General features: G+C 30.3%; 1 protein-coding gene across 1 annotated transcript; it reads left to right on the top strand.

The window, feature by feature from the left end:
- The first annotated feature begins 23,193 nt into the window (after positions 1–23,193).
- On the top strand, positions 23,194–47,515 carry LOC129322447 (uncharacterized). The gene is made up of 4 exons (XM_054968769.1): positions 23,194–23,255; positions 31,743–32,032; positions 32,205–32,361; positions 47,416–47,515. Exons 1-4 carry the CDS (start codon positions 23,194–23,196, stop codon positions 47,513–47,515), a joined length of 609 nt encoding a protein of 202 aa, XP_054824744.1.
- Positions 47,516–72,089: the final 24,574 nt, after the last annotated feature.

Raw genomic sequence — 72,089 nt, 5'->3', positions numbered from 1 at the left:
GAAAATTACATGATCTTGGAACTTATGAAGACTTGTTTAACAAGGATTCCTTATTTTGGTTTCGATGAATAGTTGGGTTTATAGACTTGCCCAACCTATCAAGTAGCCAAATATTATCATCACATGTTAAAAGAAGCAATAAAAGTTCTCTAAAGAAATACCCCTTCCTACTTATTTTATTCATGTTAAATGTCAAAGAATGACTTTATTTAATAATAAGAGTTTTAGAATGTTCATTTTCAAGTTTGTAGTGTGATTTATTTGAATGTTTTGTATCATTTTACATTGGTGGCTCCATATAAAGATAAAACCAAAATATCAAAGGCCACCAACATAAAGTGAATTTATTTTTGATTATATCCTTTTTTTTTAACCTTCATTGCATGTATGTAACATTTTTTTCTTTGGAATTGTAGGTGAAAATCTCACTACAAGGATTCAAAGAATAATGCTTGTTAGTAAGATTTTAGTCTCTCTATTAATATATTTTTTATAATTCTACTTTAAACTCAGAAATGTTTTATAATTTTTTTATTTTTCTTTTGTTCACAAGATTTTTTTTTAAAAATAATGTTGAGAAATACAATTCAAACTCATTTGTTGCATACCACCTCACCTTGGATGCTGCATGCTGCTGATACAGTGTTTGCTTTCATTGACAATAACCCAACTTTAGTTTCCGATATCACAACTATTATCTTTATTCTTGTTTTTAGTGGGAAAATGAACAAGCAAGTGATAGAGACCATCATGTCAACTATATCTATTATTGTTTTTCAACACATGACAATAGTAAAAGTCAATCCCAAATTAAATGAGATTTGATATTGAGCATTACCATTGTCACGTGTCTAAAAACAATCATGGATATAGTTGGCATGATGGTCTCTATCACTTGCTTGTTCATTTTGCGATTAAAGACAAGAACAAAGATGATAGTTGTGACGTTGAAAATTAGTGTTGAGATACTATCAATGAAACCAAACACCGTATCCGCAGCGCTTTTGGCAAGGCAATCTACAATTGATGAGTTTGAATTGTGTTGCTTAACATTATTTCTTTTTTTTTAAATCTTTGACTAAAAGAATAATACAACATTATCAAGTACTTCAAAATTTAAAGTAGAGTAAATTATAAATACATATTAATAGAAAGATTAAATCTTACTAGCAAGTATTATTCTTTGGATCCTTATGGTGAGATTTTCATCTATAAAATATGTTACATACATGCAACCAAGGCTAAAAAAAGGATATAATGAACAAATAAGTCCAATTTATGTTGGTGGTCTTTGATATTTGTTTTTATTGTCATATGGAACCACCAATGTAAAATGGCACAGTGCAGTTGAATAAATCACACTACAAGCCTCCAAAAGTGTACATCCTAATGCCTTGATTATTAAATAAAGCCATTCTTTGGCATTAAAATTGAATAAATGAAGAAGAAAGAGGTATTTCTTTGGAGACCTTTTATTGCTTATTTTAACATGTGATGATAACGTGTGGCCACTTGATAGGTTGGCCAAGTCTTTATACCCAACCATTCCTTAGAGCCAAAATAACGAATCCTTGTTATGTAATTCTTCATAAGTTTTAGTATCATATACTTTTTCTTGTTTTAAGAGCACAGTTTTATCCACTTTTTTAAGGACTAAGAGCTCATGCAAAACAAATATACTTGTTCTATCACTATCTACTTGATCTAGTGCTTTTTGGACTGTGCTTTCAAAATCAGTATCGATAACATTAGTTATTTCATCAATAATTAAAATCTTGAGATTTTGTAGTAAGACCCTCACAATGAAAATCTTTAATTTTTTATTCTTGGATAAACGATCTCCTTGCCATCCTACCTATTATGTATAATATGGAATTGACTTATACTATAGACAAGCATTGAATTCTCAAACTAAGTAATAATAATAGTTTACATACCAACATAAGTGTGATCACCATTAGGGAGAGAGATAATAAAATTATGAGCATTTGTAGTAGCTGCCACTACTTCTACTTCAGCCTTTCTAGAATTTGTTTTTCCAAATAAAATATTTTCATATATTGATGTATCAAAAATCACATGTTCTTGATTAATTAATCCAATTTGATAATAGAACTAGTTAATTTGTAATATCCTAACGTCCATGTTATCAAACAAAACTTGCCTTGCATGGCCATTGAAAGAAATATGTCAGTAACAACTCATTTAAGGCAAAACTTGATATCTTTTAGCAAGAAAAGCATGTAAAATTACTTTTGTTAGGACCATAAAGCTTTTGTAGTAAGGAAATAACCATGTTTTTTCTAGATCCACTACCCTCAACAAGCTCTATAGTTTTCGGAAAAATGATTGAATAGAGTTATTAAGGACCATCGCATCAGGCCATGATTGATATTGAAAAATTATACATTTAAGCTTGATATTGTCAGCAATTTCTGACAAGAACATTGCCAAGTCTTCCACCACAATGGGTTTTTGTTCAATTATTTTTATCCATTCTTCTAACAATTCTTTGCCTTTTCAAAGGTCATAATACAATGAAAATGATGATAGAATTTTCCTTTATCAAGCAATATTTTTACATCATCATCATCATTGACTATTGGCCATGATCATCATTGTTATCATTAAATGAAGAATTCCTAAAAAAAATATAAGTTTATAAATTATCAAACTCATCATGAAGGTCATACGTTATGGCAAGAGTGATGTTGAGAATAAATACATACGTCCTTGTTCTGTTAGTTATGCCATTTTATAAATTACCTTAGATACTTCTTCAATCATCTTAGCCACATCCCTAATGTTCTTGATAAACCCATTGTAATAGGCAAAAGAAAGAGAAAGGCAAATAACATAGATTATGCCTTGAAAAGTTGATGATAGACTTCCAAATATAAGGAGAGCCCAATCACACTTCTTAGCAAAAGTGAGGAGCTTGTAAAACGTCATTGTAGCTCTCATCAATTACAAACACAACCTACTAGACAAAAAGAGTTTCAATTTCAAATGTTATGAATATGAAGAAGATGAAGAAGACAAAGAAGAAGTAGTATGTAGAGCAACATGCCAATTAGGCAAGAACTCATTTTGACATGGAGGGCAGAAATCTCAATCATGAAGAGCTCGATTGATTTCATTCAAGTTATATATGTGGGCAAAATTTTTTTGTTATTTTTGTTGTTGACAAAAGTGCCTTTAATTTGGACAGGCTAGATATATTCAGTTGGTTATTTCCTTAAGACAAAGATTTTATGATCCAAATGAAGGTAATCTTACATGCTTTCTTTCATAAAAGATGTTAAGTTTTGTTTGATTCATGTATGAGCAACGTGATAAGACTTGGGATGGTTTGATTACTGAGTTGCCTAATGTGATGAATTATGAAATCATTATGCATTGTACATTTAATTGCTTACATAACTGTGCTACTTGTGTTGAAATAGATGAATTTATAAACTCCGATGATTCTTTAGATCCTCTTATTTGCATTTACTCTATTGAATGTGATGATTCACTTGACTATATTGATTCTACTGAGGCTATTAGCCTATCTGTTTATGTTGAGCCTCCTGATTATGATGATACTTGTGAGATTGTGTAGTCGATTGGTTGCTTAAATAGAATTGATTTTGTTATCCATATGGCCTTTTGTGATGATATTGATAGTACCAAGAGTCATGGGATTATTAATTATGTAATGCATTTTGACTCTAATAGCACTACTAGAAAAATACAAATTAGTGAGGACATTTAGTAATGGATTGTCTATTCTTCTCTAAAATGTTTAATTGGTGAGGAAATTAGTGAGGAATATTTATTTCATAGCTTGCCTAAAAATTAGTGACGAAAAATAGCGATGGATTGTCAATTCTTCTCTAAAATAAAATAATTGGCAAGGAAATTAGCGAGACATTTTTATACCTCTCTAAAATGAGAGATTAGTGAGAGATTTTGTATTTCTCTCTAAAAGAAGATCATTACTGTAGGATTTAGTTAGGGATTTTGTATTTCTTTCTAAAATAAAATAATTAACAAAGTATTTTTATATCTTTATAAATATATAATTAGCCAGGAAATTAGCAAGAAATATTTATACCTTTCTAAAAATATATAATTAGCTAGAAAAATATGGAAATATATATTTTTTATATTTCTCTAAAAATAATTATATTAGCAAGAAAATTAGCAAGGTGATTTTATGCTTATCTAGATTGACTGATTGAGATAATTAGTAAGATATTTTTATGATTTTTCACTCCTCTTTATAAAAAATTATATTTTTTTAATACTTCCATACTTTTCTTAATATAAAATTTTATTTTTTTCTTAATTTTTTGGGAGTAAAATTCAAGTTAAGTGCCAATGCTGATACGCGTTCCCTTTATTTTTTTTGGCACTCAAAATATTGATTCACCAGGGATAGCTTTCACTGGTCAGTGCTCTAAGTTTTCCAAACCCTCGACACTTTCTCACTAGCTCTTTGTTCTTTTATCTCTTGTGGTTTCTTCTGTTCAGCCGCTCTTTGGCAAGATTCCTCTTGCGGTGACACTATGCTCCTCGGCTCTTCCTCCTGCGATGACGTCCCTAGATCGGTATGCTTTCTTATAACCCCTCTCTCTCTCTCCCTCCTTCATTTCCAACCTCTATCATCAAAACCTAGTCATATCTTCCTCTGATTTTTCCCTCGAATCATGTTCATTCCCCTCTTTTCTCCTTCAATTTCCCTTCATGATTGAGTAATTTACCTATGAAGAGATAGACTTGGACAGGGTGGAATGATTTGTGGCTGTTTTGTCTCTGGTTTTGATTTTGCCTATCGACAATTAATTTTTCCTACCATTAATCAAACTGGGAACCTTTTAGCATTTTTTTCTTAATTTTTTAGTAGTAAAATTCAAGTTAAGCGTCGATGCTTATATGCGTTCCCTCTATTTTTTTTTGGTACTAGAAGTATTGATTTACTAGGGATAGCTTTCACCGGTTAGTGCTCCAAGTCTTCCGAAACCCTCAACACTTTCTCACTAGCTCTTTGTTCTTTTATCTCTTGTGGTTTCTTTGTTCAGCCGCTCCTTGGCAAGATTACTCTTGCAGTGACACTATGCTCCTCAACTCCTCCTCCTTTGATGACATCCCTAGATCGGTATGCTTTCTTGTAACCCCTCTCTGGCTCTTTGTTCTTTTATGATTGAGGTGAATGCAGCAATTTATTTGTTCTTTTTATGTAGAATTTCTTTTTGAAAATTATATGATTTATTAGATTATTTAAAAGCTCTATAATTAATTATATTTTGAACCGTCTATGATATAGGTGATTTTGAATAGAATTATATTTATTGAGGCACTTGGGGTTGAGCTAAAGGAGGTAAGCTCAATGACACATGATTCCATCTTCTTTTTAAATAAGTTGGGGTCAATTTTTTTGTTTTATTCCCTCATGATACACAGATTTTTTTTTTTTTTTTTGCAATTCAATCTTTAGATATTAACCAGCAAGTTTGGAATGATTAATATCATCCTTTAGATTTATGGGGAGATCATTAATAGAGTAGTTATCGTAATTACTGAATTTTGAAATTCACATTTGATTCATTCCTTTTGTGTGTGTGTTTCATTCAGTATCAATAAAGATTGACCTTTTGTCAGTAAGCACCACATAAAACCTCCAATAAAACATTTCCTAGCTACTGAGAATGAAAGTTACAAGAATATCTTACCCAACAAATGAATATGATTCCCACCGAGTAGTAGCCTAGAAAATTGCAAATGCCAAATAGACTAACATTACTGCAAGTAAGAAAACATAAACCTCCTAAACCTTAAGAATATTCATAGTCTTCCTCCCATATTTTGGATATATTCAGTACATAAAACAAACAATATGGTTGAGAAATATAAAATATCAAAAGCATTTCTCAATTAGCAAAATAAGTATCAATGAAAATTAACTACATGTTGGTTTGAAATCAATATGCTTACCTCCTTTTAGCAGTGGGCAAATTAGAGTTCTAGACTATAAAATAATAAAATACAAAACTTTAAGATCTTGGATCAGCTTCTTTAAAGAGTTAATATACAAGGCTCACTAAATTAATGCTTCTAATAAAAAATTATTTATTTCTCATGCTTGGCTAGCTCCCGTAAGTTTTGTAAATTATTGTTTTTTAGTGCATACTTATATAATAGCATTTTGAGTTTGTTATAACTTGAGTTCTGGAGATGATGAATTAAGTATTTTTTTTTAACTTCATCCAGTTGCAACTTACTCTTGTTATGTTACTCAAGGTGTAAAAGTTCATTGTCATATCATTAATATGTCTTATTATGTCTTGTCTTTTTCCCAATTGTGACTTCTTTAAGCAATCTTCTATAAATTGATACCTGTCTTTTCATATGAATTACAAATATATTGTAATGTTAGCAATAAATTTTCATATGTAAGATGAGCCACACATCTTATATAATCTTGTTATTATATTTCTTTTATATGTTTATATTTGTTCATACACAAAAATTAATTGGGTTGATTGGATTTAAGTGAAATGGTTAGAGCACATTCTCTAAGCACTCTTTTTATTTCTTTTATAATGTAAAAAGCATAAGGGGTGATAGAATTTGGATGTATAATAGAAAGGATCAAAGTAGAAAAGGGGTAACAAAAGAATTTGTCAGTGGCTTAGATGGTTTCTTAGAATTTGCAATATGTCAAGATGACTTTGTTTTTGATGGCAACATAAAATGTCCTTGCTTGAGGTCTTATAACCAGCACTTTCTTGAAATAGATATTGTCAGAACTCACCTTTATAAACATGGTTTTGTACCTGAGTACTATCAATGGGTCTCGCATGGAGAATCTTACATAGCTATGGATAGGGCAGAATGTAATATCAATTGTACTTCTCAATTGAGCGAGGAAAGTATGCCAATTATAAATCCTTATCGTAGGATGGTTTTAGAAGCTATTGGTCATAGTTTTAGTCTAAATGTATTTGATGGGGATAGGATCTTTGTTGGAGATCAAATGCTTAGAGATAAGGAAGAGCTTCCTAATTATGAGGCTAAGAAGTTTTATGAAATGTTAAAAGGTGTAGAGAGCCACTATTTAATGAGTATAAAGCGCATTCTACATTGTCTACGGTGATGATATTATTGAATATCAAATTTGAATTTAACTTGAGCGAAAGTTGTTTTAATTGCATATTGCAACTAATCAAAAAACTTTTACCTAAAGATGCAAAGTTGCCTAATGACTTGTATAAGACAAAACAAATGGTTAGTAAGCTTGGGCTAAGGTATGAGAAGATACATGTGTGTGTCAATGGTTGTATTCTTTATTATAAGGAACACAAAGACAAGATCACTTGTCCTAAATGTAGTTATCCTCGTTATAAACCTAGGAAGAAAGGTGATAAACAAACGCATAATATACTTTATAAGGTTTTGTGATACATGCCTCTTACCCTTAGACTACAAAGGTTGTATATGTCATCAAAAACATCTAAACACATGACATGGCATGCAACAACTCATCAAGAGCAAGGGGTGATGAGCCATCTATGTGATAAGGAAGCGTGGAAGCATTTTAATCAATACCATCCTTCCTTTGTTGTAGAACCTCACAATGTTCAATTAGCTATTACATCTGATGGTTTTAGTCCTTATGCACAAATGTCACATACTTATTCTTATTGGCCAGTAATTGTTGCACCATATAACCTTCCACCAGGAATGTGCATAACCACCCCTTACATGTTCTTAACTCTCGTCATTCTTGGTCCAAAGAGCCCTGGTCAAAATATAGACTTATAGAAGAGTTGAAAACATTGTGGGAGGCTAGTGAAGAAACATATGATTCTTTTAGACAACAAAACTTCCAATTATGAGCTATTGTTATGTGGACTATAAATGACTTTCCTGCTTATGGCACGTTATCTAGATGGAGCACACATGGTGTTTTATCTTGCCCTATATGTATAGATCAAAGCAAAGCATTTTACTTGAAAGAAGGGAGGAAGCCATCTTTTTTTGATTGTCATCATCAATTTTTACCAAGTAAACATCCTTTTCGAAAGGATAGGAAGTCATTCAAAAAAGGTAAAGTTGAGAAGTCATCTCCTCCAAGAAGATTATTAGGTGAAAAAGTTTTAGGAAAAGTGTGTCACTTTCCTTTTGTTATGGAAAAAATTAGGACAAACAAGCTTTCGGGTTTTGGGGACAAACACAATTGGACTAAACGGAGTATGTTTTGGGAGTTGCCATATTGGCACACAAATCTTATAAGACATAATCTTGATGTGATGCGCATTGAAAAAAATATGTTTGACAACATATTCAACACTGTCATAGATGTCAATGGTAAGACAAAAGACAATGTAAATGCAAGGAAAGATCTTTCTTTATATTGTAATCGTCCAGATTATGAGTTGAAAATAAATGTTGATGGTAAGAGTAGCAAGCCTATAACACCTTACACCTTAGGAAAGGAAAAGAAGATGGTATGTGAATGGGTTACAAATTTAAGGCTTCTTGATGGATATGCATCAAATTTATCTAAATGTATTGACATTCAAGCTCTTTAAATGTCAAAAATGAAAAGTCATGTTTACATGGAGAAGTTGCTACCAATTGAATAAAAGGACTTAATTCCAGAGGCAATTTGGAATGTCATAACTGAAGTTAGCATGTTTTTTAAAGATTTATGTTCAACTGTGTTGCAAGTAGAGCAAATGCAAATGCTAATGGAGAATATTGTTGTCACACTTTGCAAATTAGAGAAAATATTTCCCTCAGGATTCTTTGATTCTATGGAACACTTACCAATTCATCTTCCATACAAAGCAATGGTTAGTGGTTCGATACAATATCGATGGATGTATCCATTTGAGAGGTAAGATGTCAAATTATTTATATGAAAAATATGGTGATATTATGTGTCAATCTATTAAAAATGACTTGTATAATGCATTTATGTAGGGTTTTACATGACTTAAAAAAGATGGTAAAAAATAAAGCTCGTGTGGAAGGTTTAATTTGTGAAGCTTACTTGATGCAAGAAATTTCAAACTTCTATTCATATTATTTTCTTCCTCACATTGAAACCAAGCTAAGCAAAGTAGGTAGAAATGATGATGGTGACGAGGTTACTGCACCAGATGAAAACCCCTCAATATTTACTCATCTGGGTCAGGCTAATGGAAAGATGCATAAAAGGCATTTAAGTGATGATGAATTCAATGCAGTTATAATACATGTGCTTTTAAATTGTGTTGAGATTGAGTCATTTTTGAAGTAAGAGTATCACATGAATCAAATATTATATTTAATTAAATATCTTGGTGTCTGAAATTGACAAGCCTATGTGAAAAATGTAGGATTTTTGAAGATGAATTGGTGGTAGAAAATCCCAACATAATTGAGGAAGAGATTGAGAGGAAGACAAACAATGGGTTTGCAAGTGGTTAAATAACTATGTCAATTTCAAAATATATCATTTAAAACATTATTTTTTACTTCTTATATCATAACTTTTATTTATGTCCCTTACTTTAAATAGGTATTTGATCAAAAAAATGGTGTACTTGATAGTAAAGTGAAGTACTTGGCTTCTGGTCCTTTTTCGAGAAGTGCATACATGGCATCAATATAATGTCAATAGTTCCAGATTTCATACAATGGCATATGGCTCAAATAAAACAACCATGAATAGTGGTGTTTGCATTAAAGAAAAGTGTTATGGTGATTTGGAGAATGACTACTATGGGTTGTTAAATGATATAATTGAATTAGAATATCATAACCCAAGTTTAAAAAGAACAACACTTGTGTTTTTTAAGTGTGATTGGTTTAACCCTATTATCAATAAGGGATGGAAGGTGCATAAGCAATTTGGTCTAGTTGATATTAATCATAAAAGGATATTTATGCAGTATGAACCTTTCATATTAGCTGAACAATCTCAGCAAGTATATTTTGCTGAATATGCTGGTAGGAAAAAGAAGAGAGCCTATTGGTGGGTTGTATATAAAGTAAAAGCTAGAAGTATGATTGACTCACCAAATTTGGTTTATCAAGAGGATAAAGTGTTTGAGCTAATTGAACCTGATGTAAATGATAGGCTTGATCATTTGAGTGTAGAAATTGAACATGAAGAGGAACTGGTGGATGTTCAAGATCTTAATTGTAAAATAATTGATGATCAATGGCATTTAAGTTGTGGAGACACAGAAGAATCTGAATTTGAGACTCAAGAGGAAGATAGTAAAGAGGAAAATGATGAAAATATCCAATATGAGGAGGAAGATGGAGAATCAAACTAATAAAGTATATTTTTTGACATAATTTAGTAAGCTTATTAGTATTAAATCTATTTGCCAATGTTTATTTATTGCATTATTTTATTTTTTTTCACATGGTATAATTAAATTTTTAATTTGCTTAAATGTTACTAATAGCTTATGAACTCTTTTCTATAGTAATGCCTAGAGGAAGAGGTTGAAGAGGAATATTAGGAGGTAGAGGATACAGACATGCTAAAAGGAGTGAAGATAATTTTAGCACACCATGTAGCCAAGAGTATTCAGAAAAAGTTATGAATACACATGCTGGAAGTGTTTGACCGCACTTATGTGTTGTTGGAAAAGGGGATTCGTATGTTTATAAAAATTTCAATCCTCATTCTAGATTTATTTTCAAAAATATAACTTAAAAGCATTTTATTTTGCAAGTTATCCTTACATGTTGCAGTTCGCGATATCACCAGAATATTTAAAAAATCATTCTCAGGTGCATGGCCCACTTGAACTTCCATCCCATCTTATGTTAGAGACCAGTGGCTTGACGAACTAAATGTATGTTAATTCTTTATTTTTATAACTTTGAAAGTTTACTGACATTTGCTTATGATTATTCACTATTGTTTGATCAATGGTGACTAAATCTAGTTATCAAAACTAAAAGGAACATTCATATAAAAATAAAAAAATGATAAAATCCTTAAATTATTTAGATCAGATAAGTGGTTGGATGCTCCCTTAATTTTCTTATCTATGTGGGAGTCTAATATATGTATACACACACATATATAAATCACACGTGAGCTTTGTTCTGATTGATACACACACATATATATGAGCTTTGTTCTTATGTGTGCCCCTCACAGTCAAATTTAGAACTAAAATTAAAAGCTTGTCTCATTTAGCTTTATAAACCATCAAATAGCACATGGATAAACCTGATCCTTAAGACTATAATATTTATTTCTGCTAATTTTTTAATTGCCTGCTTTTCTATTATTTGTCCTTTTTCTTTGCTCTAATAAAAGATGACTTTAATTGTCATGGATAAACCTGGATAAACTTGATCCTGGGACCATTTAGCTTTAATTGTCTTTTTGTGTTATACACACACATGGTGCATTCTTATAGTAACACTACACCCTCCCTTCTTCATTTTCATTCCATTTTATGTATTAGCTCAATGGGTCAGTTGGGGCCTTTAGATTTTAGGCCTAAAAAATAAAGCTCTGTTGTAAAGCATCTTGCAGCTTCACTAGCAGAAGATATGAATTAACTTGAACAGCACTCAGGCTGTTCTTTCATCTTTGTTTATAACAAGAAAAATGAAAAATGAAAGCAGCCTAAAGCTTCTAAAGCAAGTGTAAGTGCTCATGGATTGTGAATCATCCCTTTAGGCTTTAGCCATGTCACTGAAAAAGCTAGAGAAAACCAACATAACACATACACACATACACAGGGAGAGGAGTCCTTTCCTTCTACCCTCCCCCTTTTTTAAAACCCCTTTTTTTATATATGCACAGTTCCATTCTATTATATTGGTCTGGCTGTCTAATATTGATCGAATATTTTCTTGCATTGTTTTTATGGCAATTAACTAATGATGGGACTCATTTGTTAATTGTACAATAGTACACAGCATTTTCCAAACTCTTGAACACCTTAAATTTACCAGATATATAAAAGAATAGACAGACAGATTTTTATTTTTCATCATATACATGATTGCAAGGTTAATTATTTGTAATGCACTATTAAAACAGTTCAATAAAGTATAACTCTAATTTCTCAGCGATAGCTTCTCGTTTTAAAAAAATGTTCCATATTTAGCTTATTTCCTCACAACTGATCATAAGGTGGCCTGGGCAATTTGCTAGGACAAAATATATGAATAAATTATAGTGGATGGGTTAAGGTCAAGGTTAGGGAAACTAAGCATTCGTACATGCAGATGGAGTGTATATTGTGATGGGAAGAAAATGTACTGTATTGCAAACATCTCATAATAAATTTGCTCTAGTACCTGAAAGTTGCAGCTAAAATCATGACTTCATCAAACATATATAATCTCTTCATTTTTGTCTCAAAGATTTCTGGCATGTGATATTTTGATGAATATAAAGATTTCTTGCTTTCTTGTTTATTTTGTTTTGTAAATAAAGTGAAACTAACATTCAAACAGAATTTCTTAACTCTTGAGTTTGATATATTTCAGCTGCTTTTCTCTCTTCATTGTCTATATTGTGTACAAGTATTGGTGTATTTTTATATTGCTTGCACTTTATTCCTTATCCTACTGTTAGACTATTTTCTATAACTTCTAAGCTTATGTGCTACTTTTAATTTAGAGATTATATCATTGGGAGGAAAATGAAACAAAGATAATAAGATATGCCTTTGAAGCCATTGGCTCTAGACAACTTAGTGATATTCTTGGTAAAGAAAGGAAAAAGCAAAGGGAAAATGAAAATTATGTTCCCAATTGGATAAGTGGAACTCACTGGAATGAACTTGTGCGGTATTGGAATACCCTAAAATCCAATAAGATTTCAACAATCAATTCAAACAATAGATTGGCAAATCCATCTCTTCATATAGGATGATCTATTCCCACACATTTACATGCTACAAAATTGGTAAGTTTTAATTTATATAGCTGTAAAATTTATTTCTTTGCATTATTAATGATTTAATGCTAATTTTATAACAATGATTATTATATTTGTAGGAAAAAAGCACTGGAAAGAGAGTGATGTTGTCCCAATTATATGTGGCCACACATAAGAAAAAGAAAGAATCAATAGGTTGATGAGAAATCAAAAAACACTTATGTAAGTTTAGATTCTCAAAAACTAAAATGATATCTTCATGTTTTGATTATTTATTAATTCATTTGAACTTTTTAGGTGACATTTAAAAAAAATATTCAACATGCTACTGGAATTTTTGAAGAGATTATTGAGGAGGAAGATGGACAATAAAAAAATAGTGATGTTGCAATAGAACTTAAAAATGAACGTGTAGAGGAACATCCAACCCAACAAGTTGTAGATGATGACTTTCTTCAAACTCAAGCCTCTCTCCCTTCAGAAGAAGTGGCTCAAGCATGGTTGAAGGCTATTAAGGGGACAAAAAAAACTGGTAGAGTTTATGGATTGGGATCACATACTGCTGAAGTATGTGGCTTTACTAGCAACCCTATATTCCATATTAACAATGCTCCATCTCTTGCTACTCCCCAATCTACAACTGTAGATAATGTTGTTCAAACGCCTGCATTTAAAGAAGCTGTTAACCGTGCTGTAGAGGAAAGGGTACAATGTGTTCTTGAAGAAAAGATGAACCAAGCATTGGATCAAAGATTTTCAAATATAAGACTTTCAATATAGTAAGACATATTTGGGGATATTCAAACTCTAGGTGAAAGGGTCTCAACTCTACAACAAAATGCTAATAGCTCTAATTCCTCTAGGCAACAAAATTCTAATCATGATTGTGCAAAATAACTTATGTATGAAGTGTTTTGAACTTGATGTGTACTTTTTTTTATATTTTGCGTAACTTTATTATGAACTAGCTTGAACTTTTTGACTATAATTGATATAGTATTAAATTTTTGTTATATTAATGTGATTATTGTTTATGATTAAAAATTTGGATGGATGATAAGCTGTCTTGTGTGGTTATATAGGAACCAAAATATTAAAAATTTAGAATTTGCTAAATTAAATTAGTGAGGGATTACTAGAAGATTATGTTAAAAAATTTCACAGTTTTAGTGAGGGATTTAGCGAGGGACAAAAATCCCTTGCTAAAATCAAATTTAGCAAGGAAATGGAGAAGGCAAAAACCCTCACTATAAAAAATAGCGAGGGATTGGTCTGTCACTTTTATCTTACCAAAATGGTGAATTTTAACTATAATTACCGACAAATTAGTGAGGAATAGTTTCCATCGCTAAGTTTTAGCGAGGGATTTCAACCCTCACTATTTCTTCACTAAATGATAAGATTATATCCCGATTTGGGAGGGCTTTAATGAGGGATATATCCCTCACTAATTAGAGAGGGATTTAGCCCTCGCTAAATTTAGTGGGGGATATAGTTCCTTGCAAAATCTCTCGCTATTTAGTGAGGAGATAGGCGTCCATCACTAAATTTAGTGAGCCCGTTTTTTGCAACAAATGCAAGAGCTAAAATCCCTTGCTAAATACTATTTACGAGGGAATATGGGCATTTAGCGAGGGATTTTTCCCTCACTGAATCCTTTTTTTCCAGTAGTGTAGTGCTTGTGTGGAGGATTTTGTTATTTCTATATTGAGTTTCATGAGCAGCTACCTATGATTAGAAAAATTTCTTCTAGTACATTGAGGCTATTTTCAATCGACATACTGTCATACAACCTTCAACTAGATAAAGGAAAGGTGTTGATGGCTCCTTTTGCAAAAGCTTTGACTCTTATTGATGAGAGTCTACTCGATTTTATTGGCTATTTCATGTATAGAGAAGGCTTAGCTCATCATTTTCCATACCTTTTGGATCCTCTATTGATTGATCTAAAGCCACCATCTAGAGGAGCTTTTAATGAGCTTGGAGAGAAGAATATTTTGAACAAGCAACTATTCTCCATCAGAGATGAGAATTTTAACTTTAAGAGCTTATGGAGATTTAAATTATTTGGTTAACTCTTCTCCTTTCACTTTTACCTTGCATTTTATATTTTATTCTTGGATTAATTAGATTATTCTAAATTGAATTGCATTGAGGACAATGCAAGATTTAAGTGTGAGGGAAGGGACATGTCTTTATTTTGAAAAGTTTTCTAAAAAAATTAGGTGTTTTCTTGCATTTTGTTTTAAACTTTTAGTGTCTTTTTGTGTGAAGTTGTGAGTTTAAGGCAATTCTAGTTTAGATGCATTTGAGCATGATGAGTAATTGATCTTATATTTGAAATTCAAGTTAAGTGGCAATGAATTTGGTTTCAATAGATTAATGTAATAATCTTTAGCTTGTGAGGATTTAGGCCTAATATTATTCTCTTCTTGTGTGTATTCTCCTATCACTACTCTCACTCTAGAACTTGTCTTGATTTTTAGTTGAGACTATAATTGCATATGCTTTGCATGAAGATAATTTAGGCATTTTTTTCTTTTAACCTACTTAGCCAAATAGCCATCATATATAATTTATCTCTTGTTAGCCCCTTTGAGGCTAGACCTTTTCATTAAAATTTTAGCCAACTAAAAACATAACCTATAAAAATCTTTTCCCTTCATTTTTCTCACCATACTTTAGGTAATGAAAAGTATATCATAATATTTGTTGAAATGAAAGAGTATGCTTGAAGAGAGATTTGGTTTATTTTAAAAAAAAGAAAGAGAGAGAGCCAAAAAGAAAAGAAAGAAAGGAAGGAGGGAAGGAAAAAAAAAGAGCATAAAAGGCAAAAAGCAAAAGAAAAAAAATTAGAAAGGTGCATGAAGCAAGGGAAAGGAAAACAAAACAAAGAGAAAAATAAACCCAAATCAAATTATTTTGTTTCTTTCATTTTATATATTTCATTTCAAATATGCTTTTTATTTTCCTTAAGTTTATTAGCCTTCATTTTCTCATACCAAACCTTTACCTAAGCCCCATTACAATCTAAAATAAAGTCCTATTGATTCTTGCATTGCATATGACATAGATAGTGGAGACCTAGATGATAAACAAGCCTATGATAGTGAGGTTTTGATAAAGAAATTTGAGTGAAACACTTACCTATATACATTTGAGAGTTGAGAGTTAAAAACTTGACCTTTCTCAGGGTTTATTGCTTAATTTATTCTTACCAAATAAAATTGCCATGATACTTTTTATTCTGGATATAAGAGATATTGATTAAAGTGTTAAAATGTTGAAGAGCTATGATTTCTCTCATTCTTTGTTGCTCCTACATTTCTTTTCTTAAATTTGGAGATTTAAGTTTTGCGTAGAAGTGCAAAAGTCTAAGTGTGGGAGAATTGATAAATAGTAATTTTATATATTTTTATCCTTTTAATTTAGACTTTTAAATATTTATTTGAGGTTAATTAAGTTTAATTAGATATTATTTGATTTTATTAGCCAATATTTAGTTTTGAAATTTTAACTATTTAAATTTATTATTTTAAAATATAAATGATATATTTAATATTTGTGTACAATTGCCATTTAATTTTATCTTATTTGTGCAGATTTTTTAGATTCAATTTGGAAGATATTGTTGGAGAATATTTTGGATAAAAAGAATATGAGCATACTTAGAGATCAAATCAAGAATTAAATATTTAAAACTTTTTAAAATTTTATTTTAGTTTTTTTAGTGTAGTTTTCAATTAGGGTTGTTTAGGGTATTTTAATCTTTTTAATAAATTATTTCATTTTATTAGAAAATAAAGAAAGAGAGTTGCAGCACCGTAATATATATATATATATAAAGGGAGAGCAAAGGAACGAACGACGAGGACGGGAGAAAAGAAATAATTAGCAGCACAGAATAGTTTATTAGTGACGGCTTTTCATTTTCTTATACAGTGCTGTCTGGTTTTTAGTTCTATGAAGAGCTAAATTATTGATGTTATCAATTACAAATCATGATCTTAAATTTTAATTAAAGTCTTTGATATTTAATGAATATTTTATTTTAACTTTATTCCAATTTACTCTTCTCTCTACTTCTAAATTTTACGCTTTAATTGCTATTGCTGATTAGAGTAGCTTTATTGTATAATTTTTGAGTTATAAATTTTATCTGAGGTTTTGCTTGCTATAATTGATTGATATAGTATCGTAAGAGTAATTTAGTTTGGCTTGAGTGATTATCCATGCTTTGTTTTTAGTGTGGCTAACTTAAAACAGTTGTTAAGTTGTGGGTTGAGGGAGATTTCAATTAATCTATAACTTAATTTATCATTTAATTCTTGAATGATAATTTGAGAAATATATAATAAAAAAAGAATAATAAAGTTAAATAAAATTAATTTATTTTGCGAACGAGAAAGATTAAATTTAGGTGATTGAATTGTGATTGATTGCACTGTTTGTGCTTGATAATTTTCTCAATTGAACTTGTTTTGATTATTTAATTTTAATTTGCCTTTTTAATTAATTTCATTATAAAAAATCCCCCCACTTTTTAGCTTTTTATAATCATAATTCAAATAGTTAATCTATTGACTCTTAGGGAGATGAACTAAGTTGTGTTTTACCGCAAAATCTAGTTTTATTAATTTTGGTGTTATTTGACAACAGTGTCACCCCCCTATATGCCTTGTGGATGGGGCAAAGTTTAACTTGCAGGATAATCCGCCATCTTCCGACCCTGGATTTAAGTTTTGAATTTTCTTTTTCCTTGCTTCTTTAATTTCATAAAGATTGTAATTGATGCTTCATCTTTGAACGACGAGGAAATAATCCCAATCTGCCATTTCCAGGGAAGATAAATGTCACGATCCATGTGTTCTTTCTTTGCGTGTGTTATTAAAGCTACAAAGAAATGAAAGCTACAAAAGAATGTGTAGGGCATGAGAAAGAGATCACAGAGAAGAGATAGATTTGGTAATGAAGATTTTTCTTGATAGAAAAGAGAGAAAGAATGGGTCGAGGGGTTTCATTGAAAGGTCAATTTCTTTTCATTACTAGAACGTGAAAAGTATTATTTACTTACATTCCCATTCTCATTCCTTTCTCATCTTCTTTTTATACTGGAATCTTCTCCTTTTTAGTTAAAGTTGTAGTTGATTCTTTTTTATTTCAATCTTTTTAACAAACTGGATATTCTTTTTTGGTGGTTTAACTGGGCACAGCACATAACATTGTGTTAACTAATTAAATTATATTGTTAATATTTTCGCTAAAGGGTCTGGACTTTATCAGCTATCTTTTAGCTCCCACTCAAGGAGGCTGTCAAACTTGAAATTAGTCACATAATAATGTATATTTAGATTATAGAGTTAAGATGGGCCTTCTGAACATGTCTGGATCTGGTTGTCTACTATTAGCATTTCAGGACGTATTACGATTACGTTGCCTAAACCATTTGCTTCCAAGCTAAACGAAAGTTGGCACAAGTATTTCCATTGTAGGTAACAAACTTTCGAAACGTACCCATATTGTTAATCACAAGTATAGCTGTGCCAGATTGTTCATGAGGTTGTTGACAAGCTTCATAACCTTAGCACTCTTGGATAAATGTCCCACAATACGAGCAATTGCTGCAAACAAGTGTTTACTTTCCTGTGCGTTGCATGAGAGCATTTCTTTGCATATCATATTTTAAAGTATTATGTTTAATTTTTTTTAAGAAATGTTTTACATTGTATAATAAGAGAACAAGAATAGTATGAATTCCATTTGATGTAATAAGAAAAATTATAGTGATGTGATAAATTAGATGACTGTTTGAAATGCACAAAGTTGATTATTTATTAAATTGATGTAAAAGTAAAAATTGTTTGTACATGTGGAAGTAAGAAAATTATTAATCATGTTTATTCATTCCTTTCTTGATAATCTAATCAATAAGTTAGTCTTTCATGGTAGATTTCTAACAAAGTGAATTTTGGGATCAAGTTTAACCACCCCCTCCTCCCCCCATCCTCCAAAAGAAAATAAAGAAGAATTTGTTGCATGTCACTCAAGAAGAAATCAAAACTTTAAAAAAATACAACAACAAAATCATGGCACTCAAGAAGACAATACTAGTCAAATAAAGTCTTCTAATAGGTCCTAAATCTCATTGAATCCAAGAAATATTGGATGAGATAAAGTTATATAACCCCTTGAATAAGTTACAATACTTCAGAAGCATCCATTTCATGAACAAACCTTCTTAGTGGCAAGATCATTAGACAATAATTAGAGTGCCATGAAAAAAATTGTATAATGTAACATTCTAAACTTTAATTCCCAATGCAATACAACCAATTCCGACAAGTTATGAAAAAAAGATAAATCAACAAAAAATTATGTGTTAAAGTCATTATTTCTTTGTTTTTAGAAGTAATCTATTTCAAAATGACCAATTGACCATGCATGCTTATCAGCTTTTTTTTTTTTTTGGGGTCAAATATCCATGATTTTTTCTGTGGCGTTTCCTCTATGTAGTATCTCAACCATAGACTATTTACATGTCACGAGGTGCATGTAATATAGATGGCACACCACCAGTGCATTAATGTATCCTGTTATACAAAAATGGACCTGGACCATCCTGCATGTTGAACAAATAAGGTGTTTAAAAGGGATAATAAGACTTGTAAGAAGATGCCTATTGCATAAAAGGCAAAGAGAGGCACCATCCCCTTTTTAGAATGAGTCTCTACATTGATAAGTAATAAAAAACGTACGGGTTTATTTTTTGTCAATATTCTCAAGCTACACAAAGGGTCGCAGATTGATTTTGCACACTGGATGGTATAATCTTAAACTCCTTTGAAATCAGTATAATTTGACATAAATTATTTGTTCTAACACAATTTTATATATAGTTTCTTAAATCATTTTTTATCTTATGCAGTGATACCAGAAAAACCAAAGTCAATTTCTCTTATGAATTTCAGCAAAATTCCTTCACAGCTAGTTTTATAATTATTATTGGAATTTATCTGCAATTGATGATACAGAAAATATTCTTTCACCGGTTTTTGTAATTAAAAATGGTCTAGATTTGTACAGTAAAATGATGCAAGTTGTGTAGCAAAGCTAAGAATTCAGACATATTTACTTTTTAAATGGATTACCTGAAATAGGTAAAATAAAGAGAGTGAGGAAGAGAGAGAATTATTATCCTACTTCTTCTTCTTCTTGTTATTATCCTACTACTTATTCCAACTTTTGTGTGGGTGTCGCAAAGACACGTTTTCATCTTCTCGTCTCTTTATCTTCTTACTTTATCTAAGTAAAATGATTTTCATCATTTTAGTGTCAAAGCTGATGGCATTATGCATGATTTCAATCTATTTCATTTGCATTTGGCAAAGACTCAAGCCAATATTTGGGAGTACTGTACAAAATACGATTCTAACACATTATATTTTGTTGATTTATCTTTTTCATAATTTGTCGAAGTAATATTAATTGTGTTACATTGGGAATTAAGGTCTAGAATGTTACATTATACACTTTTATCATGGCACTTTACTTATTACTGTCCAATGATGTCACTCCCTAAAAATTAGACATGACCAACATAGGATATATGCACAAAAATACATCCCATCAGCCTTGATTAAAAACACTTTAATATTTTAGTTCAGTTAAAAATAAGATGGAAAGTTGTTATAATATTTTTATATAAATAAAAGATTATTAAATTTTTTTTACTAAAAAAAAATTTCTAAGAGAACCTTAACTATAAATAGGACTTACCAAAATCTTTACAACACCAAGATACAATCCAACTCAAAAATACGGAGTTTTACTTCTCCACAATAGACAAATAAATGACTTATCAAAATTCTATTTATAGTTAATGTGGAGCACCTAATCATAATTTTTTTAAAGTATATTGCATAATTAAACATTTACATCAAAAGGAAGGTTTCCTCAAAAGATTTCCTCATCAATTCAACAACAAGCCCCTCAGAGATTAACCTACAGTAGATTATCAGCTATGCTATCAAAGATCAAAAATATTTTCAATAAATAACGTCCCAACAATAAACAATTGAACATGAATAAAAGAAAAGTTTGAAACAATTCTATAAGTTAGAGATAACAATTCTCATAAAAATTGAATAAACTTCAAAATAAAATGGCTTTATATAACTTTAAATAGAATTTTGAACTGTTAAAGTATTAGATCAAATATTAGTGTCACGTGATTTTAAAAAAGTAAATAAACAAAATAAATTATTTTACATAAATTACTAAATAAAAAACCAATGAGATGGAAAATCACTAAATTATCAAATTTTTCATCATAGTGACTTATCAGAACAATTAGCAAACATGAACACACAGTTCATGAGGGTATATAACTAAACACAGCTCATGCTACGAAGATAAATGTGGACACACAGTTCACGATGATAAATAACCAAACGCAGCTGAAACCACGAAACAAACATGAGTACGATACTCATGAATAATCATCCCTCTGTTCCACATGTGTTGGCTATCACACAAGGCTAGTACCTCTTATAAGCACCCTACTAGTTAAATGAACTATGGCACACTAAGAGCTAATGAAATTGCTGTTAGCAACCAGTGTTTTATATAGAGTCCCTTTTTAAATTCACGTTCAAACATGTGAGAAAATCGTCACTTGTAAAGTATAATTTCTCTTTTCAATATCAAACTCGCATGAAACATGTAAAACATCAATCTTTCTAAATATGAAAATTCATAATTAATATTTCATAAATTGTTTACTAATTTTCATAGTTGACTTTATTAAATAATAGACTACCAAAATTTGTAAAAGTATTTCTGTCAATCCAAAAAGCATAAGTCATGACTCCAAGGATAAAACAATTTAATTAATAAAAAGGAGCTAATGCAAGAGAAATAAATAATATTTATAAATTGTTAAGTCAATATTTTTATAAAGAAAATTTTTTAATTTATAAATTAATTGAGACGTTATTCACTTACCTGTAGTGTTCTCAAGTGCAAATTCATGCTTTAGAGTTAAATCTTCCTTCTTCTAAGCAACCTATTCAATGTAGAAGATAATTTAATGATCTTTACTCAAGTTTAATAAACTATTTTACACTAGCAACAACACCGTGATCACTTAAGTTTTCAACTAAATACGATTTATGCCTTAATTCCTACTTATCCTTAATCACGTTAAAATTTCAAAGCTCTTCTACCACCCATTTTTATTGAGGTGTATTCTCAAAATCAAGTCTTCAAATAACATTATCATTTATAATCATCAACCATACAATTTTTCAAAATTCAATTTGTCTCACAGTAGCTTTACAATAAAAAAAATTCTTCACAAAACTCAAGTTAAATCTATGGATAACTAATACCTAAACTATATATGTCCTTATAAAAGTTAATGAAACTTCAAGAAGTTCATAACCAAACAAAACTCATTTTATCTGACACCTTTTCAAAACATCTTAGAGGCACCACCGCTTAAATCATAATAACAAATTCATTTCTTTTCAAAATCTCTATTCCTAATTTTAACTTCCTTTCAAGCATTTCATCAAACATCTCATATGTATCTATATTCAAACAAATACCAAGCCTCTTTTTCCTCAATACCCTGTCCCAAAAATTATAAATATCAATATTTAGATAAACAAATGTTCCTAAATTTCATTCTTTCAACTGAATTAGAAATAAGCTCAAATGATATTCAATTTCACACTACATCTAGCTCTAAAAATCTGAAACTTTCTAGTTTGCCAAAACCTCTTCTCCTCTGTTTGAACATACACAGTAGCAAAGTAAGAGGAAATAAAAAAAAAATTTGAAATTTAAACACGCACGCACAGCAACAGGACCAACAAGGAGGAGGGAGTTAGAAGCTCATCACCTTTAAGCAGTATAACGAAACAGGGAGAAAATTTCAGATCCCTCCCTCAAGCTAGATCAGCAACAACAACACGTGGGAGAATAATAGTGACCACATGAGTCACTGAAGGAAGAAGCTGGGTGTTCGGTGAGGCTCCCACAGCAGTGAATGACGGCGACGCAACGCAGGGGAGTGGAAGATTTTCACGCACCCCTGTAGCTGCTTGAACAGACGAGAAGGAGTGATGGAGCAGAGAAACTAGAAGCCGCTGTGAGCTTAAGAAGGAGGGGAAAAATGTCTACACACTCCCATAGCCACACCAAAACAGCGACGCACCTGAATCGTCTTGTTGCTCGGAAAGATTAGAGAATCTCAGTGGCCGAATAGAGAGAGAGGAAGCTCAATGGTGATGGCCGAAGTTTTTGCTCGCACCAACATTGGAGCGGATCTGAGGCCTTCGCTGGCGATGCCGTGATGACGGAGAACGACGAAGGAAATGACAGAGGGTGGCGAGACGATGAGAACCCTCTCTCTCTCGGTGAGTTCTGGAGAGATCGAAGAAGGAATGAGGAAAAATGACACGCGTGAGCTCTATATTTTCTGATGCAACCAGAGGGACAAAATGGTAAATTTAGTTACAGCAAAAATTTAAAATTCCTCCTTTGGTTCCAAGGGGAAACACACGATCAATCGAACGCGAGCCAACAAGAATACCACAAGGCCACCAACATACCTTGTTAAATGTTTTCCAACAAATGATAAAAGTATAATAAATTTTATTTTAATGCCATTTTATCATTATAATTACTTTCTAGGTTATTACAAATGATCTTGGCGCCAAGAAGATTTGTTCATGAAATGGATGCTTCTGAAGTATTGCAACTTATTTAAGGAGTTATATTATATAACTTATTGAGTCTTAGCTCATCCAATATTTCTTAGACTCAATGAGATTTAGGACCTATTAGAAGACTTTATGTGATTAGTATTGTCTTCTTGAGTGCCATGATTTTGTTGTTTTATCTTTTTTTTTTAAAAAAAAATTGTTGTCTTCTTGAGTGACATGCAACAAATTCTTCATTTTCTTTTGGAGGATGGGGGCGAGGAAGGGGGTCGTTAAACTTGATCTCAAAATTTGTTGTTAGAAATCTCCCATGAAAGACTAACTTATTGATTACATTATCAAGAGAGGGATGAATAAACAAGGTTAATTATTTTCCTTCCACTCGTACAAACAATTTTTACTTTTACATCAATTTAATAAATAATCAACTTGGTGCATTTCAAATAGTCATCAAATTTATCACACCACTATAATTTTTCTTATTACGTCAAATAAAATTCATAAAATTCATGTTTTCTTTATTACATAATGTAAAACATCTCTAAAAAAAAAATTAAATATAATACTTTAAAATATCACATGTGAAGAAATGCTCCCGTGCAACGTACGAGAGAGGTATATGCTGGTTGCTAAATTTGGAGGAATGAGCTTAGTGAACAGTAACTTTGTAAGAGGAGCCGGGCCACCATCAATGGCTTGACTCGCTCACTTTCTAAGTTATATTGATGTATCCATATATTTGGATTACGTATTTTGGTCGTCTATGTTTTTATGATAAAATTTAGGCACTTAACCTCTCATATATATATATATATATACACACACTTCTCCTATTTAAAAATATAAGGTATTTTTGACTAAATCTCACCTTCAATAAAGTAGCTACCTGCTTTAAAACTAATACTATCTTTCTATATTTATTTTTATTAAATATTTTATAATAAATATAAAATTATTATTAATAGGGACACTTTTAGAAAAAAAAGATAATGATTACACCTCGAAAGATTAAAAATACCTTACATTTTTAAATATCAAACTTTTCAAAAAATGTCTTATATTTTTTAATGTAGGGAATACATATCAATTACCTAAATTTAATTTTTAACCACATTTAGGTTTTACGTCAAATATAATAAGGGGTGTACCCAAGGGGGCAAAAAAAAAAACAAGATGAAGCAAAATTTGCACTTGATTTTTAGTTAAAATTATACTTGACTCCCTTTAAAATTACAATTACCCACCTTAAAAAATCAATTACCTCACTCTCTCTTTAAAATTAACAAGTATACATATTTAAAAATATCGTTTACTCTTATATTTATTATAAAAATAAATTTATGATACAAATGAAATTAATACTCTCTTTATTAAAAAATATACGGTATTTTTAATCGAATCTCACCCCTTAATAAAGTAGTTAACTACTTTCTAATTAACTCATTCTTTCATATTTACTCATATTAAATACCCTATAATAAATATAAAGTCATTATCAATAGGGGCACTTTTGAAAAAAAAGCAATGATTACACCTTGAAAAATTAAAAATACCGTACATTTTTTAATGGAAGGAGTATATATTATTGAACTTTTCATATAATTTATTTATATACTACCTTAATCAATATTTAAAATTATATTTTCTTCAAAAATATCAATGTTTTTATTAAGTTTAAATATTGCCTCCTGTCATAATTTTTTTTCGATTCGTCACTGAATATAATTATAAAAAAATTATTTAACATCGTAATATGTTATTTAAATACAATGTATGATGGTTGTACAGGCCCTAATTAATGTTAATTAATTCATGCTTGGCCACCAAAAAAAAATTCCTAGGCAGGTATTGGCCAAAACATGTAGATAGAGTCAGAGAAACCAAAAAAAAAAAAAAAACCAATTCAATCAAAAAAGTTGTTAAATTTTTCTATTTTTAGAAATAAAAAGTAATTTTTAAACACAAAAAACAAACAGGCTCAAAATCAACTTGTATTTTCAAAACTAAAAATAAAAAACGTACAGCGTATATCCCAACAAAAATTTGAAATCCTTTTGTTTGAGAAATTAGAACACACCTCCAAGCCTAAAATCCCAATAAGAAATTTAAAAAGAAAATCCAATAAATAACAGAAGGACTTGTAAGTTCGCATGCAATGAAAGGACAGAAAAACCCAGAAGGAACAGACGCGAAATATCATTCCACTGACATGTACGTACTTGGTCAGAAGAACATGGAGCTGTGATGCAGTGTCGGAAGAAGAGAGAGACGAATAAATATAATTATAAACGAAAAATTAAACGTTTGATTCTTATATTTTTTAATTCAATTACAATTTAAATTTTAAATTTTAACTTATTATAGTTAAATTTTTAAAATCTTAATTCAATTGTAATTCAATCTAAATTTTTTTATAATTTAATTCCTATAATTTTAATTACTTAAATATTTATTTTTATATTTTAAAAAAATAAAATTATAAAGATTAAAAATATGTTAAAATTTATTACTAATATTTTAAATTACTAAACTCATTTAATACTTATAAATATTATAATTATTAAAAGTTTAAAATATTTTAAATTTTTATAATTTTATTTTTTAAAATATAAATGTTAATATTTAAGTAGTTAAAACTACAAAATTAAATTATAAGAGGCAAAATTTAAGAAGTGAGTTATAACTGAGTTAAAATTATAAAATCTAAATTATAAAAAGTTAAATTTTAAGAATTAAGTTATAAAATTATAAGGACCAAATAATTAATTATTTTTATTATAAATAAATTTCAATAACCCATATTCTCTCTCCCTCTCACTCTTCTTCCGATCATTTCAATTCAATGCTACAATTAGGTCCTGTTTGGTTGGGGAAGGGGGGGGGAGGGGTGGGGAGGGGCTCCCCTCCTCCTAACCCCTCATTTGGAGGGGAGGGAAGGGGAGCCCCTCCCCTCCTTTGGTTAGGAGGCAGGGAGGGAAAAATTTTTCCCTCCCCTCCCCTCCTCCCCCTCCCTTTCCTCCTCTCCCCTCACCTCCCCTTTCCTTCTCTCGAACCAAACAGACCTTTAATAAGCTCTCCTTTCCATTCAAAAAGAAAAAAAAAAAAAAGTTCAGTGTGCATATGATTTTACAGGATACAGTATAATATGGACTTGTCCTTGGTAACGCATGCGTGGGAAGAGATGTTAGCAAGAGTCAGGTTAATCTGCCTTAAGATAGCTCTAGATCCCCTTTTGAGGGGGGCTCATTTCACGTACTTCGTTTCTATTTTTTGTTTTCCTTGGGCCTCTCTCAATCTTTCAATTCAATTTATTACCCTTTCAAGTGGATGACATGGTTCAATCTACTTGAGAAACTTGATCCTAAAAAGGGTGACTGTTCACTACTTACCCCTGTATGAATCAGATCCATTAATGGCTTCTTTGGTGTCTGCGTAAACACTAACTTGCTTCAGACCCAAGCATTTACACGTATACATTCCAGTCTTTACTCTTTGGTGCTCTCAGCTCCGCAATGGTAGTGGGCATATTCAACTGCATTATGCTCACCGTGAAGCACTACAAGCTTCATTTTTCGCCAATATCTGCTGCAACACTGACGGCATGCTTATCTGCAAACTATAATCTTAAAAGATATTGAATGGCAACAACGGTGTTCAAGCGCAACTCACAATGTTATATATATATATATATATATATATAATTTAAGGTATTTTCAAGGGAGAGTTCCAACAGAAAACCAAAGACGTGATATAATAATAAATGAGACTAATTAAAATCTGAAATTTCAATTTAATCTAAGTGCAGTGAAATGAAATTAATTTAAATAATGAAAAGACTGAAAAAAATTTATGCTTAAACATCAAAAAGTAGTAGTAAGATTTATATGAAATTAACAACTGAAATTATTTCAAAAATTCGGATAAACTAATTAAACAAGTCTTGTCATTTTTAAAAGATTAACAAGCAAAGTAAAATAATTTACAAGTGATATTGGGAAATTAATAAGTAAAGTTATGATATTAACAACTGATATTTCTTCATAAGTTGAAATAAATTATTAAAAAAAATGAAGGATTGTTACATCAAGTAAAGTAACTTACAAATGATGTTGGAAAATTAACAAGTAAAATTGAAAAATTAAGAACCAATATTGCTTCATGAGTTGAAATAAACTTATTGGACTAGTACCTTTTGAAACAATTTTAGTTGTTAATTTTCTAATATTACATGTACATTTAACCGCTATTTTTTTAATATTTAAACAGAGGCTATTTTAGTTCTTTCATCGTTTAAATTAATTTCATTTCAGTTCTCTTGAATTGAATTAAATTTTATATTTTAATGAGTCTTACTTATTATTATGTCATATCACTAGTTCTCTATTAAAGTTCTCCCTACTTTTATTTGAATTACACTCTCATGAATTAGTTGATTATCTTTAAAATTACACAATTTTTTCATAGTTACTCTTATTTAATAGGATGTCTTAATTAAAAAATCTCATTAATTATACTCCTATTAAAGGTATTTTTAAAAAAATCTTATTAATTGCATCTTGAAAGACTCATAATATATTATATTTTTAAACATGATACTTTAAAAAAAATGACTTATCATATAAACAGAACGATTATATATTAACACAAAAAGAAATACTTATATACTTGACACTATATATTTAGGGCACTTTTTTTTAATTAAATTAAGATATGTGTATCTTTTATTTCTTATTTATTCTATAAAATTTTTTGTTATTAATATCATTAACAATTTAAAGTCCAATTGTCTTAATTTAATAGGATTAAAGTACATTAAGTATATAAGGATAAATATATATAAATTTTCTTCTTACCCAAATATTAATAAAATCATATGGTTAGTGACTTATAAATAATTTATTTAAAAATTTAATTTAAATATTATATTAATATAAATGATTGATGATATAAATCTAGATAACGTTACTCATATTTTAACTCTATCTAGTTAATTTAAAAATTAGCTAAACATTGAAGTTAATCCAGAATTGAATTCATCAAGTTACCGTACATTTATTCATAACAACCTATTGGGCAAAAAAAAAAATATTCATAACAACTTATAAAAAGCCAGCAAAATCACATGATTAACTCATTTGGTGGTTGAGACAAAAAAAATATTGAAATGTAAGCTGCTGCAATATTTATAAATGGAAATGATGACTAGAATTTAAGGGATTGCTTAGGACCTGACATTTTTTTATTAAAATGTTCACAACTTTAGTTTGTTGGAGATATTTAGTCAAATACATAATGAGAAAATTGCTGACTCCATATGCAACTAGAAAGCAAACATTATATTGTGTGATACATGATTATGTTACAAATATCTTATTTGTGTTTTTTACTGGTGTCTTTTTTTTGTGAGTTTGACATCCCAGGTCTTTGACCCAGACTAATTTGGTTAGTAACTTGTGGGCATCTCCTTAAGGGCATATTCCACTGAAAATTTCAGTTCCAAAATACTAGTACAAGTATGATTATGATTATTTTGGGATTGTAACGGATTATGTTTAGAAATTATGAGAACTACCTCCCTTGTTTTTTTTTTGAGATCAAGGAGTTAAGAGTTAAAAATGAGTTGTAAGTGTTATATGTTTATTGTGATGTGTTGCACAATTTATCCTTGGTTCATTAAAAGTGGTCTATTTGTTAAAATGAGCTTTTGTCACTTTGGTGTGGGTTTAGGATTTAGGATTTACGTTGCATTTTAATGTGAAAAAGTAGTTTAAATGTGTTTGGGTGTCCAACTTTTTAGTATAAAATAATTTAGATGTGAAAGTAGTGCTATTAGTTAGTTTATGAAAAGAATTTTTTTTATGGATACTTAGATTGTCTCAATCGGATGTATTTGATGTACATCAAAAAGTTCACCCTAAATTTATCAATTTGATAGTAAGCACTATCATCTACTGTGCAATGTACTACAACGCACGTGGCATAGAGAGGACAAGTCATGGACAACTCCTCATGCAACAATGCACTCTTCTGTTTTGTGTTTTCTTGATATTTTCAACCCATTTTCAATTGTTTTTAAGTATCAATTGGTACCACATGCTTTTGTATTTGTCTTTAATAATTTATTTATTTTTAAAGTAATTTAAGTATAAATCTTTGCATCCCGAGTTTATCATTATTACATATAAACTTGAGTTTGGAGTAATTGGGTTTTCATTGAGTTACACTATTGGTTTTCATGTTTATTTTATGATTCTAGTTTCAATTTTTCTACTATCAATGATATTAAATTACAGCAGTTAAATTGCTTTTGATTACATGATAATCTATTTGGATTAGTCTCATAATTATTGCTGTAGTTTTTGATTACATGATAATCTATTTGAATTAGTTTTATGACATTACATGTAGCAAAAGTGAAGTGCGAGAGAGGAGGAGAAGGGGGAGAGAGGGAAACACAATCTTCTCGGCCCCACTATGCATAAAGTGACTAACGTTTAATTCCAAATTAACAATGGGAGAGACTGCCTTTAATTGTTCAGGAATTAAAATGTTTCAAATATGAGTTCAGGGTTAAAATCACCCCTAAACCCATAGTTTAGTATCCAAATTGCCATTTTACCTTATTATTATTATTATTATTATTATTATTATTATTTTACGTGATATAGGAAAATTTATTTTATTTGTTAAATAAAGTTCATCAAATTTAATATTTAATAATATTATATTAAACTTTATTAATATTTTCATTTTTAAAAGTAATGTCTTTTATGATAATTTACATATCTAAAATTGATTTTGATTAGATTATTCAAACATATTTAATTCTATCAAAATCAATTTCAAAGAATAACATTCAAACATACTCACATTATAATAACATCATTGATTAAAATCAAAATCAATCATATAAATTAATTTTTTTCATAATCAATGTTACTCAACTGAAATCCAAAAATACTCAAAGATATACAAGATAAGTTAATTTTAAACTTTAATGCTCCATTTAGATGGGAAGAAAAGTTGGGAAGAAAGAAAACAAGAGAGAAAATGGGGAGGAAAGAAAACTAAAAAGATAATATTATCACTTCTTGTATTTGGATGGATAGAGAAAAATATGGAGAAAAGAAAATAGGCAAAAGTCACAATGACAATAATATCCTTATATGTGGATATATTTAGCCATCGTTCCACAACAATACACTAAAGAAAAAATCATATTAAAATTCTTTAAAATATTTTGAAATAAAACTATTGGCCAAAAATTATATTTTCATTTTTTTCTATTTAAACATCAAAATGGATAGTTTTTTCAAATAAAATATAACAGCTTAAAAATTAAAATGGACACTTTTCTGTTTATAAATTTAAAAATAAAATCAATAATCAGCAATAAGTAGTGCTTTGAAAACTAGATCAGACTAGATGGTTCGAATGGTCAAATTCTTGACCAGCCACGGCAACGAATCTGGTTCTCTTCAAAAAACTGTTCCTGTGATTGAACCAGATTGGACAATATTGAGCTGGGAATAGGGTGGAAAACCATTATTGGACTGTTCTTAAAAAATTTTGAGATTTTTTTCCGATGAAGAGAAGAAAAGACGAAGCTTTGATGAGAAGGAGAAGAAGAGAGAGGAGAAATATTTTTTATGTATTAAAGGAGAAACAACTTACTGATAAATATTGAAAAAAATGATGAAAGCTTGTCATCGGAAATGGAAGAGTCGAACATCACAGGAAAAGAAGAAACATACTTTGCTGAACGATTGACGAGAACATGTAGAGAAGGATTGACTCAAATCCTAAAATGAAGACTTTTTTCATAGAAATTAGTAGCGGTGAGCAAAACCGAATTAAAATTAAAAATTAAATCAAACTTTTATTATTTAATTCAGTCTATTTTTTTTAAAAAATATTTCGATTGATCGGTTTGATTTGATTAGAAAAATTTAAAATTGAATAGATTAAACCGACTAAATTATTATATATATAAATATATAATTTATTAATTTATAAATTATATTTAGTTTATTTTTATTTTATACTTAAATAAAAAAAATACAATCTGATAAGTAGTAGTTGAAACCCTAACCCTCATTCATCCATTTTCTCAGAGTCTCAAACTCTCTCATTGTCTCCAGCTCTCCGCGGCGTGCTCGCTCGCGTTCTCTCATCTCTGTTCTGTCGCGTTCTCGAGTCTCAGTCTCCGCCAGACCGCCACAACCAACAAATCCGAATCTGACTCCTTCGGTGAAGACTGATGAGAGTCTCTCACAGTCCCAGTCGAAATCTCGGGTTCTCGACTCTCAGTCGCTTAATCTCAGCTCAATCTCGCACTCACCGACCATAGCGCTTGACTGCTTGTGCGTTCTTCACTACTCGACCCCTGTGAGAGCACTGAAAGGTGCGTCCTTCACACTTCTATATAATGATGTATGCTCAATACTTTTCAATAAGATAATATTCCTCTTGTACTTTTCATCTCTTCTCTCTGTTTCACTAACAAATCTCTTAATCGTCGCGATCTTATCTCTATCCCTTCTCACGATCTCGGCTTCTCCATGTTGTCATTTCAGATCCAGATCTACCGTTAGGTTGTCTTAGCTCTCACTTCTGTTCTCAGCCCGTCTCCTTCTTAGTTCTCGCTTCTTGTTCTCAGACTTCTCTCTCTCCTCCTGGTCTCTTCTCTGCTTGCAGCTCGCAGCCTCACACATTACCTGTTCAAATTTTTTGGTTCTGCGGAAAAAAAATGCAGACTGTGATATTACTTAGATTTTTTTGTTATAGTTCCAGATTTTATTATTAGCTTCTGAATATTTCGTGCAACTGAGTATACTTGATGATTTTATTGATCTGCACATTCATGCACTTGTACTGTATATATTGGCATTATGTTTATTTCCAGTCCATTGTTGAATCTGGAAATCTCGTTTTAAATATTTCAGTATGTCATTTCTAGGTTTATTTCCATTTTTCTGTTATATATCTGCTGTTTTATTTTATGAGTTATATTTTCTCTGTTCTGTCATGTATTATATATATATATATATATTTTTTTTTCATTTGAGTTATGCATGGTTTTGTCATATATTTACATGGTTTATTATATGTTGTTTGAGTTATATTTTATATGAAACTAATACAAATATAACTTTGCATAGCTTTTTCTTTTTCTGCAATTTGGATGTTTGGGGAAATAGAGATGGGAATTTTCTGTTATGTAATTGCTTTGAGTGAGAGGTTTACAGTTTACACACTTCCACAAGCATTTATGATAACACGTATATTTGTCAGAGTCAATAAGACTTTGCATGTGTCTAGTGGGTTCATATCAGTGTGGTCCAACGTGTAGATTACTTCTAATGGAAATAATGTATGGATTTTTTTTTTTGATAAAAGGTAGATTTTAAAATAATTAAAGTTTTAAGTTTGAAAGATCAAGTCATGAGAGAAACCTAAATATTATCCTGAAATAAATAAACTCTAATCTTATCACAGGACATGTAGGCCACGGATATAAACTTTTGGTCAAGTTTGTCTTTGTAAATAAATAAATGTTTTCACCTTATTATTATTTTTTTTCTTAATTTATTTTCTCTTTTGTTTATTTTAACTTTACTTATACGTTTGTTTTGTTGTAGGAGGTATTTGGACTAATTATTAGGTCTAAACGAGTTTAAGCTATGGCAATTTATCCAAACATGCTCTAAACGATCTATCAATTAATCCCTATGCTTCTTTCTCACAACTGCAGTTTTCAGTTGCTTTTCTGAGAAAATTAAGCCATAAAATTGCTGAATTTAGGAGTAGGAGAATTTTGATAATAATTCCAATAATATTTTTTTTTCAAGGAATTGCATAATTTCATTTAGTTTTGGATGGATATGTTAACTTATTCAGTAGCCTAATTTCTATCCTATGGTTTTTTTTTTCTGATTCTTTTTACCATTCAAATCAGCATTGATCCTAACTATTTATTTTATGTGATATACTGAAATTTATTTTATTTTTTAAATAAATTTCATCAAATTTAATATTTAATAATTAATCATATTATATAAAAATTTATCAATATTTATATTTTCAAAAGCAATGTCTAATATTTATATTTTCAAAAGCAATTTCCTTTATAATAATTTGTACATCTAAAATTGATTTTGATTAGATCATCATCATCAAAATATATTTAATTGTATTAAAATTAATTTCAGAAAATAACACAAACACAATCACATATAATTGATTATAATCAAAATTAATTATATCAATCAATTTTTCATAATCAATTTTACCCAATTGAAATCCAAACGTACTCTAAGATATACAAGATTAGTTAGTTTTTCTTTTACCTCTCCTTTTGTTTTTTTTCTTTATCTTTGACCTTGATGTGCTGCTTTGACTTTTTATTATATTTATATCACAAGATAGCATAAAAAAAAATCATATAGTATCACATACATAGATATATTTCATATATTGTAAAAGTTAAAAGTAAAATTTTAAAATTTTTTATTTTTCTTCTTTTCATCTTTCTATCTCCTATCATTAGGCATCAAATTGAGAACATCTAAACTAGCATCAAGCTTTAAAGTTACTGGTATTAAATATAAAATTTGAATTAAAAAATTAGATTAAATGAAATATCATTCTATGACTGAATAAATTTAACTATCACATGTCTAATTATTATAAACAAGCAGTATTATTGTTAAAAATATTAATTTAATCATAAAACATCTAAAGATAGAGACTCATTACCATATTATATGCATTCCAAATTAAAATATCAAACTAGCCTAAATAGTTCGATTGAATTAAACTAAACATTACCTGATAACAAAAATTAACATAAAATAATATGATTTACCTTAATTATTTACTCTGGCTCATTATCATTAAATAATATCTTAACCTTCTCTTAATTTCATTATTTTAAATTTAAAATATAATCATAAAATATATAAAATGAAAACTCATTATGTTATTTTATATATTCATTATAAAATTACAATAATACAACAAAATTATTGTCTTAAAATTTTAAATATTAAATTAAACCAAAAAATAAAAAAACTATGATGATAATACAAAATCAAACCTTTAGCGGCAACTCTAAAAAGTCATCACTGAAAGACTTACTTTCTACAGGTCACCGTTGATTGTCAACTTTTAAGTCACTGCTAAAACTTGGAGTTTCTATGGTGACATTCAAAGTCTAAGATTAGTTTTTCAAAGCATAATCTATGCGTTTTGCCTTTCTCTTTCTTTTGGCTATTACAATGGGTTTAGCAAAAACACTAGGGGTGTGGATAAGATAACTGAGAAGTATTTAAGGTAATTTATAAAATGGAAAAACTAACGGAGCAAGGACATATATATTTATTCTCAGTGTCGCTCCTATTATAATGTTATAACGTAAGACCCCCATATGACAAGTTTGGTAATTTATAACCTTAGAGATTTTCTAGGAAGTCTTTATTTAATAATAACAATGATGATTGTAGCCAAAAGTTAAGGATGATGATGATGACGACGTAAAAATATTACTTGATATAGAAAAATTCGGTCATCATTTTCACTGTGGCCTTTACAAAGACAAAGAATTTTAGAAGAATTGATAAAAATAATTGAGTAAGAACCCATTGTGGTGGAAGATTGGCAATTTTCTTGTCAGAGATTGATGGCAATATCAAAATTAAAGGTGTAAGTTTTCAATATCCATTGAGGTATGATGTGTTGGTCCTTGATAATTATTCAATCATTTTTCCCACAGGAAAAACTAAAGCTTGTTAGGTGTAGTAGATCTAGAAAAAGTATGGTTGTTTTCCTAATACAAAAGTTTAATAATCCAAATAAAGGTAATCTTACATGCTTTCATTGCTAAAAGATGTCAAGTTTTGCTCTTGAATGAATCACTGCTGACATATTTCTTTAAATGGGCATGCAAGAAAAGTTTTGTTTGATAAAGTGGATGTTAGAACATTTCAAATGAACTGGCTTTGTTATCAAATTGGATTGATTGATTAAGAACCTATATTTTTTAATACATCAATAGATGAAAATATTTTATTTGGCAAAATAAATTCTACATAGGCTGAAGTTGAAGCAATGACGGCTGTTATAAATGCTCACAATTTTATTGACTCTCTCCCTAATGGTAATTGCACATAGGTTGGTATCTAAACTATTAGTTTTACTTAGTTTGAGAATTTAATGCTTGCCTATACTATAAATTAATTCCATATTATACATAATAGGTAGGAGAGCAAGGATGCCGTTTATCTAGGAAATAGAAATTGAAGATTTCCATTGAGAGGGTCTTACTACAAAACCCCAACATTCTAATTATTGATGAAATGACTAGTGCTCTTGATGTTGATTTTGAAAGCATAGTCCAAGAAGCACTAGATTGAGCAGTTGCTAGTAGAAACAGTATGCTTGTTTTGCATGAGCCTTGCTCCTTAAAAAAGTGGATAAAATTGCTCTCTTAAAGAAAGGAAGAGTACATGATACTAGAACTTATGAAGACTTGTACAACAAGGATTTGTTATTTTGGTTCTAAGGAATGGTTGGGTATATAGACTTGTTCAACCCATCAAGTGGCCGCACATTACCATCACATGTGTTGAAACAAACAATAAAAGTTTTCCAAGGGAATATCTCTTTCTCCTTGGTTTATTCAAGTTAAATGCCAAAGAATGGCTTTATTTAATAATCAGAGCATTATAATGTTCACTTTTGGGGGCTTGTAGTGTGATTTATTTGATAGTTCTGTGCAATTTCACATTGGTGGTTTCATATGACGATAAGAACAAAATATCAAAGGCTTTATGTTGGTAGCTTTACGTTGGTGGCCTTTAATATTTTGTTTTTTGTCGTCATATTGAACCATCAATATAAAATGGCACAAAGCAATCGAATAAATCAGACTACCTGTCCCTGAAAGTGAACATCATAGTGCTCTGATTATTAAATAAAGCTATTATTTGGCATTTAACTTTAATAAACGAAGGAGGAAGAGGATTTCTCTTGGAGAACTTTTATTTCTTATTACGACATGTAATGATAACGTGTGGTTACTTGATGGGTTGGGCAAGTCTTATACCCAACTATTTCTTGAAACCAAAATATCAAATTCTTGTTATACAAGTCTTCATAAATTCCAATATCATGTACTTTTTGTTTCTTTAGGAGCACAATTTTATCTACTTTTTTAAGGAGCAAGGGCTCGTGCAAAACAAGTATACTTGTTCTACCACCAACTACTTGATATGGTGCTTCTTGGACTATGCTTTCAAAATTAGGATTAAGAGCACTAGTCATTTCATCAATAATTAAAGTTTTAGAATTTTATAGTAAGATCCTTGCAATGGAAATTTTTAATTTCTAATTTTGGGATAAATTGTCTCCTTACTCTCCTACCTATTGTTTATAACATGGAATTGATTTATACTATAGACAAGGTTGAATTTTCAAACTAAGTAATAATAACATTTTAGATACCAACTTGAGTGTGATCACTAATAGGGAGTGAGGTAATAAGATTATGAGCATTTGCAACAGCCGTTGCTGCTTCTACTTTAGCCCTCATAGAATTTATTTTTTGAAATAAAATATTTTCACACATTGATGTATCAAAAAGTACAGGTTCTTGATCAATCAATCCAATTTATTGATAGAGCTAGTTTATTTATAATATTCTAACATCCACCTTATCAAACAAAACTTGCCTTGCATGACTATTAAAAGAAATATGTTAACAATTCAAGAGTGAAACTTGACATCTTTTGGAAAATAAAGCATGTAAGATTACCTTCATCTAGATCATAAAATTTTGGCATTAAGAAAATAATTGTGCTTTTTCCAGATCCACTACCCCTAATAAGAGCTATAGCTTTCCTTGCAGGAAAAATGATTGAGCAATTATTAAGGACCTTGGCATAAAGAGAGCCCAATCATAAGGAGAAAGGCAAACATGATAGATTATGCTTTCAAAAATTGATCATAGATTTCCAAATATAACAAGAGCCCAATCATACTTGTTAGCAAAAGAGAGGAGCTTGTAAAAAATCATTGTAGATCTTGTCAACTACAAACACAACCTACCAAACAAAAAGAGTTTCAATTTCAAATGGTTTGGATATGAAAAAGATGAAGAAGTAGGTAGAGCAGCATGCAAATTAGGCAAGAGCTTGTTCAATATGGAGAGCAGAAATCTCAATCGTGAAGAACTCGATTGACATTGTTCAACTTATATATATAGGCAAAACTTTCTTTTACAAAAGTTCCATTAATTTGGATAGGCTGGATATATTTTGGTCAATTATTTCCTTGGTACAAAGTTTTTTATAATCTAAATGAAGATAATCTTACATACTTTCCTTACTAAAAATGTTAAGTTTTGTTTGGTAACATGGATATTGGAACATTATTACAAGTTCGGACCGAATAAGCTCGAACTTATAATGCCAATTATCATTTTGAAAAATTGATGTGTCTCTCTCTGTGTTTTCCCAATAAACATGTTTTTCTAATAATATTTTCCAAATTTTAGTTTGTTAGACGGTGCCTCGATTTCGGGTGCTTCAAGCGATGCAATAGTTCAAGCTCTGAAGAGCCAATTAAAGAAGAGAAGGGAAGGAGAAACAGTTCAATAGTAATAACAATAGTGGAAGCAGCAGGAAATTTGGTACAGCTTAAAGCATATATTAATGACTTTGGGAAGGGAAGATTTTGATGCAAAGATTAACATTGGAGAGGAGAGGAAGAGGGGAGAGGGGAAATTATTCAATCATCTTTGTCTTCTTTTTCTTTTTGTGATTGGCCTGTGAAAAATAGCTTGCTATTTTTAGTTCATTGACTTTTCTTTGTTGCCACCTATGCATCTCACAATGAATTTTAAGAAATTATTCAAACCCAATTTTTTAATAGCCCATGTGATGTTTATCCCCCATTTTATTTTCTGTCCCATATTTCATTTGCCCAATGGATTATTGTTGTTCAGAAAAATCATCTTCGCTTAAAAGGACAAAAAGCCATTCAAATGCTAACATGGATTATTTGGAAGTCAAAATTTTGGTAGGTATTATAAGGTAGAATTAGAATAGTGTAGTGTTTTATTAAGCTAGGTAAATTTGGAATTGCAATTTGGTTTTGTATGTGTCAATTTTCTATGTTGAATATGCAAAAAGGAGATGAAATCACTACTACAAAATATACTTTTTACTATCCAATTTCTGTCGCTTTTTGTGAAAGTGAGATAAAAAGTAGAGGTGGTGGCAATTTTGTAATTAAATTGTGAATAAAGAAAGATATCCACATCAATTATGTTAAAAGTGACATGGAAACAGAGCAAATCATAACGTTTTCACAAAGAGCAATGTCGATTGTAAGAAAAAAAAAAACTTAGTTAACATAGATGAAACCATGTCGTTCACTGGAAAACGACGTGGTCTATGTTATCCATGTCATGTGTACGAAACACGACATGGATAACATTACCTGAGCCATGTTGTTTCCTTAGGAATGCAATGTGGCTTTTAATTTATGCTAAAATAAAATTTAATTAAAGTAATTTTAATTTAACTTAACCACATCACTTTCTTAAAAAAAAAATGATATGGTTTAACTATCCACATTCATAATGATCCTAAATTTTAAATTGAATAAAATTTTTTCGGAATGAATATTTTGGTTAAATAAGTTTTATAGCAATTAGAAATGGGTAGTTTATAGGAAATTATGATAGAAACTTTTGCATGGATCTAGAGTCCAAATTTTCTAAATAGAAGTTTGGTATTAAATTATAGAAAATTTTATGTCCTTTCTTATAATTTTCTTGTGCCATTTATTGTAATTTTCTTGTGTTCTTTTTTGTAATTTTTTCCATTTCTTCTTTTGCTCTGAATCAGCTTGTTCATGCAAATAAAAACAAAGCATCGTGTGTTTTTTTTCTCCACCACCCTTATACACTTCTCTAAACTTTCATAGTCGGTTTATCCCTCTGATTCTTATCAACTTTCTTAGCTAGCTATTGGCTGGGTGTTTTCTTCACTACTGTTACTTCGTTTGCTGCCATCTTTCCCATTCATGTTTGCCAGCCATAGTGGAGTGAGCTGCTGATTCTCTTTACCTATCATCGTGTTGTTTGTGTCAATGAGAGGTGAGCAATACTCTCCTTCTTTCTTGGCCATTAGGTTGTTGTCTTCCTCTTTCTATCTTTGTTTGGTTGTCACCTTCTTCCTCTTCTCTATCTTTGTTTAGCTGTCACATGGGAGGGAGAAAGTTACAGCTTTTTGTTGTTCTTTTTTGAAAAAAGACTATCAGTGGTGAGTGGGAAAATTGCTTTTCTCTCCTTCATCTTGACCTACTAAACATCCATGCGTGAAGAAAGCTAAATATTTTGCTGCTTCTTTTCTTTTCTATGAAGTCTGCTCTTGTCATACCCTAAAAATAGAGGGTGACTAGCACGGGATACGAATTGCATCACACATCCCTTAAGCCACAAATTGAGAATTTTTTCAATTTCCACAATATAATTAGATTTATATTGAAATTATGACATTTTTAATAGTATTCATTATAATGAAAGTTTTAATATTTTTGTAAAAATTTCAACAGAACCTCCCTTATAGATAAGATCTTTTGAAATCTCTACAATAGAAAATGTTAATATATGCAATCAACAGTATGGAACTATGTTCCCCAGCAACAGATAGTCAACATAAAAATAAAATTAGGATCTTGTCTGTAGTTAATGTAGAGCACCTAAAACATAATCTCAAAATAAAACACATCATTTAATTTTTATGTCAAAAGAAAAGGCATTTTCAAAGATAAATATTCACCTAGCATAATTGTAAACCTATTAATGGTCGGCAAGAAGCCCATCATCAACTAATGAATTTGAGACCAAAATATTTTCTAGTAAATAGCATGCCCAAAAATAGAATTTAAAAGAATAAAAATAATAAACAAAACAATTATGTAAAATAGTTAAAAATATTATAATTCAATATAATAAACTTAACAAATCAATACATCATAATAATAACCATGCTTGAAGAAAACAATAATAAATTGAGAGTGGATTGAAATAATTTTATTCTACTATGCTTGAAGAAAACAAATTACTCATATGTAAATCAGAGTAGTACACTTACTAACTAAAAGCAATGAAATTTTAAATACCCAAGTTAATAAAAATTTAGAATTTTGAGAACTTAACATAACAGATAACAAAATGCAGCTTATGCCACAAAAATAAATGTGGACACATATTCTACAAGGGTAAGTAACCAGACGTAGTTGAAGCCATAAAATAGACGTGGACACATAGTCTATGAGGGTAACTAACCAGACATGATCAAAGCTATGAAATAGACGTAGGTACGAGACCCACGAATAACAAACTTGAGAACAAAGCTCATGAAAATCAAATTAGCTAGTCATTGACTAAGGTGTGCCAAGGGCTAACGGAGGTGCTGTTAGCAACCAATGTTCTATAAAAAGTTCTCTCAAAATCAATTTCCAAACATGCAAGAAAAATAGTCATTTCTGAAATATAATTTACATCTCAATATCGGACTCACATGAATCATTTCAAACCTTAATTCAATACTCATTAAAATAAAATTTCATAAATAACATTCATTTTTGCACTTATTTGGTAACCCAAAATTTTCAAAGCTAGTCAAAATAATTTCATCAGTCTTAAAAATATATTCATAAGGAAAATGCATGTACATATTATATCTTAATCATTCCTTGCCATAATGGTATATGTAATTTCACAAAATAAAATAAATTAACTAACAAATGCCCAATACTTAGCATAATTAATAATAATAATAATAATTAAAAATTATCTACATAAAACATAATATTTTAGTAAAAGAGATTTTATTGATAGATTAATTGGGATGCTATTTACTTACATGTTAAATTTCAAAATCCCATGATTTTTCCCTCAATTCTTATCAAGATACTCATCTTCCACACACCCTTTAAGAATATATATAATGAAACCTCAATTTACTTCCTATAGTTATATAAACTTTATTCTACTACCAATAGAATTCCAACCAATTGCAAGTATTCAAAATACTAAAACTGAAAATTCATATCTTAATGATTTCCAAAATATCATCACATATCACCAATTTACCTCATATCACTCTGATCATAACTACTAATTAAATGAGACATAGTTTTCTTATGTCTTGTGTCAACCACCTTGTGTGCACAATTTCCAAACACCCATAATTAAATTTGCGATACTTCTTTTACCTATTTTCTCAAACACCTTTTTATGTACTAATTGTCTGACTCAAACTAAACTTCTTCCTCTTTAGTTCCCTTTCCCAAAAAATTTCCTATATCAGTATTATAATTAATAATCCAATCAATTTCATTTCCAATCTTCAAGTTAAACTCAACTACATAGCATTTAAATCAATCATGCTTCTCACCCTAATTAATAAATTTTCAAAAAAATGTATTATGAAACAAAACTCTCTTAATGGGCATTTTATGAAACACCTTATAGGAAATATTTAAGTTTTACATCTAAGCTATTTTCTTTCAATTTCGACCTAACAAATTCTTCAACACCAAGCATTCAAAACAAATTTATAGTTATCATAATTACACTTCCAAAAGATAAATTTTAGCTAAATTCTAAATTTTTTTCATTCCTTCAATAGCTACAGACATTAGTTGAACAAAATCAAAAGAAGAATTGCAACTTCAATTATCATTCCCATACTCACATGCATAGGACCATCAAGAAGCAAGGCCTAAGCTTTCTCACCTTAATCCTCAATATTGATAGAGAAATAGGGAAGGAGATGGACCTATAGCAGAACAGGGGAGAGAATTTTTGCATGATACACGAAAGAGGAAGAGAAACAAGACCAACCGAACTAGACCAAGGAGTAAAAGACTAACAAGTAGTACCTTAGATCAATAATTCAACTCTTACGCCACCCACTACATGAACACAAACCGTGAAAGCAAGACAAGGAACGATGGAGGACCAACTGAAACATTCTCACTCTACTAAACACAATTAGTTATGATACACATGGTAATCAAAGGATTAGCTCAAAGAGTGATTACCAAGGTTTGATCCAAAAGTAAGAGATCCTAAGTTTTCTAAATAGAAACAAGTTAAAATTGATTAAAATCTTCCATATCAGAATAAAAATAAGTTTCAGAAGCATGGGACACCTCAGAGGAGTGAAAGAAGTCGAAAACAGTTGAAAAACAAACATGTACTGTGATTCAAAGCAATATGCCACGACTCGTGCACGCTGTGCCGTAGCTCATTGCTCTCTATGCTATATGCCGCAGCTCAGGCGCCATGCACCATGGTGTGTTGCACAAAATTTTCACTAGTTCTGCTGTCATTGACAATAAAATCAAGGGAACTTTCGACTTGCCCCATTTCTTCGTTCGACATTCAAATGATGCGATCTAGGTATCTATAAAAAGTTCTTTACATGAACTAGCTGATGGCATGGGTTTCACTTCTAAAACCAGTTACACTAGGAAGATGAACACCCAAACACATTTTAACCACTTTTCAACAAGTGCCAAAAGCTTTTTCTAACACCTAGACCATGTCTAATAGACCTAGGACTACTAATACAACACATCACAAGCACTAAAATATCATTATAACTAAAATTCACTCCTTAACCCCAATTTATCAAAAGCAAAGGGGAAGGTAAATTAGCATTGCAATTCACTCAAATCATTTAAAACATGTTCAAATCTTTATTTATATACTTGTACTAGTATTTTGACCCTATAAACATATATACATTAGCATACATGAAGGCTAAGGGCCCATAATACAATTCTAACATTTTCAACAACTAAAATAGTGCAAGTGTTATGATATGCATCCTAGAATTGGCAAATCATATACTATTACGCAATTAAGTTTAAACTACAGGCGTATAGAAGGAATATGCTAATCCCTGCCTCTTTAATCTTCTCCCTCTTAATACCAGAGCTAGAGCCTGAAAAATGTTAAAGGAAAGGGTGAGCCTAGCCACTCAATAACCAAGGTTAAACCTACTCTATGCAGTTATATATCAATCATAACCAAATACATACACAAGTGAAATCAAATTTATAAAATATGCTAACATAAATCATATCTTGTCATTTATCGTTAAATAGCTTCTTTAACTCCCATAACTAGGTACATTGTCACCATATTCTCAAATATATGACATGACCCATGCTCATGCGACTTGCCACCACTAAATACGTGACATGTCATATATTTGCTTAGGTAATGATTAACCAACCTTATATCCTGCTCATTTTCTTAGATCGAAACTGTGGGCTATAACATTGATTAGGGCTCCATTCATGTGACTGGACTACCCAAGCTCACCAATCGTGAGGTGTGACCCAGCCAAAGATCACAGGACTCACTCTCAGACCACGGCTTCCCCCATTCTTGAATCTCTAGGGTCACATACCCTAGGCTATTCTCCTTATTGAGCCGGTAGAGATAGCTAGGTTCTAATCCCTCGACAAATAATGGGATAAGGCTATAGCCCTCATGCACCGGAGGGCAGCCTAAATACCATATGAATTTTCTCTACTCCCAAATCCTTAGGCAAACTCCTACCACTTATCATGCCATAAACAATACTCACTTGTTCTCACTTTTCACTTTCATATACTCACTTTTACCACAACCACGTTGGGCTCACGACCTTGTGCTACCCAAGTATGTATTCTTATCATTTCTTTAAAATTCATTTCATTACTAACACACAAATACCTCTACACATCATCACATTTATTTTTTCAAAAGTATAAGCATTTTTCATTTTTTCAAGCCAAAAATAGCTTTTACTTTAACAATCAATTCCATGCATGTAACATTCACAATTTGCATTTAACAACTAATTAACAATTTGTTAACAATCAATTAACATATAACTACCCAATGTAGAGTTTTTCTCTGGTTATCTCAAACTTTTGAGAGGTCAAAGATTTACCCCTAAATCAACTAGCTTCCAAGCTTGAAATTTCAATCAAATAGGTGACCAAGAGCCAAATCTATAATTAACGAAGTTGAATTCTATCAATATAACAAACTCAACAATTGAACCCTCAATCTCTACTTCTAAATTTCCCAACATTCACTCTACAAGAGGTGGAGCCTAACCATTGGGTTTAATAGTTACCTTTAGTCCCCAATAGTATTAATGATTGTTAAATCCCCATTGATGCATCACAAGCTTTCAACCGCCCATAATAAATGGGATTTTCAGACATTAATGGTGCCTAACAACCTAAGACACCAAAACTCATTATATTTAGGTTTAGATACTCTAATCGACCTCCATTAACTCCATTTGAGTCAACAAATTTGGACCCATAACCTATATGGACTGAAATCCCACTTTCACTATCAAACCCTAACCATAAACTCTCAAATGTGGAAGAAATAGGGAGATTAATGAGTGTAGCATTTACCTTGGGTATTTATAGCCTTTAAAATACTCCCAAAGTCATCCCTAAGTAAACCCTAGTAGAGTATTGGCGCGTCTCTTCTTTCTCTCTTTTATCTTCTCTCTATTTCTATCTCATTTTGCATCTGATAATCTATAGAAAATGGTCATGTGCCATGGCACAGAGAGATCCTCCTTCACTTAGAAATGGTTGTGCATTGCGGTGGATGATCTACGCGTTACGACATGTGGCATAGTAGCTTCAACTCTTCCTTTTCTTCTCCTTTCGATGCCCGAGTGGCTCACCTTGATACCGAACCTACAACTAGAGCTGAAATACCATCAAATACAATTATTAGACCTATCTGGCCATACACACTACTTCAACTTACTTAATTACCATAATTAGGTTTAATTAATCAGGGAATTAAAACTCAAGATGTTACACCAATAGAGGATAGGAATGATAGAGGACCAATAGTGGTGAGGAATGACAGAGGACCTAGTATTGCATGGTGGCAACGAGCACCCATTAGCAATGGCAGCAACTGGAAAAAAAGGGAAGAGATGAACGCATAAAGGAGGATGAAGGAATGGCTGATCAAAGCTTCTCTCTCTCTCTCTCTCTCTCTCTTCGAATGAGAATTTATCAAATTTGAAATAGGAGTAGTTCAATAATTTCATAAAGTAAAATGGCAAAAAAAAAAATAATAAGTCTCCCTTTTTGGCCTTCATCAAGTTCAAACTTAGAACCTATTAGGGGGATTCTTGGATAGCTTCCACTACACTAGCTTTCCTTCTTGTCATATATGTCTCAAGAATTAATATAATTACTATTAGAACATATTATTACATATTATATTTTTTTAAATTACTAGGTTATTATAGCTCTATCTCCTCCTCTTAGACTGTGGGGTTGTGGCTCTTTTAATTTTTTTTGTGTTGTCCATGAGTCGTGTTTGTGTAGCAACTACTACTACGTATTGGTCAAGGTAAGATATTGATTCTCCTTTCTTCCATGAGTATAGGTAGTAGTATGCTGTGCAATTTACTCTTCTTTCTTCATTGGTTGAAAGTGTACTCTGGTTCCCTATATTATTGTCTTAAGGTGGTAGAAATAATTGGGTGGTGTGGATCATATACTATTTTAGTATATGTTGAACTAGACCTTTGCAAAAGAAATTAGAAGATGGAAATTATTGGTTTTACTTGGATGCTTGCTTCATGATTTAGTATGGTGCATGTTCTCTTGGTAATTGTAAATATACTCATGGGTGGAAATAAGATTGTTAGGATTTATAATAAGGCCTAGAGAAATTATAAATATTTATATTGACAAGAAGATTGTTGGGTTATGTGTTAGATTAATTTTAGGACACCATTGAAATAAGTAAGGAGTTGTGGGAGTTGGACTGTAAGATTTTGAAAACTCAAGTGAGTGGGTAGCGTTCCAAATAGATCTTTAGTAAAGTGTTTATAAAATCCTTTATTTTAATTTTACTATTAATCCTTTATAAATTGTACAAGTATCATCATTAATCCTATTTTTGTTCTAATAAATGGCTTATCAATGAAAATGTCTTAATTTTATGAATGAGTTAAATTGTTGATGAGTGACGGGAGAAACATATATATAATTAATGATGTACATTTTTAGTAGTTTAATTACTGAATTTTATGTTGATATAAAATTTTAATGTAATGACTCATGTATGGAGGAAATAATGATTGAATTGGACAATAGAAAATGATGGTTGAATGATATTTGGTAGTGAAAATTTTGAAAATGTTTTCTTGCTCCATACATGATTTTGTTGAGAAGGACTGAATTTGGAACACTGATTGCTAACAGCATGTAATAACCCAAGATTTTAAATTAGTTTTATACCAAGTGGAGAGTGATAAATTATTGAAACTTATGCTAGTAATTTTTTTGAAGGTCCAAAATTTAAATTTTACTAAGAAAAAGTTTGGTTTTATTTATTTTAAAATTAAAAAATTTGTGCCCTTTGTTGTCATTTTTCCTTGCGCTCTTTCTTGTAATTTTCCTAATTTCTATTGGATCAGATTTTTATCTTCCTCTTCCCGTTATATCTCGTGTTTTCAGTCATTAGTTGATACAGCTCCAGGACCTTCACCACTGCCCTTCAATCTTGATCTCTCCTCCATTCATATTGGTCGCTGTCGTCGGAATTAGAGGCGGGCCACTGCTGTTCCATCAAACATGTATTTTCTTCTTCCTTCCTTGCCTAAAACCGTCGGGACCTTCTCCCTCCTTTGTCCATATAATCGTCTAAACGTTCAGGATTTCTTCTCCCTTCACCGTCGTCCTTGGTCGTTCGCCTTTGGTGACTGTGGAAGTGTCAAAACCTTCCTCCTCCGACAGTGTGGCAGCGTGTATGTAACCGGTTTCCTCTTCCCTGTTCACCTGTAGCTATGTCTTCTTCTCCGTGTTTCTGCATCGTTGGCCCATCTAAGGTGATAAATCTTGATCTCTTCTCCTTCTACTTTATATATCGATGTGTGCGAGGGTGTGATGTGATATTGATTAAAGTTACAAGTCTTCCTTCAAAGTTTCTGCTATGCTGTGGCTGTGCAAAAAAAAAAAAAAAAACAAAACAAAACAAAACAAAAACAAAAACAAAAAGAAAAAGAAAATTAATTAAGCTGAAATTCTTGCATTGAAAGTATGATGGTGATATGTATGGGTCTGAACTTCTTAGTCAAACTGATTTTTATGGATTGATTAACATTGAAGATTTGGTGAGAATGAAGTTGGAAGAGAAGCGACTAGATATGAGACTTGGGAAAAGATGCCTATAAGATGCTTGATAAAAGGGTTGAAAGGAAATGTTTTGTTGAGTGATAAAAGCTAAAGGTGATGATTGTGTTATTGAAAAATAAATTGTTATGGAAGCTGATTACCATCTATAAAGGAAGCTTAAATTGAAGTAAAGAGGTTTGGGAAGAGTATATTAATTGATAATTTTAGAGCTATTTTGTTGTTTATATATATATATATATTCATGTCTTTGAAATAATTATAAAATGTTGATGCAATGTTTGAAAAAAGTGGAAGTTGAGATTTATTTGTGATGAGGATGATGTGAGTTTGTCTTCTAATTGAACTTGATTTGATTATTGGTTACATTAATGATATTATGAAATTTTTGGAAGGGAAATTAAAGAGGAAGAGGTTGGTATGTGTTTAAAGATTAATACCCATAAAGTGTTTGATAAAATATCTATTAAGAGAGTTTGGCTTCAATTTGAACTTACTAAAATTTCATTAAATCCTTGGAACACATAGCTGGTCTTAGCATTATCTTGTCAATTGAGCTCAGGGTGGGTCATATAAATTTGATTATGAAGATATTATGTAGTTAGCTAAGTTCTTTGAAAATAATATACTTTTAGTATTTTGACCAAAAAAAAAATTCAATATGAGATTGTATTTTAACCGAGTATTGAGCTATGGCTTTGATGGATTTTATGTGTAGAGTCCCGATTTTAAAATTTTAAATAATTATAGCAAAATTTTGATATTGGTAATGTTGGAAAGAAATTATTGAATATATTGTAAGTTTATTTAAAATCTTAACATAATTTTTAGGGTGTTTGGAAAAGGAAAAATGTGATCAAAGTTTAGAGGGGAATTTTGTATTTTGAAAATTTCAAGTAAGTGAATAGTATCCTAACTGATCATTTTCTGAAAAAATTTTCTTTATTAAAATATTACATTTTATGCAAATCATGTTAATAACAACAATGTGATTATTAGATATTTTGTTGATTAAATTACTTTATTTTGTGAAATTATTTTACTAGATTTAACTATTTTAGTTAAGCACTAAATACAAGTTTGGAATCTAATTATGGAATTTTATTTTAGAAATTATTGAATTGCTATAAAAACAATTCATGCGAGATTGACATTGAAAATAAAAATTTTATTCTAATAGTGAATATTTTTTCACATGTTTGAAATTGGGTTTTAAAAAGGGACTTTATATAGACCACTGGTTGCTAACAGCAGTCCCATTAGACCTTGGCACGCCATGGTCAAATACTAGCTAGTTTTATTTTTGTGAGCTCTATTCTCACGTCTGTTATTCGTGGGTCTCGTACCTGCATCTATTCCATGGCTTTGACCATGTATAGTTAGTTACCCCTGTGGACTGTGTGTCCATGTCTGTTGTGGATTTGAACACGTCTAGTTAGTTACCTCCATGAACCGTGTGTCCACGTCTGTTTTATGGCTTTAGTTGCATCTGGTTACTTATTCTCGTAGATTGTATGTCCAAATTTATCTTCGTGGCATAAGCCATGTTTAGTTATTTACCCTCGTGGACTGTGTGTCCACATTTATTAATTGTTCTAATAAGTCCTTGTAAATATGAATTTGATTATTTAATGATTTTATGTCCCATTTGTTTTTAATTAGTAATCTATTTATAATTACTTATTTCATTTATTTGATTCCTTGAAATCAAGTAATAATATTTGATATGATAATTTAATGGTTCAAGATTTCATTTAAAGTTATATAGAATCCTTTTATTCCAAATTTATTTGAATTTTTATGGAAATTGTTGTCACTTTAATTATATATAATTGTTTTTAACTTTCCTTTTATTCATGTTTAATTGTTTGTTATTGGGATATTATTCACTAGAAATAACTTTGGTCTCAGATAGTGTAGCTAATGTTGAACCACCCCCTGAACATTGAGGAGTTTATGATTTACTAAAAGTTGAGGAGCTAACGATTTAAACTTTCTCTTAATGTAAATTTTTAATTATGAAATTTTATTTTGTAAACTTACCGTTAGGTGCTCCACATAGTCTATGGCTAGGTTGTTTATGTTGTTATATATTTTGTCTATTAGCTAGAAGGAGCTCTGCTCTTGATTAACTTGATATTTTTGATTGAAACAATATATTGTAGAATTTTCGGGAGATTCTATTTATAGAGAAGGTTTTGCTAAAATTTCTACAAAAATATTATAGCATTTTATTAATACAAAAAATGTTTATGCATATTCTAATTCAAACTAAAACATAATTATGTCTTAGTTATGGAAAGATTAACCAGTTCAAGGCTTAAGGGATGTGCGGTGATTCACATCCTGTACCAATCACCCTCTATTTTTAGAGCATGATATAGCAATACTGTTAGCCCTTAATGTGCCATGGTACACCTAGCTAGCAAGGTACTTATAGGAGGTGCTAGCCCTATATGATGGCCAATGCACTTGGAACAAAGGGATAGTTATTCGAGAGTATTGTACTCACGTTTGTATTAGTAGGCTTCATGCCTGTGTTTGGTTCGTGGCTTTTGCCATGCTTGTTTCATGGCTTTCGGCCATGCTTGACTAATTACTTGCCCTTGTACATTGTGTGTCCACACTTGATTGGTTATTTATCCTCATGAACTATATGTCCACACTTGTTTTTCATTCTGAGAAAGCCCTCCTAAAATTTCAAATTAAAATTCATCATTTTTTGGAAATTCTTTGGAAGTACTTTATGCAATTGTATTTATTGTAAGTATTTATATTTTAAGAGCAGTAAAATTTTTAATACACATATGTGATTCTATTAGCCTTGTCTAAATTCACAATCACACTATTATGAAAAATCATTATTTATTTTCAATTTTGGATAATTCATTATTTCATTAAGTTATTTGAAGTTAAATTTGTTATTTATTATCTTTATATTTTCTTTATTATAATCTTGATTGGAACGCTACTCACTGGAAAATTTTTTGATCTCAGATATTGTAGCTAATCTTGTGCCTCTAATTGACCATTGAAGGCCCTTGTTTTTTGGGAAAAAAGGAAGCACATGGTGATTATTCTTTTTAGTGAAATCTTATATTGTATTTTATAATTTATAAGTTAATGCTCCACGTACAGCATAATTAGATCCTAGTCATATTTTGTTATTGTAAAAATTGCTGAAATGGAGTTTGACTCCTTGCTGGTCTAATTGGCAGGTTCTATTGTTGTTATGAAAATTTTGAGAGGTCCAAGCTTTAAAGGAGACTCTACTAAAATTTTTACAAAAACTTTAAAACTTTACGAACTTTACTATTATATATAACTTGCATATATCGCTATTTTAGCTTAATTTTTAATTAATCAAGGCTTATAGAATGTGAGTTTATTTCATATTCTATACCGATCATATCCATAGTATCAAGGTGTGATAACATCACTCTCCTAGAAATTGATATGGATAAGTTCTCAAGCCATATAACTTTTTCAAGAAAAGTGACGTTGCTTGTGAAATTAAATTCCCACCATTTAGTTGCCACGTAAAATCCCAAATGTAACATCTCCCTTAACTAAACACCATAAAACCATTATTCAAGGTAATCAAGGGATTAACCTATAATGAGATTACAAAATTTGTAATTTGAAATAATGAAATCTCAAGTTTTCATAATTTAAAATGAATCAAAACCATTCATTGACCTTTAATCAGAGCAAAATAAAGTTTTGAAAATATGGGATATCTCAGAGGAGTGAAAGAAGTTAAAAAACCTCATGTTACTGAAAACAGAGCAGTGGGCCATGGCTTAATGCACATATGCCATGGCTATTCTTCTTTATGCTACACATCATGATGCAAGCGCTATGGGCTACGGCATGTTTGCATGTCCATGATAGCAGATCCAGGCAACTTTAGCTTGCCTTATTTCTCTGTCCAATGTTTGAATGAGATGATCTACATATCTGCGGAAAGCTCTTTTTATAATCTAGCTAATGGCATAGGTTTCACTTTCAAAATAAGTCATACTAGGAAGTTGGACACCCAAACATATTTTTACGACTTTTCTCAACTTTCACAATAAAAAGGTGTCCAAAAACCTACACAATTGCCAAAAGCCTTTTCTAACACCTAGATCATATTCATTGGACCTAAGACTACTTGTACAATACACCACATGCACAAATACACCATTATCTCACAATTTCACTCCTCAACCCCTTTAATAAAAAAAAATAGAAGGGGGAGGTTTTAGTATTGCATTTCAAAAGGACATTTAATAATGTAATCAAATGAACATTCATACACTTGCACTAGTATTTTAACCCTATCAACTTTTACAATTATCATAAATAATATTTTAGGGTCTAAAATATATTCTAAACATCGTAAACGACCATAGAGTGCAAATGTAAATAAAATGCATCCTAATTGGCAATAACCAATCTATTACATAAAATAAAAAAACCAAAGAGGCATACAATAGGAATACTCATATTCCTAAGCCTTCAAAGCTTTTTTTCTCTTTGCACTAAAGCTAAAGCCTATAAAATCTTAAAGAAGAGGGATGAGTCTAGCCACCCAGTAACCAAGATAAGTCTATCCTATGAAGTTGTATATCAATTGAAATAACACTTGAGTTTAAAATTAATTTTCTTAAAAAAACATTAACACATGAATCATAATTTTTTATTTCTTAATGAACTCATTTCCATTTCAATCACGAAGTCAGTAGCCACAAGACACTCAGATATGTGACCATGACCCTGATATATTAACACGACTTGCCACAACTTAATCATGTGAAACATCATATAACCACACACGTGCATGATCAAATCATCTTTTTACCCTCCTTATTTCCTCTGATTGAAATCGTGGGCTATAACAACGAATAGGGCTCCATCCATGTGAATAGACTACCCATGCTCACCAATTATGAGGCGTGACCGGCCAAATATCACATGAGTCACTTAGACCATGGCTTCCTCTACTCTTGAATCTCTGGGGTGTCGTACACCCTTAGCTAATATCTTCGATAAACTAATGCAAATAGTTAGGTTCTAGTTCCTCAACAAACTATGTGATAGTCCCTCGATAAATTATAGGATAAGGCTATACTCTTGTGCACCGAAAGGCTACCTTAAATACCATATGCATTTTTAACTACTCCTCTCCCTAAGTGAATTCCTGCCCAATGATCATGCTATGCTCGATGCCCTCTTATTTTCACAATTTCATTATTTCATTATTAGCATGTTGGGTCATAACAATAAGCTACCCAAGTGAGCATTCATATTGTTTTCTCAATCATACTTCACTTTACCACATCATCAAATCCTCCATTTTTACAAAATCATCACATCAAATAGCATCACAAATTCACTTCCCACAACATGTACATATTCTTAGTTATTAAAAATCACTTTGACTTCAATAGCACATTTCAAGTCAAAATACACATTACATGCTCACAATTCAATCAATCATCAAGTTTGACATACTTTAACATTTAAAATCAAATCATACATGAAAACATGCACATTTCACAATTTACAATCAATTAACAAAAAACTACCCAAAGTAAGGTTTCCCCGGTTACCTCAAATCTTTGAGAGGTTGAAGGTTTATCTCTCAATACTTAGCTTCCAAACTTGATTTTTCCCAAGCCAAAATGGTGCTCAAATGTTTAATCTAAAATCAAATAATTCTCAACTCATCAACATTGTCAAGAGCACAGTTTCTACTCTCACACTTTTACTTATTTAAATATCTAACACCCTTACTTCTCACCATTAGGCTTACCCATTGGGTTTATAAACTCTCATTAGCATTATTTAAATTCCTTAAGTACCCACATTGGTATTAATACCTCAACCACCACCATAATTTCAAAATGGACATTAATGACACTTACCAATCATAAGTGTCAAAAACCCATTATTTCTAGGTCTCAATACTCCAATCAACTTACATTAACTCCATTTGAGTCAATGAGTTTGAATCCATAACTTATATGGACCGAAAATCATCTCCCATTATCAAACCTTAATAAAAAAGTTCATAAAAGTGGAAGAGATAGAGATGAAAAGAGTTTATGGCACTTACCTTAGATGTTTCTAGCTTTAAAATGTTCCCAAACCTCCAAGGGTAAAAGCAATAGCAAAGCAAAAGCCATCCTCTTCATTTTCTCTTTTTCCTCTCTCTATTTTCTGCCTCAGTTCATGACTTAAGATTGCATAAAATTGGCTGTGCACTGTGGCACCTATCTCTACACAGCGTGGCATGTGATACAAAGAAGACTTGCCTATGTCTCTTGGCTTTGTGCACCGCAACGCATCACACATGCATCGCAACATGTGGCACAGAGACTTTTCTACTTGTTTTTCTTCATTTGTTGATCTCCAAGTGACCCAATTTCACTTTAGACCTAATTTATACCTAAAATCTAAATTAAAAACACTTATTAATTCTCTTTGACCACATACCACACAATTCTCACTTTTTTACACTTAATTACTTAATTTTCAAAAGTTTAATTTTCGAGATGTTACACCAAAAGCCCTTGTTTTTGTCCTAGCATCTTCTCTCCTTCCACCTTCAACAAATAGCTCAAGCTCATCTTCTCTCCTCTCTCAGTGACCTAGCTCCTTGGTTTAGCTCGTCTTCCTCCTCTCTCCATGACCTAAAGCTTGAGCCATTGTTTTTTCCTCTCTCATGTTCTCTACCCTTCAACTCAAGCCATCGTCTCTTCCTCTTCTCTCCTCTTCTTCATGGGCAAAGCTTGACAAAGCTCAGCTCCTCCCTCCTCTTCATGGGCAACCCAAAGCTTCTTTCCTCTATTCAGCTCCAACTCCTCTTCTCCTCTTTGTTCACTTCATGTGAGCGTCGAGTTAGTGTTTTCTAATTTTTAAAAAATATTTCAGTAATTATTCAGATTTTGCTTATTCTTAGAATGCTTATTTTGGGTTGAAAGGAAGTGGCAAATTCACCCTCTTGGGTATGTTGGTTGCATTTGAACCTTTTAATGATTTATTGTTTTTTTTTCTTTTTAGTATTATTGCAATGAATGCTGTTTGCCTATTCTTTTCAATATTGCATATATTGATAGTTGACGAGTTGGAGGGGTGAAAGTTTTTATTTTAATGTTGTTGAAACTAGCATGGTCGGGAGGATAAACTTCCATTATATTCAATTTAAAAGTTCTACAAATAAATTACAAAAAATTACAATAATCACCACCAAAAAACATCCAAATCATATTATTATACCTACAATATCATTAAAGATGATCTAAATTTAAAAATCTTTAGATATGAAAAAAGGGATATTGTAATAAAGAAGTTAATAAAGAAAAGGTATTTAAAAAAAATCTGACATTAAGTTTTCAATTTTCTCATTGATGAAAATTGCTCTCCTTGCATATTTTTGTCAACCATGAAACTGTTTTATAACAAATTAAAATAGTTACAGGTTTTGAGTAATATTTGATTAGATAATATGAGAAATATTAATATTAATTTCAGATAACAAACTTACGAATACAAAATACTCCCCAAGTAAACAAATGATAAAATTATATCTTGCAAAAATAATGAAGCCATTAATATCATTTAGAAATTATACGAATTCAATAAAAATCCATCCACCACACTTTTTTCAAAATGATGAGGAAAAATAATCAGCATTACAAATACATGGTTTTGGTTTTAATTTGAGTGGAAAAGTTTTTAAAGAATTAAATACATACACAAGTGGCTTTTGTGATGCCCACGGGCTGCTGTATTCCATGTTATAATTAACGATATCAAGGCACGACTTCATTTTGTAAGGAAGAAAATAATATATAAAAATATACTGATCATCATTATACATGAAAAAACTATGTTGTGATTGCACTATGGAGCACCATTTTATGCAAGGATTAATTTTGACTCTAATACTTCATTCATGGAATGGCTGTTGAGAGCAAGTAATATACATAGAAGCATGAATACTCTGTACTTAAGTATAACTAAAGAAACATTTAAGCATAAATTATTTTTAGCTGATATCATTTTGGGCACAAAAAAACTAATGAAAATAGAACACCAAGAAAGTATATCCTGTCCCTTTCATCAATGTCCAAGAAGCTCTCCAATCAGCAACCCTTGCTCAGTCGCATCGCCATGCTTCAAACATGTCTCACCATAGTTCGCGCGAGAAGCACATTCTAAAATCCTACATTACATAATAACAGGCCATTGAATATATCTTTACATACTATAAAGATATAAGCTAACAAATGGTAACAAAAGAATGCTATATATAGGAATGACATTTACAAAAAAATCAGCATAAGTTTACTCTATATGTATAGTAATAAGAACTTTTTTTTTTATTTCCATTTTGTTGGCTACTGCTAATGGGTCTCAACCCACCCATGTAGCCAAAATAGATAGAGACCAACGAAATAAATGAGGAAAAGCAGAAAATTCTATGAGAAAATGGAGAGATATATGAAGAGAGATATAATGAAAAAGTAGGAGGGACCAGTTAAAATGTAGCTAACAGGGATATATAAAGGAAAATCTGAGAAATGAGAGAAAAGGGGACTATATCAAATCACTTTGTTCTTGATGTATATCAGTGTTTGTGACTTGAGTTGCTATGATTTGTGTGAATCCCGTGTTGCTTGATTTGTAGGGAGTTGAGTTTAGAAGGTTATAACTATTTTAACAAGTGAGTGTCATTTTGCCCATGCCAACTAGACTTGTATTCTTTGAACTTGTGAAGATCTGTACACTTAAATTTAAACACATCCTCACAGTATCTAAAATAGAAAAAAAAATGACAGATTTGATAGTATTGAAATATATGGTTATTAAATGCATGATGGTTGATGGTAATTGAATCTCTCAACATACTAAATACACTTCTACTTACAAATTAAGAATTCTTATTAATCATATGTGATACATGGATAGCAAACAACTCAGAAATGAAGAAAATATGGCATATTTTCTGTTAATCATTTTAGATATCAAAAAGAACCAAAGGATATTAAGAGGGCTTCCTTTTAATTCCAATAACTTTATTATTGAAAACAGTTACAAGAGAGACCAACGAAATGAATACCATCATTTAGTTAGAGGTAGCTGCATAAGTGAAGAAAACAAAATGCAGAAAAATTGTGACAGAAAAAAAAAAAAAAAGACTTCCCTACCTTCCTCGTAAGACTTTTACTTTGTTATATCTAGCAATAAATCTAGCTACTAAATCCTTAGGTGGATTAAACACACACGTGAAGTTTATATAAATAGGATAATAGACATATATACAAATGTGTCATTACTGATGCTTTTTATAGTAGAGCATGTTCAACTAAATGTATTTAAAAAAATATACCCAAAAACTGAATATTAGACATCCTGTCGTTTGATAATTGACATTATTGTGACTAGATTTTCTTGATGACCATGCCCTCTCTCTCCCCCCTCCCTCCTTCTTCTAGATCTGACTTTATAATATTTGACGACCATGCTTCCCAGTTCCCCCACCTTTTCCCTCTCTTTTCTAAACTCTTGGAGGTGGAAGATTGATAAGTAAGCTTTTGATATTTTTTAGGTACATGCACAAGAGTTTACTCTAAAAATAGGACAATGATTTCTTTTCCAATATCTAAACTATCCACCTTTTCTAGGTGCAGAAAGGTGAAACCATTTCTCTTACACTTCTTCGTCCTTCAAGAAACACCTCTACTATCACCTACTTACAATATCATATGGGATTAAGGTGCAAGTAGTTGGTGCATCTAATAGCTTAAAGTGAAAAAAAGGGGAAAAAATATCCATAATGTTACCAAAGTTAATGCAAAAGTGACAAAATTGTTCACTTGCCCTAATGCCATTAGTTTTCAATGTTAAATACTTATTGTGCTTGTCACGTGTCAATTTTTGTCAATGTGAACAAAAAAAAGGGACAAAAATATCCACGAAGTTGTCAACCAAGAACATCCAATAGCTTAAAGTGAGAAAAAGGATAGGCATACCCATAATGTTATTTTAGTATGTGCAATAGTGACCAATCCATCAAATCCCTTAAATGTTGACTGTTTAGCTAATATCTAAGCAAAAGTTGACCTTTTTTTCACTGACTTGGACAAAAATATTCTCAAGTAAAATTCTACGGAGGTTGATAAGTTATCATATGAATATCATATGAGAAAATGTCATTTTGATAGAACAAGTTAAATCGCTTGTTTTTTTTTTTGTAGCAATGCTGGAAGCCATTGGATTTTGAACCTTATTGTGAAGGAAAATGCTTAAGGTTGTGCCAATGTTCTTAAGATAGGTGGTGTAGGAGGTTTGCATAGTCAGGAAGGCATTACGAACAAAGACAACCTCTTTTATGAAGTGCTTGCATTTTTTGCAATGAGCCACAACCTCTTCGCTCTCAATCTTTGATTGTATGCAATCTATCTCACTGTGTTAAGTTTAAGTTTTGCATATAAGAAAAATGAGTGGGGGGAGAGAGGGAGGGAGGGGGTGAGATACAGGGTAAAATTTAGATACTTGACTTCATATATATATATCAATTACCTAAATTTAATTTTTAACCGTATTTGGGTTTTCAAATACAATCAAAGACATGACCACGTTGAGCATAGAGGAGGCAATTGTCCCCACTAAAAGAAAATGCATTTGATTTTTAGTTAAAATTCCACTTGTCTTCCTTAAAAAAACAATTATCCGCTTAAAAAATCAATTACCCCATACTTTCTTTAAAATTATCAAGTATGCATATTTAAAAATATTGTTTACTCTTATATTTATTATAAAAATATATTTATGATGAAAATGAAACTAATATATATTTTAAAATTTTCATATAATTTATTTATAGATTACCTTAATTAATATTTAAAATTATATTTTCTTTGAAAAATATCAATATTTATACTTAGTTTAAATGTTTCCTCCCTTGATAAATTTTTCTAGATCCGTCTCTGAATATAATCATTAAAAATTGTTTTATTTAATATTTTAATATGTTATTTAAATATAATATATGATGGTTGTACAGACCCTAACTAATGTTAATTAATTCATGCTTGGTCAAAAAAAAATTATTCCCAGGCAGGTATTAATGTCATCTTCTTCTTATTTTTTTTTTCTTTGAATAAATTAATGTCATGTTCTGGCTTTTAGTTCAATCCGCCAATCTGTCCCACTTCATAGACTGTGTATCCTTTTCCTTTTTTAGGCAAAACGGTGAAATATATTTAAATTAGCTAGAGAAAACTTCACAACAGGGAAAAAGCAACTCAACGGAAGTCACAAAGCGCGAACGAAATAAGACAACTGTGTGTCCATTAAACATGAAAGCTATCATAGACAAAAAAGAAAAACTAGAAAATAATTGAAAAGTGTCATATCTATTATTAAGATGAAAGTTACATTATATACACAAAGAAAATATATAATACAATAAATAGATAATACAATAATGACTAATAACTATAATATCAAATAATATCTCCTAATAGTAATTGAGATATATACACAATAATAATAGAAGATATTTGAAAAATATCCTAGATAACAAAACACAAACTGATTTGTTCTTTTTTTGGCAAAATGTTCAATTTGGATTAAATTTGAGGTCATGGGTGTGTTCTGTTTTTTAGGGCAAAAGCATGGGTTTGTTCTGTTAAATGTGAGGTCATTGGTCTTGCCCGGTCCAGCTTTAATACTAGGCCATGGAAAACAATAAGTCAATAACCCCCCCCCCAAAAAAAACAAAAAACAAAAACAAAAGGGAGTCGGGGTTTCCCCAATTGGATGATGGAGGGATGAGAAGGGAAGGAAGATTGTGACATTGTTTTGCGTGAGTGGAAGTGTATTTATACACGTTTTCAGTCTCTCTCACTCAGAGGGCATGTGCAGCAGCAGAAGGCATCATTCATGAATGTCATCCTAATCAAACTTGCCATCATTCTTAGAATGATTTAATTAATACGCATCATTTATCATTTATTACTGTTTATCTTTCTCCTTGACTCTCCTTCGAAGTTTGAACCTAGTACAGCATTATTCACACTGCTGCATGCTTGTAAAGATTCACTGTGGGCCAACTCATCTGATATATATCTCCAATATTTCATCTTCCCTCCCACCATCAACATCGTCCACACAATCAAAACCTAATCATCTTATACCAGTTAATATATTGTTGGCGGGCCCATTTTGAAGGCATGGTCTGATTAAGCACGAGAAAGGTGGTGCTGTCTTGAGCTATGATGATTTCTAAACCAGGCAGCAGGCGCAGTATAGCACCCAGAACTGGGCGAAACATTGCAAAAGAAAATTAAGAGCGAGTATGTTGTTTTATGCAAGAAAGTGAGAGAGAGAGGATTGTGCTTCTTTTACTTGTTTAGCTCAAAATAAGAAGTGGAGCATTTGCAAGCCTCACTTTAATCACTATACATATACAAATATAAAGAAACAAAGTGGACGTGTTTGGTTTTTAATTTATTAAAAAATTATTTATTGAAAATTTATTTGGTAAAAATTAATTTAATAAAAATCAGTTGTAACAAAATTTGTATTTAAAAATATTTTTTTAAAAATCAGTTTAGTAAATTGAAAGTTATTTGAATTATAATAGTGAAACATACTTTTAAATATACAATTACTAAAAAGGACATTATCTTATAATGATTTATAATTTTTATTATAAAAATATGATATATTTAAAATGTTTAAAAAATATGATAAAAATTTTAAATAACATAAAATTTAATATGTTGAATAATAAAAATAAAAAATATAAAGTTTAACATATTACAAAAATTATATAATAAATAATTCAACGTATATTAATAACAAAAATTAACAAGATTGAAAAGATATATAAGATAAATTTTTTTATTTAAAAAAACATTTAACCGATTGGACACACCTTTGTTGGTTGATAAAAATTGTAAATAATATAAAAATTGATATATTAATTAATAACAGTATAAAATATAAAATTTGAAAAAATGATATAAATGGTTGTATTACAACAATGGTAAAAATTAACAGGATTAATTATTCAATTATAATGTTAAAAATTTGATTTCTAATAATAATCATTATTATTTAAATTATAATTATATTTTCAAAAAATTAACAATATGTTTTAAATAAAAGAATAATATATTAAAACGATAGTTTGATCAAATAATATTTTAATTTTTAAATTCATTTTTCAAATCCTATCTCAAGTTATTTTTGCAAATTTACATTCAAATTACTTTAAAAAATACTTTTTAAAAGCATATTTTTCTAATCATCTAGTACCCAAACAACTTTTTCTATCTCAAATGTTAGAAAGTGCTTGTCAAATGTAAAATGTAATTTACCTAAACACACCTTATCGCCATGGATTTTGATTGAGAACTTCAGGGTAGGTCCCCAATCTAACATCATAGTTATAAATAATATATAATGTTTTATAATTAAGCAAAAAGATGAGTGGTTGAGACTGCCATGTTTCTTCTCTTGAATGTTCAAATACATGCAAGACTTGGAAAAATCACCGTAACATGGATGTCAGTGTACACAGTACTGCAGCTTTAATTAATATCGATGCCCACACCTCTTAATTTCATCACCCACGATCCCTAACTCGGGACCTTAACGCATAAGTGCTCACGATTCGCAGCTATGCATTCTCACGCTGTGGTGATTTGAACATGCAACTCAAGCCGGGAACTACATTTGTTCCGTTCTAGGCTTTTCTTTGGGCACTGAAATGATGGGTTCCGAGAGTCCGAATGACATAGAAAAGAATCATTTAAAACTAATGGGTTAAAACATTAAAAATATATTTTATAAATTTAATTTTCAAATAAAATTCATTTGCAGCACAAGCCGATGGCTTTATGTTTGGGAAACACTTGAGAAAATTAGCAGCGAGGTCATGGGTGTGTTCTTATTTGGGCAAAAGATGGATGTGTTCAGTTGGGATTAAATAATTTTTAATAATTTTTGCTTCTCTTCCTCATCATCTCATAGACTGTGCAAAGCAATCTCATGAAGATCAACGTGGGGAAAACAATATATTAAGTCATTGTTCCATTAAAATACAATAAAGAAAAAAATCATATTAAAATCCGTTAAAATATTTTGAAATAAAACTATTTGGCCAAAAATTATATTTTCATTCTTTCTATTTAAACATCGAAATGGATAGTTTTCTAAAATAAATTATAATAGCTTAACAATAAAAATGGTTACTTTTCTATTTATAAATTTAAAAATAAAATCAATGATAGGCAATAAGAGATTTGTTCCAGCTTACACACCGAGCACATCCCAGAAAAATATGTTTCGAACTATTGAAAAAGAAAAACAAAAAAGAAAGAAAAGACTGCATAGGCAAGTTCTCTCTGACTGCAGAGGTCTGAAATGGAATCCGGAGGTGGAGAAAAAAGTTGGGGAAAAAAATGTGATAAGTCTCACATTTTATTTTAGCCTCACTTTTTTAAAAAAAAAAATCATCCAAACAAGGGAAAGTTATTTTCCTTCTTTGTTTCTCCCCTAGCTTTCTTTCTTTTCATATTTTCTTCCCATTCAATCATAGGGTAAAAGATGGGACGGTTGTTCTCAATGTAACGTAACTGATATTCCTCACCTTTTTTTTTATGTAGATCGTTGCTTAAAAATGCCATATATCATAGTACAATTTCTTCTCCGCAGTAACAAAATCGATCAATTCCAAATATTTTTATTTGAAGATAAAATCATTAATTTAAATATCCTTCAAAAAAACGACATAAGTTGTTTGGTAGAATAATGGTTGGAAATGACGTCATTTGGGTTATATCGGGGGCCCCCCGGGGGGGGGGGGGTTTTTGAATGACGCGGGGGCGTGAACATGACAAAGGGGCAGAGGGTGTGTTAGGGGTGTAGGGCTGCTTTGGTATAAAACAATGATTTAAAAATCAAATTGAATTGAACAGTTCAAAAACCATTAATGACTTTATTTGAATTAAAAAATTATTTTTATAATTAAACTGAATTAGATCAGAGTTAAATTATTATTGAATTAAGAACCAAAGTAATTTTTAGAAGATCAGACAATTTTAAACATAGAAAAAGCTTAAAAATTTTAAAAAATAGAAAAATTAAAAAAATTTAAATCCTACTAAAAGCTAACTTTACTTTTATACTATGTTTTGAGACATATGAATTTGAATTTGAGCCCAATCTATTGTTTAGGTAATTAAAAATGTATGAATTTGAATTTGATCCAAATCCAAATTCAAGTTTTACCTCAATCTCTTTGTAATTTGAAATCCTTTTTGAATCCCTATTATTTCAAATTCTAATTCAATCTCTTTGTAATTTGAAATCCTTTCTAAATTCCTATTATTTCAAATTCTAATTCAATCTCTTTTATAATTTGATATAAATCCACAAAAGTTTGATTGGCCTGTCAACGTTAATTAGACTGAACTGCCAAAGTTGACGAAAACAAGCCGTCCAGTCATAATGGAAGGCAGCCTTCTGGTCCCAATAATCACTATCAGTCTTGTCCATGTGGAAGTCAGCTGTCTAGTCCCTGTCGTTGTGTCAGTTTGGTCCTAGTAGTAGTCAGCCATCTTGTTTCATTCATCATCAGTGCTACAATTCTAGTCGGCTTTGATTGTTTGATCCTACTGAAAGTTGGCCATTCAGATCATCAACTTTGACCAGTCATCTAAGTTTCTTTTAAATTCAAATATAGAGTCTAAAATTTAAAATTTTACTTTAAATCCAAACAAAAAATTTTAGTATTATGATTTGAAATTATATTACCCCATAATGGACACAATTATAAGAAAATTTCCCAAATATTAATTAACTAATTAGTTTATTAACTTCATGAATTCTGCTACTAACAATTATACATATAATTAGTAATCGTGGTAGTCAAAATTAAAAATTTTTCTTCAAAATGAACGCAAAATCGATTGTCTTTCATACTAATCGTGTTTATTTTGTATATAGTATCAGTAATAATTGATTGAGGCTATAATTTTCTATTAATAAGGTTGAGTTTAATGAAAAGATTTAGTCCTTCACAGTATAGTAAAGCAAATCAATATTTGAATCCTCACTTAAAGAGATGCCTACATTTGGTACTCAATTGTACCTTTAATATGATTACTTTTTTGATAAGAGAATACCTATAAGTAATAAAAAAACTATTATTTTATCACCTTTTCCTCTTTGAAAAATATTCCGAGACTGGATAAGAAGAAAAATTACATTTTATTACGACCGTGGATTTTTTTTTTTGAAAACGCCAAATAATAAAATGTTCTTATCCAAATGTAAATCGAAAATCTTAAAAATTTTATTGAAAACTTTTTTTCATTAAAAATTTTATTTGTAATTTACTGATTTCATATTTTCAATTTGTATACATTTATTTTTTTTTATTTGGGAGTACATGCTGTAGCTAGTTTGCAGCCTGCATATAAACACGTACAAAAAAGTAAACGAAATAAAGTTAGAAAATACATATGTATCACATAATGGGACCCAAACTTGTCCCTTGTTTTACCTTTCATTCTTTCAAGCAAAAATATTACAACATTAACTCCTACGAAAGAAAACTTTTTATATTGACTTCTTATCAAAAAAAAAAAAAAAAAAAAAAGAAAGAAAACTTTTATGTATAATGTACAAGATGCATATCCTTGTACATGTATAGAAACACACTGACACACTTATACGTTTATACTTTCACTTATTTATTTTACCGTGACTTAGTGTAAAGACTAAGCATGTTATTATAGAAAAAAATAATTTTGTTTTAAAAGAATATATCTTAACCATAACCTTTTAATTTTAGATAAATGATTTTATGGTGAATATCAAGTATATGACATTCATTATATCTTGAAATCTTTGTTGCAATGCTTGACAAAGTTTGTTAGTGATAATTCTCATAATTTCTTTCATCAAATATAAAATAAAAGCAAAATTAAATGACATTAATGTTTTATGAGAAATTGTAATATTATGTTCTTGAAAATAAGTAGGTATATTTTCAAACTATTAAAACAGTTGGACTATACATGTATAAAAAACTAATATAATTGAAATGAAAATTTTATTTAGTGTCTTCAAGCTTCCATAACATGCCAATTTATGAGGACTGAAAATATATAACTCCTATATTTTATTAAAAAAATTAAAATGTTAGCGAGAATTGTAGCCCTGCTGATCCTCCTGTCGTAACACCGAGGTGATGGAGGGTGTTGCTACTTGCTAGATGCATAGATGGTATGACTACTGTTTTAAATCCAATGAAAATATATAACTATAGAAGTCAACAGTAAATCATACTATGAAGTTAGTGAGAATATAAATTATTCTACTTTCCCTATTGCATAGGGAGTAGAAACATGATTTAAAACAATTGTTAACCTGCAAGTTTGTATTGTTATTACTATCATTTTTTCGTTGCTTTGCTCGCTTTCTATGTTCATGTCTCTTACAAGTTTTTTGTTGTTATATGTAGACGATTTTGGTTTGGTCTTTTTAAATATTTCTTCTATATAATTTTTATGAAAGATGAAGTTATTGAAAATATAGACCAAGCCTCAAGTCTCGGGTCAATGCAATGGTATAAGATTATGTATCATTCATGTTAAAAGAAATGTCATTGAAGCAATAACTTTAAATGGTTCCAAGTAAAATTAGAGTCTTAATTTATAAAATGGACAAATATGCAAAAGTAATTCCTAATGTTTCAATTGCAATGACACAATTAACAAAACTCAAAGTCAATCAATGCTTGATGTTGGTTTGTATCTGCCAAAGCTTGCATTTATACATCGTCAATTATATGTGGCATTATTAAGGGTTAAGGGCATGGAAGGATTCAAGATTCTTTTGCCTCGTGCGAAATGTACTGCAACAAATGTTTGTAGATAGATATTTAGGAATTAAGTGTAATGGATGCGAGAATTTTTAATCACATCTTTCTAATTTTTATTCTGATCTAACGCTATGTTCAAATGTATTAGAGTTGAAATATCATTGCCTATCTAGGCAATTGCTAATGGGATGTTTGCTTACATACATAGTGTGTAATTTACCTTTTACAAATAGTTTTCATGAATAATAAATTATATATAAATTTTTTATGGAAATGTCACAGAATTATGTATCATAGTTCACATGATACATGTTGGTTTAATTAGATTGACATCTATTTAGTTAATGCTCTTTGTGCAGCGCACAAGGTAGTAAATACTAATTGTTCACAAAGCCATATTTCTTAAATGGCTTTGTAAACAGCGTTTTTGTGGGAGAAGTTGGTCCTGTTCAATGGCTTAACTCACTTATTATCTAAGATATATTGATAATTTATAGTAATAGATCTCCTAATTTGCCCATGCACTTTTTAGAATTAGATCTCATTCTTTATAAGTAAAAAGTGAAACATGTACTCTACCACTGAACTCGATGTACTCTACCACATATATTTGAACACTGATAACAATATATATCATAACAATGAAGCAAAATGTTCTTTATGATTATTTAGACTAAATTACTTCATTAGGTATAATATTCTAATGAACTTATTTTATTAACTTTATTTCACTGTATAAAAATAAAATTATACTACACTATTCAAAAATGATAATTTATTGGATAAAATACACAAAATTTCCTAAACTTTAAGGTAGTTACATATAATTATCATTGGTTATGAAAGTAATTAATTAATATGATTGATTTGATTATAATTGATTATATTATAACACAGTCTATTTGGATATTGTTTTCCTAAAATTAATTTTAACAATTAAAGATGCTTGTAGGATTTTAATCAGAATCAATTCCAACTGTACAAATTACCATATTGCTTTTCAAAATTAAATTATTGATAAAATATTATTAAATTTGTTAAATTTTATTTGAAAAGTAAAATATATTATTTAACCTATATATCTAATTAATTATAAAAATTTTAATTATAATAACATTAATAATTTGAGATATGTAAATAAATAACTCAATATATTTAAATTTAAATAAATTTAATAAAAAGAAAAGATATACTCCCTTTATTAAAAATGTAAGGTATTTTTAACCAAATCTCACCCACAATAAAGTAATTACATACTTTTCAATTAACCCTATCTTTCTATATTTACTCCTATTAAATACCCTATAATAAATATAAAGTAATTATCAATAAAGATATTTTTTAAAAAAATAATAATTAGATATTAAAAGATTAAAAATATTTTATGTTTTTAAATATCTGACTTTTTTAAAAAATATTTTATATTTTTAAGTGAAAGGAGTAATTCATAAACACTAAAGATCAGTTTTGTAATACCTAAAGATGATAATATACAAGGGGTTATAAGAAAATACGCAGGCCTTGAGATTTTGATTATCCGAGCCTGCTGTGTCTTACATCCATCACGTGGCCTACTTTGTAAATGGATAGGAGCACGCAGTTCTAGGCAGGAAAACGTTGCTATCAAACACAAAAATGGAAGAACACTGCATTCCCTCTCTCTCTCTCTCTCTCTCTCTCTCTCTCTCTCACATTTACTGTACCCACTAATTTGCAGAGCACCGTCTCTCAGCGGTTGGGTGGGAACAGAGAAAAGCAGAGGCTTTTGTTAGCAACTCTTGCAGGGATGTGTTTACTGCTCTGCTCGCACCGTACGCGGACGCACTTTTTTCTTCCAAACTCTCGTAACCCTTGCCGTCACTCTCCACACTCTACTCCTCCACTCTCCCCCCTCCCTCTCGTCGCCTCTACGGTTCCCTGCTTCACTCTGCTCGCTGTCGTTCTCCTCACACACACTCTCCGTCGTCGTCGTCGTTCTCCTCTCTCCCCTCTTCCATTTGTGTGTTGCTCCCTCGTCAGTCTTCACTCTTTATAACTTATACATTGTGTTGTTGCTCGATTGTGCATTTGCTCGGCTCGAGTCTTGCTCATCTCGTGCTGTTCACCTATTTGGCTGTTCGCTCGTTTCTGTGTTGCCGTGTTCAGTTCTTAGTCGACTCCCTTCTCAGTACGCGTCTACCCAAGTTTTTCAATTTTTTCTTCATTCTTTATAATTGTTAGTTGATCATTTGTGCTTTCTGAGTTTCTTCTTCATTCGTTTTATGAGCATGTGATTTTCTGCAGCTAGAGACTAGAGTCATATCGTTCTAAATAATCATGTCCACCGCAAAAAGTCAAAAGAACCGTTTAATAGTTGTGGATTTATGGATTCTTGATATTGTGGATATTTTTAAATATTGTGCTGTCCTAAGATAGTAAGATTCATGAGGCTAGAGACTAATTTGTGTGGCAGATTATGTGTCTGATGTTTTTCTGGATATGTTGCTGAGGATGTTTATTTAATCTGTTTATGGTTTTGGTTTTCTCCAAATTTTGATCTTCTAATTTTTTTTAAAAAATAGAAATTTGTGGATTTATGAGAGTGTTTTATGGCCAGGCTGGACCCAACCGGAAATGTTAGAGCCCTGGACAATGAACTACGTTTTAAGGCTCGTTGATGTTTCGGAGAGTTAGATATAGAGCGGGCTTTATGGTACCCCAACAACGTCACTGCTGATCACATTCAACAGGTTCTCTCTTCATCTCCTCCTGCAACTCCATGCCTTTCTTTCTTTCTTTCTTTCTTTCTTTCTATCTCCCTCTTCATTAAACACCCTCCGTCCTCTTTTTCCTTTCTCACTGCTGCTCCTACATGCTGATGAATATGCGAAAAAGATTTTCAAAACCTTCACTGCCGAATCGTCTTCTAACGGCTAAATACTAGCTTCTCTTCAATTTGGTTTTGAATTTATGTTTTTAAATCAATGTATCAACATGTATAATAAAATTTATAACAAATATGGCAGCACTACTCATTCTCATTAAAAAATAATATGACTTGATTTTGAAACTTTTAAGTAAACCCTAATATTTAGTTAATCTTCTAAACGTGTTCAGGTTATGGCAAACAAAAAGTGATCGAGTTAATTTACATAGTAAGCACTGAGACAAAATTGCTATTGACATATGGAGTTCCTAGCATATGCTCATCACCCTCCAACTATAAGCCCAGGATCACGAAAATATGTCTTTTTTTTTTTTTTGTGGGTGCGATGGCGGCCGCCTGAAAGACTATTTTGCTACATTTTCTTTTAGTTACTAAAAATTAGACACGTTTTTTCATGCATTGTACAAGAGTTTGATTGTTTGAAGTGATGAGTCATACTACCTATTATTGATTATTCTGAACTCAATAACTAAAATATATAGAAAGAGCAAATTAAATTAAACGCCCAGTTTGTCATAAATGATATACGTCTTAATTATAATCATAAATGTGCCAAAATCTTAATTGCAATTGCATATAGTTAAAACTTATCAACAATTACTGATAAAAGATTTTTCATTTGAAAAGGAGCTGACCTATAACTCACAAAGCATGAGATTAAAAATCTTATTGTTGATATGAGGATCTTATTGATAAAAAATTTATAAGTATTTTTGTAAGAGTTCATCGAATCTGGAAGCATGTCCTCTAAATATTTTGGTATGTCATTTCCAGGTTTATTTCCATTTTTCTGTTATACTATCTGCAGTTATATTTTTTGAGCTATATTTTCTCTGTTCAGTCATGTATTATTTTTTGATATTTATTTTAGTTATACATGGTTCTTTCATGTATTTACATGGTTTTATAGGTTATCTGAGTTATATTTTATATGAAACTAATAAAAATATAACTTTGCATAGATTTTTCTTTTTCTGCATTTTGGATGTTTGGGGACACTAGTAAGTTCGTATTAGAGATGGGGATTTTCTGTTATGTAATTGCTTTGAGTGAGAGGTTTATAAACTTCCACAAGCATTCATGATAACATGTATGGTGTGGTCCTTATCGGTGTGGTCCAAAGTGTAGATTACTTCTAATGAAAATAATGTGTAGATTTTAAAATAATTAAAGCTATAACATGTTTATTATATAAAAACTTGAAAGACCAAGTCATGAGAGAAACTTAATATTCTCTAAGTTTAAAATATGTCGTGTGACCTTGAAGGACAAAAAGTCTTTGTAGGCATTAGGATGAACCGTGTGGCCATGAGTTAGAATAAATCTTTGTAGGCCCATTAAATTTTTTTTAATTTTGAAAATAAAAATATATTCAAATGAGTAAATGAAAAAAAATAAAATATTTGGCAAATTTCCAAAAATAAAAGAAAAATATATTAACTCATTTTAAAAAATTTCTAAAAGTAATAAGAAAACAATGAGAACATTTCAAAATTTAAACAAATATGGATATCTTTGCAAATTAAAACGCCACCAACCCATATTTATTAATAAATTATTTTATTTAACTTTCCCTTTTCATAAACATCATAAATTAAAACACTTAAGTGACATTTACTCCTATTCCAAACTATATGAACTCTCTAATCTTATCACAGGCACATAGGCCTGGGACATGAACTCTTGTTCAAGTTTTCCTTTATACATAAATAAATGTTTTAATCTTATTATTTATTATTTTCTTAATTCATTTCTCTTTTGTCTACTTTAACTTTGCTTATACGTTTGCTTTGTTGTTGAAGGAGGTATTTGGGGTAATTATTAGGTCTACATGAGTTTAAGCTACGCCAATTAATCCAAACATACTCTAAATGATCTATCCATTAATCCTTATCCTTCTTTCTCACAATTGCATTTTTCAGTTGGTTTCTTGACAGAATTAAGCCATACGATTGCTGAATTTAGGAGCGGGAGAATTCTGATAATAGTTCCACTAATATATTTTTGTTTTTAAGGAATTGCATAATTTCATTTAATTTTGAATGGATATGTTAACTTATCAATAGCTTAATTTCTATTCTATGTTTTTTTCTGATTCTTTTTATCCTTCAAATCACCAGTGATCCTAACTACTTTTGATTTTATGTGATATACTGAACTTCATTTTATTTGTTAAATAAAGTTCATCAAATGTAATATTTAATAATATTATATAGAACTTTATCAATATTAACATTTTTAAAAGCAATGTCTTTATGATAAGGTTTAGCTCTAAAATTGATTTTGATTATATCATCGAATCATATTTAATTCTATCAAAATTAATTTCACACAATAACATTCAAACATAATCACATTATGTTAATCAATTTTTGTCTAATAATTAATTTTGCCCAACTGAAATTTAAACACACTCTAAGATACACAGATTAGTTAGTTTTTCTTTTACCTTTCCTTTTGTTTTGTTCCTTCATCTTTGACCTTGATGTGCTGCTTTGACTTTTTATATGTAATTATAACCGATAATTCGCAGTAATCTAGGACCAAGCTTAACAAAGTATTACTTTCTTATGTTTATTCCTATTTGAACTGGTTGGAATAGCCCAAAAAAATTCAGGTCAAGCTCGATATGTTCGGCCTTGGATCAAAAACTGAATAAAAGAAATTTTCATTTTTAAAAATATATAAAATATTAATTAAACCTTTAGATACTATATATTTGAATATATTATTATATATATTTTCTAAAAAATTAAAAATATTTACATTGGCATATTTTTATTATTTTTAATTAATAAAATATCTTAAAAATAATATTTAAAATGTATTTTAATACTAATTTTTAATTTTAAGACTCACATATCATTTTTCTTTAAAAAATTACATCTTCTACATCTTTTAAGTATCCTAAAATAAAAATAATAGATTTTAAAGTTAAAATTAATTTAAAAAAAAAAAATTAATAATTTTGTCTCTTGAATAAGCTCGATACCCAAAGAGGTTTTGGCCAGACTTAGCTATTTTGGTTTTCTAGAAGTTGGGGTTATTCTAGAAGGTCGAATAAGCCTAACTTGAATTGAATCTAGTCAAAATATACCTGGCCTATTCAAATTACTAAATCTTTTGTCAAGAAAAAAAAAAAGTCTTTCCTGTGTATATAAGTGGAATGATGTCAATTGAGTTCTTCAAGATTGAGATTTCCACCTTCCATGTCGAATGAGTTCTTGCCTAATTCACGTGTTACTCTACCTACTACTTCATCTTCATCATATTCTTACCATTTGAAATTGGAAGTATTTGTTCGGTAGTTGTGTTTGTAATTGATGAGCTACAATGATGTTTTGCATGCTCTTTCTTTTGCTGACAAGTATGACC

The sequence above is a fragment of the Prosopis cineraria genome, unplaced genomic scaffold (genome assembly GCF_029017545.1).
Source record: "Prosopis cineraria cultivar Desert tree isolate PC_DT_omini unplaced genomic scaffold, ASM2901754v1 PC10, whole genome shotgun sequence".
Lineage (NCBI taxonomy): Eukaryota > Viridiplantae > Streptophyta > Magnoliopsida > Fabales > Fabaceae > Prosopis > Prosopis cineraria.
This window is presented reverse-complemented; position numbering and strand designations above follow the sequence as displayed.

What these genes read in the sequence shown, in the direction of transcription:
- LOC129322447 (XM_054968769.1), top strand. Translation starts at nt 23,194, where the DNA reads ATGGCCGAAGTTTTTGCTCGCACCAACATTGGAGCGGATCTGAGGCCT. An exon ending in CCCTGTGAGAGCACTGAAAG is followed by an intron (nt 32,033 to 32,204) that starts GTGCGTCCTTCA and finishes TTGTCATTTCAG; the next exon opens with ATCCAGATCTACCGTTAGGT. An exon ending in TTACCTGTTCAAATTTTTTG is followed by an intron (nt 32,362 to 47,415) that starts GTTCTGCGGAAA and finishes CTAAACGTTCAG; the next exon opens with GATTTCTTCTCCCTTCACCG.